Source organism: Schistocerca gregaria, chromosome 9, assembly GCF_023897955.1.
Source record: "Schistocerca gregaria isolate iqSchGreg1 chromosome 9, iqSchGreg1.2, whole genome shotgun sequence".
Lineage (NCBI taxonomy): Eukaryota > Metazoa > Arthropoda > Insecta > Orthoptera > Acrididae > Schistocerca > Schistocerca gregaria.
The window spans coordinates 178,896,472-178,968,560 of NC_064928.1; the positions used below are offsets into that span (position 1 = coordinate 178,896,472).

Genomic DNA, 72,089 nt, shown 5'->3' on the forward strand with positions numbered 1-72,089 from the left:
TCAGCAAACATGAGTGTATAACTTTACACAATTGCAGTTATCAACTTTTACTGCAGTGAGACAAAACATTAACATATTTGTAGGATACTGACTCACCTTTTGCGATTTACAACAGAATATGATCATTTACAAACCAAAACTTTATAAGCCTCCGTTTTAAGGACTTTTAATTTTGAATTTGACAGCAAACTGTTATAGTACTTATTTGTACTACTTTATTACTTTAAATTATATTTTTCACTTTCTTTTTTAGCAAGCCCACCAACTTTTAATACGCAGTTTAAATTGCAAAATTACTTTCAGCAAATATTATTTACTTTAGCTCACTCTTTTGCCACATTAGCTTTAACTTTCCTTTTACTGTGTTCAAGAGACATTAATTAGTAAAACACTAGGCTTTAATGTTCTTTCAATAAGGACACTCGGTAATCACTTTAGCATGGGGAGGATCCTAAGTGGAAATGTGACAGAGGACAGATCAAGGTAAGTTTTCATAAATTGTCTTTTGGTTTACCTTATAATTGAAAATAAATATATCATCCACATGAGCTGATCCCTCACTGTACATTTCTACAATTCCTTAGTTCCTCGCAGTGGTTAGCACACTGGACTCGCATTAGGGAGGACGACGGTTCAATCCCGTCTCCAGCCATCCTAGGTTTTCTGTGATTTGCCTAAATAGTTTCAGACAAATGCCGGGATGGTTCCTTTGAAAGGGCACAGCCGATTTCCTTCCCCATCCTTCCCTAACCCGAGCTTGTGCTCCGTCTCTAATGACCTCGTTGTCCACGGGATGTGAAAAAAAACCACTAACATAACCTTGGTTCCTTTTCAGCGATTGCGCAACGTGGTGGCGCTTGCATGTCGGTGGGTGGATTTGCAGCCGGAAATGCTGGACTCATTTCTTGGTGGCGATGATAGATACCAATTCCAGAATAATTCCAGCTCTTTATCCATCCCTCCGAGGCATTGGAAAGTGGCGCGAAAAGCCTCTCTCGGCACCAGCACAAGGCACAACTTTTACATGAGCAGTTGATAGTTTGGTAGCTCATCCCCGACTAACTATTGGTTCCATGTTTCTATCCATGCCCACCACATTTTGCGCGCGCTACACAGTTCCGTTCCCGTGGGGAACCACACCACCTTTTACTTACAAAATAACTAAGAACCCCAAGTGAAGGTCAGCAGTTTACACAACAGCAACCAAACACATTAAATAAAACAGGACATTTGCACATATTGACATTTCTACAAAAAATTATTTAAACAAAATTATTCAACTTTGAAAATAACCAAAGAGATTATGTGAGAAATACAAAACATATCATTTGCTCATATTGTGCATATTGCAGAGATTACACTTCATTACAGTATCGAATTAAACATACACTAATTACAAATGTTCAACGATGGGATGTTGTACAAAACAGAAAGCTAAATGAATCAACAAAAGAGATGTAGTGTGTAAGCTATGGCGTTACATGCTGTCACTGCAGCAAGGCGCCTTGCAGCAATGACAGCAGGAGCTACCACCACCTGACGATGTTGAGCAGTTGCTATTGTGAGATTTGCACAATACGATCCGGTGTCAAACCCGAAAAGCGTATTTGCAACAGATCCGTCGGGAAAGCATGAAAAATCACATATGAACTAATTGTCTGAGGGTACGCAGCTGGCACCACATGGCGTACCAGATATGCTCCATTGGGTTGAGATGGGGCGAGTTTGGTGGTCAAGGCAGCGACGCAAGTTCCCTATCGTGTGTGCTGTGTCGTGAGCTTACGCCTACTATGCCTGCAGCCCGCAGTACACCTAAGTTACACGGGCTGTCGGCCTCCTTACAACCGACACTCGACGGCCGCTATGGCATTCTCGGCCACCAGACGTCGGAGCAGAGGTCGCACGCCCCACGGACTTCTTTCTTAAGCGCGCCACGTGACAGTAAGCAAGACCGAATGTATCCTGGCACTGAGGTTACATTTAGGCCAGCTCACGGCCCATGGAAAGCCAGTTCACTCCGAGTGGGCTTCCTGGGATAACGTGAACGTACAAACAGCAATCTTATTCCAGCAGCCTTTCTGGAATCCAAACTGTAATGTCCTAAGTTAATTGTTTCCAGTTAACTATGCGACTATTGATGAGTAAATTACTTTTCCGAATATTTTGAAATAAATGTCAGCAAGAAAATTGGACGATAATTGTTGAAGCCTGTCTTATTACGTTTCTTATAAAGTGATTTAATAATTGCATATTTTAACTTGTCTGAGGAAAAAATCCCTCTGCCAGTGATGCATTGCACGTATCACCAATTACATTAATTAACAGGCTGAAATTCAGAATTCCGTTTGCATTAACCACACAAGAGCTTTTGGTTTTTAGAATTTTTGCAATAGTATTAATTTCAGAGATGGACATTAATGTTACTTCTAATTGCTTAAAATTTTGTGAAATGAGATTTTAACAGAACCATTTAATCCTAGATCTGCTACTGTGATTAAGTAGTGGTTGTTAATGCTACTTACAACTTGTGAATTATCAATCGCAACATTGCCATTTATATAATCGTTATGGGATCTTGTACACTGACTAGCTGTCCAGCCCTCCATTTGACAGTGTCCCAAATAGTTTTAAATCTTATTATCTGAGTTATTTTTTACTGTATGAAACTGCATACCTCCAGACATTTTAATGACTTTCCTTAAAATACTACAGTGTACATTACTGTTTCGTGGTGGGCTACCATTCCTACCCCTTATTCTGTGCCGGCCGGTTTGGCCGAACGGTTCTAGGCACTTCAGTCTGGAACCGCGTGACCGCTACGGTTGCAGGTTAGAACCCTGCCTCGGGCGTGGATGTGTGTGACGTCCTTAGGTTAGTTAGGTTTAAGTAGTTCTAAGTTCTAAGGGACTGATGACCTCAGATGTTAAGTCTCATAGTGCTCAGAGCCATTTGAACCTTATTCTGTGTACAATCTCCTTCTGCGTAATCTTTACTTGCACATTCGCTACTCTCTGAGCCTAAGCGTCATTAGTATCCACAAGTTTATTCCTGATAAGAGTGGAAACAGTCTCCCTTTGATCACTAATTCTGGTAACTGCTTACATCTCCTCCAAACCTGTTACCATTCCTCTGGCTCCTCCTAAATGCATAGAAAACTATGCCAGCGCTTCCCTCGACAGACCCATTGGCCACCACCGCAAAAACTCGGCCAATGGTTTTTGTTCTGCCTCTTGCAGTAGGATCTTTCTAGGGCCATGGGTTTAAAAATGGCCCTAACCACTATGGATCTTAACATCTGAGTCCTCTAGACTTAGAACTACTTAAACCTAACTAACCTATGGACATCACACACACCCATGCCCGAGGCACGATTCGAACCTGCGATCGTAGCGGTCACGCGGTTCCAGACTGAAGAGCCTAGAACCGCCCGTAGTTTTCTCGCAATTATATCATCTCATCCAACAAGATCTGAACCGCCTCTGTAGTGATAACCCTCTCTATCTGTGGTTCGATCATTGCAAAGCGGGAGGATCTGCAACGAATTGACGCATGGTGCAGGGAATGTCAATTGAATCTATATGTAGGCAAGTGTAATGCGCTGCGAATACATAGAAAGAAGGATCCTTTATGATTAGCTATAATATAGTAGGTCAGCAACTGGAAGCAATTAATTCCATAAATTATCTGGGAGTAGGCATTAGGAGTGATTTAAAATGGAATGACCCTATAAAATTAATCGTAGGGAAAGCAGATGCCAGACTGAGATTCATTGGAAGAATCCTAAGGCAGTCCGAAAACAAAGGAAGTAGGTTACAGTACACTTGTTCGTCCACTGCTTGAGTACTGCTCACTGGTGTGGGATCCGTACCAGATATGGTTGATAGAAGAGATAGAGAAGATCCAACGGAGAGCAGCGCGCTTCGTTACAGCATCATTTAGTAATCGCGAAAGTGTTACGGAGATGATAAACTCCAGTGGAAGACTCTGCGAGAGAGACGCTCAGTAGCTCGGTACGGGCTTTTGTTGAAGTTTCGAGAGTCAAGCAGTATATAGTTCCCCCCTAGGTATGAGGATAAAATCAGAGAGATTAGAGCCCACACAGAGGCATACCGACAATCGTTCTTTTCACTCAAGGTACCCTCCGCCACACACTGTCAGGTGGTTTGCGGAGTATGGATGAAGATGTAGATGTAGTGTGTCATGCACACCATTAGTGACAGTACGTGTTTCATGTGATAGGAATCTCTTGTGGACGCACCTAATTTACCGAGCGAGGTGGCGCAGTGGTTAGCACACTGGACTCGCATTCGGGAGGACGACGGTTCAATCCCGCCTCCGGCCATCGTGATTTCCCTAAATCGCTCCAGGCAAATGCCAGTATGGTTCCTTTGAAAGGGCACGGCCGACTTCCTTCCCCGTTCTTCCCTAATCCGATGAGACCGATGACCTCGCTGTTTGGTCTCTTCCCCTAAACAACCCAACCCAAAGCACTTAATTTGTACGCCTGGTAAGTAAGTGACTGAGATATGCCTCCTTGCCCGATTTATGTGTTTGTATGAATGTGAATGTGATCAATCCTATCGAAAATTCTTATCACATGACATATATTCTATACCAATGTATAGTATGGCAACTGCCAGGACTACAAAAAGAGAACAAGCATTTCAGTGACCGGACGGACAGTTCATAACGCTGTGAAATATAAATAAAACGAAATGGTACGATGCAGTATCGAACATGGGTGCTACATCGTGGCCACCTTTTTTTAAATCTCAAAATGTGCTAAGGACAAACGCACACATCCATGTCCGAGGGAGGACTTGAACCTCCGCAGGGACCAGCCGCACAGTCCATGCCTGTGACGCCTTAAACGGCTCGGCTAATCCCGCGCAGCTTTTTAATCTCATTTTGTTCGTTACTGTTCGTTGCATTAGTTCGGGACGAACGTCCCATTGCACCTGTTCAAGATCATCATCAATCCATTAATTCTTTTTTTTTTATTACAGACGACAGCCAGCACCCTGACCGAACACGCTGAGCTACCGTGCCGGCACCACTTAACCACGACGTCGCGGTTGTTCCATTTCTCTCTATATTGCACTTGTTAAGCTTGGACCGTTCACTGTTCCTCTTTCGCTTCTTTATTCACAGTTCGGTACACCTTATTCCTGTTTTCACGCTTGATCTGCGTCCAATTTCTGACGTGCTATCCTCTGGGCCACTTTACTATTTAATACGAGGGGGCAGCGATGGGGAGTTTCCCTTGTCAGTATAACACAAAGCAGTGTAAGACTTCCTGGCAGATTAAAACTGCGTGCCGGACCGAGACTCGAAATCGGGGCCTTTGCCTTTCGCGGGCAAGTGCTCTACCAACGGAGCTACCCAAGACTCACAGCTTTAATTCCGCCAGTACCTCGTTTCCTACCTTCCAAACTTCACAGAAGCTCTCCTGCATACCTTGCAGAACTAGCACTCCTAGAAGAAAGGATATTACGGAGACATGGCTTAGCCACAGGCTGGGAGATGTTTCTAGGATGATATTTCCACTATGCAGTGGAGTCTGCGCTGATATGAAACTTCCTGGCAAATTAAAACTGTGTGCCGGACCGAGACTCGAACTCGAGAACTTTGCCTTTCGCGGGCAAGTGCTCTACCAACTGAGCTACCGAAGCACGACTCACGTCTGGTACTCACAGCTTTACTTCTGCCAGTATCCGTCTCCTACCTTCCAAACTTTACAGAAGCTCTTCTGCGAACCTTGCAGAACTAGCACTCCTGAAAGAAAGGATACTGTGGAGACATGGCTTAGCCACAGCCTGGGGGATGTTTCCAGAATGAGAACAAAATGAATAAAAAAAAAGTGGTTAGCGCTCAAGCCCCGAAACCATTGGGTCGCTGGATCGAGTCCCGTTCCTCATTTTTTATTTTTTTTATTTTCCATGCAGTCATTTTCTTTACTATTTATGTTACAGTTGCTATAATGGGAATAATACATATAATCGGATGAACTTTTATTAAATGTATAATTTTATTCGGCCATCTACAAATTTTTATTATCACAAATAATATAATTTACTATCGACTAATAAACGACCAAAGGCATGAAGTGATACTGAAAATGTATGCTTGTCCGTGATTTGAGAAATCCCTCATACCTGAAAGGAGCCCATAGCGACTTGTTACCTCCACGTTTATGACCGGCACAGCGGCTTTCGAAAGATGTAGAATTAATCGTCGCTTTCGATATTACAAGGATGGTATTTTTCGTAAAAACATGAAGTTAAACGACACCGACTGCATTGAATAAATGCTATGTTTCCGCATACGCAAGGTCTTCCGTGGGAAACAAACCTCGTTAACATTTTCAAAAACCTCTCTCATCATCATCATCATCATCATCATCATTTAAGACTGATTATGCCTTTCAGCGTTCAGTCTGGAGCATAGCCCCCTTTAAAAAATTCCTCCATGATCCCCTATTCAGTGCTAACATTGGTGCCTCTTCTGATGTTAAACCTATTACTTCAAAATCTTTCTTAACCGAATCCAGGTACCTTCTCCTTGGTCTGCCCCGACTCCTCCTACCCTCTACTGCTGAACCCATGAGTCTCTTGGGTAACCTTGCTTCTCCCATGCGTGTAACATGACCCCAACATCTAAGCCTGTTCATCCTGACAGCTACATCTATAGAGTTCATTCCCAGTTTTTCTTTGATTTCCTCATTGTGGACACCCTCCTGCCATTGCTCCCATCTACTAGTACCTGCAATCATCCTAGCTACTTTCATATCCGTAACTTCAACCTTGTTGATAAGGTAACCTGAATCCACCCAGCTTTCGCTCCCATACAACACTGTTGGTCGAAAGATTGAACGGTGCACAGATAACTTAGTCTTGGTACTGACTTCCTTCTTGCAGAAGAGAGTAGATCGTAGCTGAGCGCTCACTGCATTAGCTTTGCTACACCTCGCTTCCAGTTCTTTCACTATGTTGCCATCCTGTGAGAATATGCACCCTAAGTACTTGAAACTGTCCACCTGTTCTAACTTTGTTCCTCCTACTTGGCACTCAATCCGTTTATATTTCTTTCCCACTGACATTACTTTCGTTTTGGAGTTGCTAATCTTCATACCAAAGTCCTTACATTTCTGATCTAGCTCTGAAATATTACTTCGCAAACTTTCAATCGAATCTGATATCACAACTAAGTCATCCGCATATGGAAGACTGCTTATTTTGTTTTCACATATCTTGAACTCACCCAGCCAGTCTATTGTTTTCAACATATGATCCATAAATAATATGAACAACAATGGAGACAGGTTGCAGCCTTGTCTTACCCCTGAAACTACTCTGAACCATGAACTCAATTTACCGTCAACTCTAACTGCTGCCTGACTATCCATGTAAAGACCTTTAATTGCTTGCAAAAGTTTACGTCCTATTCCATAATCCCGTAGAACAGACAATAACTTCCTTCTAGGAACCCGTTCATATGCCTTTCCTAGATCTATAAAGCATAGATACAGTTCCCTGTTCCACTCTTAACACTTCTCCATTATTTGCCATAAGCTAAAGATCTGGTCCTGACAACCTCTAAGAGGCCTAAACCCACACTGATTTTCATCCAATTGGTCTTCGACTAATACTCGCACTTTTCTTTCAACAATACCTGAGAAGATTTTACCCACAACGCTGATTAAAGAGATACCTCTGTAGTTGTTACAATCTCTTCTGTTTCCATGTTTAAAGATTGGTGTGATTACTGCTTTTGTCCAGTCTGATGGAACCTGTCCCGACTCCCAGGCCATTTCAATTATCCTGTGTAGCCATTTAAGACCTGACGTTCCACTGTATTTGATGAGTTTCGACTTAATTTCATCCACCCCAGCCGCTTTGTTGCACTGCAATCTATTGACCATTTTCTCCACTTCCTCAAATGTGATCGTATTTCCATCATCATTCCTATCCCATTGTACATCGAAATCTGAAACATTACTGATCGTATTTTCACCTACATTGAGTAACTCTTCAAAATATTCCCTCCATCTGTCCAAGGCATCCACAGGATTCACCAGCAGTTTTCCTGACCTGTCCAAAATACTTGTCATTTCCTTCTTACCTCCCTTTCGAAGACTGCTAATTACACTCCAGAATGGTTTTCCAGCAGCTTGACCCATAGTCTCCAACCTGTTTCCAAAGTCTTCCCAAGATTTCTTCTTGGATGCTGCAATTATCTGTTTGGCTTTGTTTCTTTCTTCAACATAACTTTCTCTGTCTACCTGAGTTCTCGTATGTAGCCATTTTTGATACGCCTTCTTTTTCCTTTTACAGGCTGCCTTGACTGTGTCATTCCACCAAGCTGTTTGCTTCATCTTACTTTTACACACTACTGTTCCAAGACATTCTTTAGCCACTTCTAGTACTGTGTCCCTGTACCTTGTCCATTCCTTTTCCAATGACCTCTCTTTCAGACGATAATTTGGAAGCAAACCATGCATAACGTAGCATTTCCTTACATGTCGGCGCTATTAATTGGTCATGCAGTATTGACTGTATTTTAATAGCGTCTTCACTACAAGTAATTTCTCATTCTCTTTCGATTAAATACGAACAATTTTGAAGACACGGACAAGTGTACATTTTCAGTATCTCTTTGTGCTTGGTCGTTTACTAGACGATAGTAAATTATATTATTTGTGATAATAAAATTTGTAGACTGCCAAATAACATTTCATCCGATTACACGTATTTTCCCATTATATCAACTGTAATACAAATAGTAAAGAAAATGACTGTGTTGAAAATAAAAGAAAACTGACGAACGGGACTCGATCCAACGACTCAATGACTGCTGGGGCTTCAACGCTAAGCACTCGGTTGCTGCCGCCTCATGATAAAAATGGCCACGCACAGGTATATATTTGACGACCTAAATTATCTTGCGATTTTCTCAATAAGGCTTGAGAAGTACGTACTACTGCTTACACATTTTGTTGTCCTCGTGGAGTACAACGGGTGTACGAAGTATGCAGCAAATCCGCGTTCCAAACGTCGTGGCCTCCCCTTGTAAATCGGGTGGAAATACTCGAGGGAGAGGGGGTAAGGAGGGCTGGACATGTTAAGTCATTCGAATGGTGGGTGGTATGCACCGTAATACACTCGGGTTGAACAGAAACACTGAAACACCGCGAGAAATACATGAGATAAACCCAGATGCTAGCCAACGATGCGGATGAAACGCCTGGTTAAATCCGGAGGCCAGAACAGGTAGTTGCAATTGTGGAAAGGGGCCAAAAATGATCGGCTTTCAGTTAAACTCGAACACATATACCTTTACTTTTGAATGCATTACGGGGACAGCAGTGATCAATGTCTTATAAATATTTGCTATTAAAAACAGTCTTGATCACGATTTATTTCTCAAGGTGACCGGGTTCGACCACTACTGTGGTTATCTTCAGACCATTGAGTAGGAACCTCATTCTGTTGGAGAATCACTACTCAGAAAACCAAAACCATGACAGAGGCAGCTATTAACGTACGGCAGACCGAAAGACAGACAGACAGACAAACACGAACTGCCTAACAAATGCGGACGAGAGACAACGAGCAAGCTGGGGACGAGAGACTGACCAAGAAAACAATGAAACAACATATCGCGAATCACTCAACTTACAATAACTGCGATTTCTAGCGAAGACCTGGCGCAGCACCCCCAAATCGCTCTCCCGAACCGTCCGCTGCCAGCCTCTTCAACGGACGCAGGAAGGCGCGCCGATCTCCCGTCTCACGGCGTCGCATCTAGATACGACCAGACCGATGTCGTTGGTTGACTCTTGTTGCTCTCGTGTCGGCCGCGAAGCCATTACCCCTCGCTATACGGCGCGGCCCACTGGACTCACGTGGCGACCTCACATGCGCCGACGCTCATGAATCCCAGTACGCGACCGACCAACCGATCGATCCATCCGCCAATGCCCATTGCCTGAACAAACTCGAGCAGACTGGCGGCCTAACACATACTAGCACTCTGGACAACAGACAGACAGTGACTGCCCCACACTGAGCCGGCTGACCAAATCGAGACTCCTAGACTGACAGACTCAACCACTGGCGAGCTCATAGCGCCCCTTAAATGCAAGTGAACAGGCAACCTTTCCCCTTTCCCACCAGAGGGAGACACCAAAGCTGCGATTGCAGAGCGGCGCCACCGCCAGAAACGGAGGGTGACTGCTTTACACAGCGCCCTGCGACGCGCTCTTTAAAACAGCAAACTTTACCACGGCTGAGTAAAGCTTGGTGTTGTGTTGTCATCAAGAGTACACGAGTGAATCTTCGGCCCGGAAGCCCATATCGGTGATGTCTCGTTGAATGGTTCGTACGCTGACACTTGTTGATCCGTGTGGCTCGATCAGCGATATTGCCGCCGCCGGTATGGGTCATCTTTCTGGTGGTGTGCGTAGAGCGCCCGGTGACGCGACCTACCGGGCCGATCTGGGAACGAGGGGTAAGCGCTAGCAAGTAGCGAGGATTTTGCTTTGGGCGCCTAGCGGTAACGTCGTTTGCGACGTCTGGCGGACAGTACAGGCGCCGTGCGAGGCAGCAGGAAGAGCCCATCTAAAAGGGGCTGTTTACCCGGATGACGGCAAATATCGCCGGCGTGGAAGCAGTCACGTTACTGGGAAGCCGTTGGTGTATTTCGCTTCCTGCATATCTCCTGGCACCGGCATCTGCGGCGGCTGTCTTCGTCGAACAAGCAAGAGGGTAAGGGCCTTGCTTGAGCTGTAAAGTTTGGCCGGAATCGACTACTGGGTTCAGTGCTGTTGACTGAGTCTGTCCTCGAATGTGTTAATTTCAATTTGCTTAGTACGCAAGGTTCTAGTTGAGCCGTAGTAAAGTTAGCTTTGAAAAGCGCCCCGCAACGCGTAGCGTGAAGCAGTCGCCTTCCGTTTTCTGGCGGTGGCGCCGTTGTCGCAATTGAGGCTTAGGTGTCTCCCTCTAGCGTGAAAGGGGAAAAGTGGGCTGTTCGCGTGGGTTTTGTAGGTAGCTGTATGGGCTCTCATGGAGAGTTGGCAGTCGGGGCATCAAGAAGCGACTTCTCTGTCGGTGCTAGAGGGACAGCACGCAGACCGCTGCATCAGCGTAAGTGACGCGAGCAGCGTCTCCGTGGTAGGGGGCGTTAACTGCTCGTCGCGAAAGGAATCTCCCTGAGCGTGAGTCCGCAAGGGGCCTAATCTGCAGTTCGGCCGTATGCTGTCGACCGGCGAGGAGGTTCTGGAAATCGGCGCGCCTTCCTGCGTCCGTTGAAACGGCTGGCAGCGGGCGGCTCGGCAGAGCATTTGGAGGTGCTGCGTTGGTTCAGTCCTGGGAGTCGTAGCGCACCAGAAGTTGAGTACCGATTGTTAACAGATTTTATGGTTTAATTGAATTCAGTTTACTTATTCTTGTTAATTATACCAATCGTATATTTTTTGGGGGTTTCCCGCCATTCATTCTTATCTGCCCACCCGCGGTAAGGTGGTAATATTAGAAAGGGTGGCCCGATTGTCCCCTTTTGAGGACGAAAGGGGGGGGGGGGGAGGGGACTCAGAGCAAATCTGTGGTACGGACTGCTTCTTTCCCATCCCAGCTTACCTACGGGTTTATTCGACTGTTAGCCTCTGCCATGTCTGTGAAAGTCTAAGGCACCAATGGCTGTACTGTTTAAAATGCAGGGCACCAAGACCTGATCCATTCTTTCGCCTGCCGTAACTAGTACCACTAGACTCTCGTGTAAAAGGTGGTAAGAACTCGTCAATTGCATAACGAATTCCTGCTCATCTGGAAGCTGTAACTTATTGTTTCTAGTCATCAAAAACTGTTGTGTGTTTTTACAATTCAATAGCTTTTAAGGCTTTTAGGCAATGTGCTTATGTGTTTTATACAGGTAGTTGGTCATTAGTGTGTTTTCTTGCCATGCAAAAGTTTGCCATTTCATTACGGGTGGAAATTGTTGCCTTGAAAGGAGAATGTTGTAAAAGTTTGCAAGTTCTGCCTGGCGAGCGTGTGTGTTTGCCGCAAGTTAACTGGCAGAAATTTGTAAAATCTGTTTCCCCTCCGCCCCCGGGTGTGCATGACTCATGCGTTTTGGTTTTTCTATTTTGAGAACTTTTGTAAATAGAATTGTCTTTATATGTTGCAGAAAAAAATAGATTCTGTGCCATTTAATGAATGGACTGAAATTCACCTGTAATTTAGCTGAGCTTGAAATATTATTCAGCGTCGCGTTGTATACGTTAAATTGCTTGCCTGTACTTGACTTTTACTGGTGTGCATTTTTTAATAGTAATTTAATAATTTAAAGGTCCTTTCCTATGTAAATTCTGATTTATTTGTTAAATGATTGTTGGTTTTTTTTTAAAAAAAATACCGTGAAGTCTTGCACCAAATTTGAATCGTGTGTAATTTCACCAGTTATTCCTTGGCACCTACTTCCACTTTACATTTTGTGTACTGATTGAGATTAATAACCTTTAGTGAACCAGTATTAATTTTACGGTTCACTAGTGAGAGCTGTATGTGATGTGATGGTTAACGTTTGCTAGGGCAAGGATTGCTGATACATTCTGTTTGTAGGTTACAACTATCAGTGTTGAACAGTTTGGTTGGTCCTTGCCTAAGTGCCGTCTGGTTATTGTATTTTTGTCACACGACGGAGTTAAGCGGGACAATTGCTATACATGTACATGGATAAAATTTTCCCTGGATATATTTTGCTGCGAATTGCAATAACATTAATGTTACGTTTCTATCTGAAGTGATAGTGTGTCTGAGAGACACGTGTCTAATTCTAAATTAGGAGTTTCATAAATTCTTACGAGTTACTGAGAGGCCAGTTGTTATTGTGTGTTTAAATAGTTTGAAACGGACTCTATTAATGAAAGTACAAGAATTCCTTCAGTGACACTATGTGGATATGGTAATTAATTCTGATTTAACCACAAGTTAAAGTCTGGCCATAATTGGCCTTACGCTCATAAGATAATAGATTTGTACTGCTTAGCTGATGTTCATTAATAGGTTGATTAATTCTACAGATGATGTGTTGTAGTGAATTATTGTGTAAGTTCAGGCAGATGTCAGTCTGCTGCAGTTGATTTGTTGTTGCCTGTACTCTGAATTACTTTGGTTCAAAAAATGGTTCAAGTGGCTCTGAGCACTATGGGACTCAACTGCTGTGGTCATTAGTCCCCTAGAACTTAGAACTACTTAAACCTAACTAACCTAAGGACATCACACACATCCATGCCCGAGGCAGGATTCGAACCTGCGACCGTAGCAGTCGCACGGTTCCGGACTGCGCGCCTAGAAAATTACTTTGGTAATACCAATCACTGCAGTAACGAAAGACTACATTTCCTCGTTAAATTTTAGTAAAGTGTACTTCAAGTTGATCATAGTTTTCGACTAAATAATTTTTAACTCGTTTCGCTAAATGAGTAATAGGCCATAAGTGTCGTGGTTTATGAATGTTTAAATTTTGAAGTAACTTGTTCTCACCTGAATGGTAATTTTAAAAATGTGAGGCAGTCTAACGAGCCACAAATGATAATCTTGGTGAGGCTGTCTGACATCCAACAAAAAATGCAAGATGTAAAATTACGCCAAAGCCAGAACCAGAGGTCTGGACTCCGCCCCCAGAATACTGTGCTTAGAGCGGCCGGAACAAGAAGGAATGACTCCCTCTAAGGTAGAAGAAAGCCAGCCAACATAGAATCAAGAAGCTGCCACACTTCTCACCGAACACGGGCGGCAAGGCGAGGAAATGTACACTAACCCCCAGGGCAGGTAACTGGGGCGTTATCGGGCATAGGACAGAAAAATACCACTGGTTGAGCTTAACAATTGAACCGTTGTAAAAGTTGCTGTTTTGAATAGGGCGCAGCAGCGCGTTGTGTGAAGCAGTCGCCCTCCGTTTCTGGCGGTGGCGCCGCTGTGGCAATGGCAGCTTTGGTGTCTCCCTCTGGTGGGAAAGGGGAAAGGCTGCCTGTTCACGTGCATTTAAGGGGCGCTTTGAGCTCGCCAGGGGGTTAGTCTGGGTCAGTCTTTCGTCCCCAGCTTGCTAGTCTGTCTCTCGTCCGCATTTGTTAGGCAGTTAGTGTCTGTCTGTTAGTCGGAGTGCTAGTATGTCTGTCGTTCGGATCAACCTTTAAAGCCGGCAAAATGAGTCTTTCCACTTCGCCAATAAGAGAACTCAGCGAGTGGTCTCCCGGTCGGGGCTTAGTTCCTGCATCTGAGTCTGCGCGTTAGGCCGCCAGTCTGCTCGAGTTTGCTCAGGCAATGACCATTGGCGGTTGAATCGATCGGTTGGTCGGCCGCGCACTGAGACACAAGATGACTTGTCCGTCTTGAGCGTAGGCGCATGTGAGGTCGCCACGTGAGTCCAGTGGGCCGCGCCGTATAGCGAGGGGTAGTGGCTTCCCGGTCGACACGAGAGCAACAGGAGTCAACCCACGACATCGGTCTGGCCAGTGCGAGCTGCGACGCCGTGAGACGGGAGATCGGCGCGCCTTCCTGCGTCCGTTGAAGCGGCTGGCAGCGGACAGTTCGGGGGAGCGATTTGGGGGTGCTGCGCCAGGTCTTCTCCAGAAATCACAGTTTATTAGAAGTTAAGTGATTGGTGATATGTTGTGTGATTTACCCTTGTTAAAGTCTACTTCTTTTCTTCGTCAGTCTCTCGTCCCGAGCTTGCTCGTCTGTCTCTCGTCCGCATTTGTTAGGCAGTTAGTGTCTGTCTGTCGTTCGGAGCTGCCTCTGTCATGTTTGTCAAATTTGGTGTGTTAACGAATTTATTGCTTGGAGTGTAACGGCCTAATTCCTGAAATATGTTTTGATCTCGCCTATCATCTAGAGAGGCGTTATCTGTGTACTGTAGAGCATCTTAACTTGTTTGGCCAACCTTGTAGAATTTTATATAAGACTGCATTTCATGGGCTTTTATTTAAATGATCATTTTAGCATATAAAGTTGCGTCCCCTTCACCGTACGACTTTTCTTAGAAGTTAAAATCAAGTTGCACCTTCGGTGGCAAATTTAATATTTTAATGTTTTGTGTTTTGTAACATTTCCATCCCTCCTACGGTCGTGCATAGTTTGTGTGCTTGTGTAAATTGTTAAAACTTTTAGTTTAAAGTAATCTGGTGTGTTGCTGATTAGTCTTTCAGAGGCTGTTGTGAGCGGTCATAACTACGCCCGTGTCAAAAGGGAGCGGCAAGGTTCTCTGCCCGAAAGCTCATACAGTCAGAACTTGTTTCTTTCTGCCTCTGAATAAATTGTTGCTTAATATTTAGAGGGTGTTTTCTGATTATAATTTTAAATCTGTTTCTTTTAAGAAATGCTTTTAGGTGGTATTAAAGTGAGTAAAATTCCCATTTGTTAAAAGGAATTTGCTTATGATTTCATCAGTTACTGCCTGGTAACTACTTCCATGCTCACATAGTGTGATTAAATGTCTTAATGTTCTTGATGAATCGCTAGTAAACAAAATAAATTCTTAAGTACATTCTTTGAAAATAAATCGCGGTTAAACAATGTAAGAAGATGAAAATGGTAAATACTAATTAGAAACTCAGGAAGGCTAATCAGATCCGCCTTCCCCAGGTACTCCACTCGCTGCTCTTCGCCTCGGCGTCACTACGAGCAGCAACACAAACCTGTTGTTGTTGTTGTTGTTGTTGTTGTCTTCAGTCCTGAGACTGGTTTGATGCAGCTCTCCATGCCACTCTATCCTCTGCAAGCTTCTTCATCTCCCAGTGCCTACTGCAACCCACAGCCTTCTGAATCTGCTTAGTGTAGTCATCTCTTGGTCTCCCTCTACGATTTTTACCCTCCACACTGCCCTCCAATACTAAATTGGTGATCCGTTGATGCCTCAGAACATGTCCTACCAACCGATCCCTTCTTCTGGTCAAGTTGTGCCACAAACTTCTCTTCTCCCCAATCCTATTCAACACTTCCTCATTAGTTATGTGATCTACCCATCTAATCTTCAGCATTCTTCTGTAGCACCACATTTCGAAAGCTTCTATTCTCTTCTTGTCCAAACTATTTATCGTCCACCTTTCACTTCCATACATGGCTACACTCCATACAAATACTTTCAGAAATGACTTCCTGAGACTTAAATCTATACTCGATGTTAACAAATTTCTCTTCTTCTGAAACGCTTTCCGTGCCATTGCCAGTCTACATTTTATATCCTCTCTACTTCGACCATCATGTTATTTTGCTCCTCAAATAGCAAAACTCCTTTACTACTTTAAGTGTGTCATTTCCTAATCTAATTCCCTCAGCATCACCCGACTTAATTCGACTACATTCCATAATCCTAGTTTTGTTTTTGTTGATGTACATCTTATATCCTCCTTTCAAGACACTATCCATTCCGTTCAACTGCTCTTCCAAGTCCTATGCTGTCTCTGACAGAATTACAGTGTCATCGGCGAAGCTCAACATTTTTATTTCTTCTCCATGGATTTTAATACCTACTACGAATCTTTTATTTGATCATACATTTCTTCAATTTCTTCGTCATCTGCCTAACTCAGTGGAAAATCGCGAGATTTCACAATGGTGGAGGTTTCCCTAAGCGAATTGCAATGCACTCAACTTAAACATGCAGGATCCGCTTTTGACGAGGTCGTGCACCCAGTGTCCACTGCCCTTCGATCCGGCAGTCCATGCGCGCCGCCAGCGGTCCCGGCGTGTTGTCGCAATGCTTCTGCGTCCTGCAACCGAACTCCACCCTCACACCACACGGTAGAGGAAAGAGGTCGCCCCAAAGATAGGGCAGCAGAACTACATATCGATAAGTGCCGCTGCTGCCACTAGCGGACAGGCAACGCTTACTAAACCGTGTGGCGACAGTGAACACGAGAAGAAGACAAGCAACGCAACCATGCCAACTAAACGATACGGTCTCGGAACAAACCTACACACGGCACCAAAGCGAGCCACAACAGGGCTCAATCGTGAAGAGAAAGGGACGTGGAATCTCTTCGACGTATCGCTGTGCTGTAAGGTTACCGCGGATGACAACCAACCGGGTCCTACTAAGAAATGGAATGGCGCCCCAGACCATCATTCCTGGTTGTCAGGCCGAACGGCGGGCGACATTGCAGTTGGCATCACACCATTTTCTGGGAAGTATCTAGACACATCTTCACTGGCCGCCGGAACACAGTTCCGACGACAGTTCCACTTCAGTCAATGAGATTTCAAGTCGAATGTGCCCGACATGACTGCAAATGGGCTTGGTGGTGCACAGTTGTCAATGGTACTCGTGATAAGGCACGCTGTGAGCTCAGAAACCTTTCCGTGAGCCACTTCTTAATGGTCTTTGTGGCACTGAACCACAAGTTTCAGGTCGGATCGACGCTAATGATGAAAGCAGAAGCAAAGAGAGCTTCACTGCAAGTTTAAACGCAGCCAAAACCTCTCCGACAAACAGAAGCTAAACGATGTCAAAGTTAGCGTAAGGAGGGCTACGCGTGAAACGTTCAGTGAATTCGAAAGTAACGTTCTATGTACCGACTTGACAGAAAATCCTAGGAAGTTCTGGTCTTACGTTAAATCAGTAAGTGGCTCGAAACAGCATATCCAGACACTCCGGGATGATGATGGCATTCAAACAGAGGATGACAGGCGTAAAGCTGAAATACTAAACACCTTTTTCCAAAGCTGTTTCACAGAGGAAGACCGCACTGCAGTTCCTTCTCTAAATTCTCGCACAAACGAAAAAATGGCTGACATCGAAATAAGTGTCCAAGGAATAGAAAAGCGACTGGAATCACTCAACAGAGGAAAGACCACTGGACCTGACGGGATACCAATTCGATTCTACACAGAGTACGCGAAAGAACTTGCCCGCCTTCTAACAGCCGTGTACCGCAAGTCTCTAGAGGAACGGAAGGCTTAAAATGATTGGAAAACAGCACAGGTAGTCCCAGTTTTCAAGAAGGGTCGTCCAGCAGATGCGCAAAACTATAGACCTATATCTCTGACGTCGATCTGTTGTAGAATTTCAGAACATGTTTTTTGCTCGCGTATCATGTCGTTTCTGGAAACCCAGAATCTACTCTGTAGGAATCAACATGGATTCCGGAAACAGCGATCGTGTGAGACCCAACTCGCTTTATTTGTTCATGAGACCCAGAAAATATTAGATATAGGCTCCCAGGTAGATGCTATTTTCCTTGACTTCTTGAAGGCGTTCGATACAGTTCCGCACTGTCTCCTGATAAACAAAGTAAGAGCCTACGGAATATCAGACCAGTTTTGTGGCTGGATTGAAGAGTTTTTAGCAAACAGAACACAGATCGTTGTTATCAATGGAGAGACGTCTACAGACGTTAAAGTAACCTCTGGTGTGCCACATGGGAGTGTTATGGGACCATTGCTTTTCACAATATATATGAATGACCTAGTAGATAGTGTCGGAAGTTCCATGCGACTTTTCGCGGGTGATGCTGTGCTATGCAGAGAAGTTGCAGAATTAGAAATGCAGGAAGATCTGCAGCGGATATGCACTTGGTGCAGGGAGTGGCAACTGACCCTTAACATAGACAAATGTAATGTATTGCGAATACATAGAAAGAAGGATCCTTTATTGTATGATTATATGATAGCGGAACACACGATAGCAGCAGTTACTTCGGCAAAATATCTGGGAGTATGCGTGCGGAACGATTTGAAGTGGAATGATCGTATAAAATTAATTGTTGGTAAGGAGGGTGCCAGGTTGATATTCATTGGGACAGTCCTTAGAAAATGTAGTCCATCATCAAATGAGGTGGCTTACAGAACACTCGTTCGACCTATATTTGAGTATTGCTCATCAGTGTGGGATCCGTACCAGGCCAGGTTGACGGAGGAGATAGAGAAGATCCAAAGAAGAGCGGCGCGTTTCGTCACAGGGTTATTTGGTAAGTGTGATAGTGTTACGGAGATGTTTAGCAAACTCAGGTGGCAGACTCTGCAAGAGAGGCGCTCTGCATCGCGGTGTAGCTTGCTCACCAGGTTTCGAGAGGGTTCGTTTCTGGATGAGGTATCGAATGTATTGCTTCCCCCTGCTTATACCTCCCGAGAAGGTCACGCATGTACAATTAGAGAGATTAGAGTGCGCACGGAGGCGTTCAGACAGTCGTTCTTCCCTCGAACCGTACGCGACTGGAACAGAAAAGGAAGGTAATGACAGTGGCACGTAAAGTTCCCTCCGCCACACACCGTTGGGTGGCTTGCGGAGTATAAATGTAGATGTAGATATAGATGTAGAATAAGAAGTTCAGTGCCTCTCCAATGATTGCTCGGTCTTCACGCTTTGTCTTCTCTCTAGGTCGACCACTTCCTTCTCCACGCTCTGTTCCGCAGTGGTTCACATGTTTGTATCCCGCCTGGAATTCGGCGCTTGGGTCTTCTCCTGTAAGCTGAAGTGTAGGCCGAATGTAGGAAGTGAGAAGCAGCAGGAAAAGGTAAAACACGTCGGTACAGCGTGTCTAATTATAGATGTTTAAAGTAGGCAAAAACAAGTTAGCAAATGCTTACATAACTTTGTAATGATGAGCAAGCCTTAAACCCGTCATAGGTAGTGCAAAGTCTCAATAGCAAGCCAACACTCTCTGAAGTTGACGCGATGTTTCCAGGCCGTCTGCTCTTCATCAAATGGACTGAATCCGGAACGACGCTCGTAGAGCTCCACAGCGCCGGCTAGATGCCGGTGTCGTCGGTATCTCGTAGTGCCAATTTATTAACTTGCACCTAGGACTTGGCATCGTTGCTATCTATACCACACACACTTTCCTGTCAACATCGTCAAATAGTACCATCGATCCTATTCAAATGGAGGGCGATTCGTCAATTACTCCAACCGGATTATTTGAGCCCAGTTACATGTCGTCTCGTCAATGCTGAAATCTGTGCATATTGTCCACATGCCTGTCTATGAGGCTTAGTTACTTTTCAACTGAGTATACGGAGTGAAATTTGCGAAGACTGTATGCCCTGATACCGACATGTGTTTACTATTCTCGCCAGCTGCATGGTGAAATTGCACTGCTGTAACAATTTATCCATCGGATACGAAATCTTACCATTTTGCATCTTCCTCTGATACCCTTATGAATGTCAGTGTGAACAATTTGCATAGCTCCTTCACAATGTGAATTTCTTTTTATTTATCCTAAATAGGGTGAGGTTCCAAATCGGAGATTTTGGAAGGAGAGACTGCTAAATAGGATCAAGCTATCAGTTGTACTAGTTGTATATAATATGTTTCCTCTCTAAGATCACATGTTTGCCCACTTGTTATAGTATCTTAGAGAAACAGTGCAGTTTCGAATTGTGTCAACGGTTGTAGCATATAAATGTAACGTTGGTCACATACCTCCACACATTTTTTGTGTTAATTTATAAAATAGTAGTCACATATGCTCTCATTTTTGGGTGTATTTCCCAAGTTGTCATGTAATATATAATTTAAATTGTGAAGTGGGTAAATTTGAAATTCGCTATTGTACGACATGTACACGAGCCTGTCATAAACTCGTTTTGGTCTGGTCAGTCAAGAATCACAGCAGGTGCTGCACTCAAAGCTGACAGCTAATTTACATGTCTCTCGGGCTCCTTCGTGTACAGTATTTTGTGAGTTGTATTGAGTGTAGTTGCAGGTGCTGGTTGGATATGTCAATGCATTGCAAGTGAATGAGTGCATTTCTTGGTGGATGCATACTTATTATACAACAGCCAACAACTTTTATTTAATTTTCTAGAGTCTGCTTTTACATCTACATCTACATCTACATCCATACTCCGCAAGCCACCTGACGGTGTGTGGCGGAGGGTACCCTGAGTACCTCTATCGGTTCTCCCTTCTATTCCAGTCTCGTATTGTACATGGAAAGAAGGATTGTCGGTATGCTTCTGTGTGGGCTCTAATCTCTCTGATTTTATCCTCATGGTCTCTTCGAGAGATATACGTAGGAGGGAGCAATATATTGCTTGACTCTTCGGTGAAGGTATGTTCTCGAAACTTTAACAACAGCCCGTACCGAGCTACTGAGCGTCTCTCCTGCAGAGTCTTCCACTGGAGTTTATCTATCATCTCCGTAACGCTTTCGCAATTACTAAATGATCCTGTAACGAAGCGCGCTGCTCTCCGTTGGATCTTCTCTATCTCTTCTATCAACCCTACCTGGTGCGGATCCCACACTGCTGAGCAGTATTCAAGCATTGGGCGAACAAGCGTACTGTAACCTACTTCCTTTGTTGTCGGATTGCATTTCCTTAAGATTCTTCCAATGAATCTCAGTCTGGCATCTGCTTTACCGACGATCAACTTTATATGATCATTCCATTTTAAATCACTCCTAATGCTTGTGTAGGGGAGAGGTTAAGTATATGAACACCATATTACTTGTTTTAAGGTTAGTTCGCCAATTTATTACACCGTTAATTACACTGCTGTATCGACGCCTTGCACCTACTCAGCCAGCAACCAGCAACACAGGCGAGTTATACTGTCATGCACACCGCAGGGGACGGCTCTTCAGACGCCAGACAAAAGATGGCTGTGCTCCACCCAACTACAAGGTGGCAACCCAAGCGCCACCAGAGGACCATTTATCCTCTGCAGGCGACCTGATTGAAAGGAATCCCTTCAGTATACTGGTGCCCTGTTGGTACTTAAGGCCGATGCGTGGGCTGCACAGGAGCAATCCGCTCCAAACGTGTTTCCTGGTCATAGCCAAATGAGAAACCATTCCCACTTTTAGGATCTCATTCTGGAGTCATCACGACGACCACGCTGACGTCCATGGCGACTTTCGTCTGAAGGAGCTGTTGGCTACGGGGCTACACCTCCACACAGATGATACGTTGCCTCTGACATCAAGACCACAATTGGACTTTGCAATATATCTCTTCGATTTTCATCAGCAGTATTCTGAACGTAAACTCTTGTGTATTCCTTCGGGATTTTAAATTTTTCTCTTCCTCTCTGCACTTTTATTGTGACTCGCTTTGTGTATGGACGTTGGATTTTGAAACTGTCATGTTCAAGTCTTCAACCTACAGATATTATTGTTGTTCTTTCAATAATCAAGATGGCCGGGTGATTCTAGGCGCTTATCTCTGGAACCACGCGACCGCTACGAACGCAAGTTCGAATCTTGCCTCAGGCATGGATGTGTGTGATGTCCCTATGTTAGTTACAAATAGTTCTAAGATCTGGGGGACTGATGACCTCCGATGTTAAGTCCCATAGTGCTCAGAACTATTTGAACCATTTGAATAGTCAAGAAGCGACTTATTTTCAATTACTTTATTCCAAACTAATACCTGTGAGAGAACACTGTGTGTGTGTGTTTTGTTTTTTTGTTTTGGTAGTGTCTTATGGGACCAAACTGCTGAGGTCATCGGTCCCTAGGCGTACACACTACTTAATCTAACTTTACCTTACACTATGGACAACACACACACTCATGCCCGAGGGAGGACTCGAACCTCCGAGGGGGGAGCAGCACGGACCCTGACAAGGCGCCTGAGACAACGCGGCTACCCCGAGCGGCTTATGTGTGTTATTCAATTATTAGCTAAGTATTTTTCCTTTTCTACGTTTGGTACACTCATAAAATAATATTTAAATTTAGGTCGACCATCCTGTCTTGTTATACAGCATGACTAGAATCAATTAAGTGCAGGGCAAAATCGATCTCTCTCTATATTACGTTGATGAACACAGTTGCAGAGGCAGGCACGGACAGGGATTAACTCCTTGCTGTAAAAGTATATTACAAAGTAACAAGTGATAACGGATTCACTCATTCTGAATATGAAGCACAATGCGACAACTGTCGGTAGAAATGAGTTATTTTCAATGTACGAAAGTCAGTTAGTTAGTTAGTTACTTTCATGTTCCATGGATCATTTTGCACGATAAATTGTCGTTATGTGGAACGAGTAATTTTACATTCATATTAGAAATTATTTTGTACATCTATTTGTACTCTAAACATCACCATATAATTTTCCGCCGAAATTAAAACGGACTGAGTAAGTAATTCCTACCCACCACCTTTTACACGTTCCGAATATAGAAATTATTCTACGGAATAGAAGGAGTTGTCAAAGAGAAACTTTTTCGATTTTTTTCAAATTTTACCTTCCTGTCTGTTAAACATTTTAAGTGGTCAAAAATTTTTGTTACAACGTCGTTGACCCCTTTCTGTGCTAAATACAACCATAACGTTGAGCAATGAATCTCATTTTTTTTTCTTCTATTAGTGTAATTATGTACCTCACTGTTTCTTTTGAACTCTACTGGATTATTCACAAGATTTACTTCATGAGGGGATAAAAGTACTGTGAAGCAGTAGTCAGAATGCCCAACTCCTTAAACACATGTCTACAAGATGATCACGGGTGACCACCACATTCTTGCAGCACGTTTTTGGGCGGTGAGGACCTCCTTTCTTAAAGATGAGATACCCCAGAACGTCATTCCATATGACATTACTGAGTGAAAATATGTCAATTTATTGATTTCTCTCTCCCCAAAATTTGCTTTGATTCTAAGTGCAAACGTGGCTGAACTAAGTTGTTTTAGGAGTTTGTGTTTATCCAGTTTAAATTCTCAGCACATGGACAGCTAAGAATTCTGAAGTTTCCACCCTACGTAGTATTTCATCACTATGTGTTACACTTATCACTGGTGCAGTACCTCTAGAGGTGCAGAACTGAATATGATGTGTCTTTTTGAAATTCAGGGTGAGACCATTCGCAGAAAACCAGTCTATGACACTTTTGAAAACTTTGTTCACCATTTCTTCCGTTTGTGTGTGTAGAATGGGATTGACTACAATACTGGTGTCACCTGCAGAAAGATATAATTCTGCTTGTTGTACATTAGAGGGTAGATCCTCTACATATATGAGAAACGATAGTGGACCTAAGATTGAGCCTTGGAGAATCTCATACGTGATTTCTTTCCAGTCAGAATTATGTCCCTGGATTCTGTTGGGTGAATTACCACCAAGTATAACTTTCTGCATTCTTTTGCTTAGGTATGACATGATCCATAGGTTGGCTATACCACCAATACCATAAAACTAATATTTTTACGGGAGTATATTATGATTCACACAATCAAATGCCTTGGGATAGGTCACAGAAAATACATACCGGTGCTGGTTTGTTATTTAATGCTTGTAATATCTAGTGTGTGAACATTTAAATGGCATTCTCAGTACTGCAACCCTTCTGAAACCCAAACTGTGATTTGCTGAGGATATTATTGTTGCCAAGGTGAGATACTAGTCTAGAATACATCACCTTCTCAAAAATTTTGGAACATTATGTCAGCAGCGAAACAGGTCGATAGTTATTGACGTCTCTCTTATCACCTTTCTTAAAGAGGAGTTTAACAATGGCATATTTTAGTCTTTCTGGAAAAATGCCTTGAGTTACTGATGGATTACATATTTCGGATAATATTGGACTTATTATATAGAACAAATCTTTAATATTCTATGGGAAAGACTATCAAAACCAGAAGAGCTTTTATTCTAGAGAGAATGTATGAGTCTCTTAATTTCAGAAGAAGAGGCTGTCGATGCATTCATATAACGTCATTTTATGAGAGTTACTTCTTCAACATAGTGCTATGATCTTTCACTTGAACTGTTGGCCCCTATGCCTTCTACTATGTTTAAGAAATGATTATTAAGTACTTTTGCTACCTGTGACTTGCCATTTATAACCATTTCATTCAATTCAACAGTAATGTTATCCTGTTCTGTGGTTGGTTGTCCTGTCTCTTGCTTCACTATATTCCATACTGTCTTAACTTTGTTGTCAGACGTACTGATTTCTGACGTTATGTGCAGGTTTCTTGATTTTTTAAATAACCTTTCTTAGTAATTCCCGGTAGTTTTTGTAACCCGCAACTACTGCAGGGTATCTACTTGTTCTTGCCATAGGTTACATTTCCCTTTTCCTTTCAAAAGATAATTTAATCCCCTTAGTGATCCATGGTTTTTGACATGACTGTATAGTGTCGCTTCTGATTAGCTTCTGCGGAGAGGTATTTTCAAATACTGATATGAATTTATCATGGAATAGATTAAATTTTGTATTAACATTTTGTTCTTTATAAATTTCATCCCAGGTTGGATGTTGTGTGGCAATTCCACAAAAAATGCTCGATGCAGTGTTAGCAAATTTGTTTTTATAACATACTTTATTGGTAGAGTTTTAATGTAACAAAGATACTCGCAAATTAAAGTAGAGCATTTGTTGACAAGGGTACATTTCAGTCGAATCCAGCCACACCACTGCTAATTATCACTCTTCCTCTCCTCTGAACTAGTAGCGTTCGTACCAGGGGTATTCGGGATGTTTATCAATCCTGGAACAGAGATATGACAGTTGGTGAAACGCCAGTAACTACTAAAGCGTATGGTACATTCATACTTGACAAATAATATGGGAAATTTTATAAATAGTAGATAAGAAATTCTTGGATACTTATTTTACTATTATTACTATTATTTTTTCAGTAAAAACAGCAGTTGAGATCATTATTCTGGATTTCGTAGGTTATCACAAATCGGAAACTTCCTAAGCGTCTAGGAATGCTTGATGTATCGGCGGATAGTTCGTGCACATCTCAGTAAACTTGGCTTTTTGTACTTATCAGATGGATATGTCGTCACGTCCAATCGTTTTCAAACGGTTAGAGAGGTCATTTGGCACTGCTCCCAACGGGATCACTTTCTCTAGTTTATGGCAGAGTCGCTCAGTTCAATTTTCAGGTCGTCTTATCCGGCAAATTTTTCACTTGTTTATCGTGCATACTCCTAGTGCTTGGGTTGACAATGTCAGTAATCCAGACTTCCTTTTTCTCTAAAAATTATTGAGATGGCTGACGAACTGTGTTAAAGCTTTTGATCTGTCTGAAGTCGAGGCCTCCCACGGTAGATTGGCATATTCGTTTTCAACATCTTTTTCTGGCTTGTGGTCGCATCAGTTCCTTGCCATTGGCAAACATTAATCTTAGTACAAGTTCCAGTGGATCATTTGAGCTACAGCACTCTACCACTACCCGTAATCAGCCTGAGCGATATTATTTGCGACGGCTCAACATGTGGTCGACTATTTTTTCAGCTTCTTTGCAGATGCTGAACTTCACGTCTTCTCCTGGTGGATGTATTCTAACTGAATCAGTTCTAATGTTCCCCTGTTACTGTTACTATTTTTGTTGTGTTCCTGTTGCTGTTATGATTACTATTATTGTTAGTATTATTAATTACACGCTCAACTACTTTTTCTGGTTATGTCTGAGGTTTGACTGAACTATGTGAATGTGTAACTAGTGAGTATTGTAATGTTCGTTTTTGGGAAATAGATCTGAAAGATGTAACTATGAAGTTCGAAAAAAGTTGAACGGACAAATACGTTACTGTGAAGATGAAATAAGTTACATTGTACATAAAATGCGAGTACTATGGTATAGTTACCCAGGGAGGATGTTTCCAGTCCCCAGTCGGCCTTTCCGTCCCTTGTCTAACGCTTCCAGGGCTTCCATGTCTTCTGCGGAGAGCTCGAAGTCAAACACCTGCAAGTTCGCAAATTATTTATTATATCAATTGTAATATAAGTTTCACAGGGTAAGCATATCGTTTAGGAAGACAGATGATAATGCAGCAAAGAAGGCAATATTTGTCATTGCATATATTTTATGATCAAATGGCTAACAGATATATCTAGGTACCTGAAAATGGCCTTGCGCAATAATACGAAAATTGGAAAGAAAGTAATAGTTGTAGGGGCCATTCAAAAAATTCAAAGCAACTGTCGAACTTGCATGAAAAAAAAAATCATAGGAGATGATGAAATTATGTATTATATCAATTGTAATATAAGTTCCACAGGGTAAGCATATCGTTTCGGAAGACAGGTGATAATGCAGATTCAATCCAGCAAAAAAAGGTAATATTTGTCATTGCATATATTTTATGATCAAACGGCTAACAGATATATCTAGGTAACTGAAAATGGTCTTGTGCAATAATACGAAAATTGGAAAGAAAGTAATAGTTGTAGGGGTCATTCAAAAAATTCATAGCAACTGTGGAACCTGCATGAAAAAAAATCATAGGAGATGATGAACATTCCACGTGGCATGTGTCTGTGTGCACTTGCGTTTAGCACTAGAATACTGAAGAGGACTGTACGCTACAACGTTCAGGTAGTAAAGTATACTTATAGTATGGCTGTTGTGTTGCGCATATGGCTGAAACAGAGTTGGCTCAACGCACAGAGCTGGTACAAACCAGTCTGTTCCACTACTCAGTGACCTTTGCCCTGTGTTACGGGATTAACCTACTGTTACGTCCGGTTACCATGTCGTCTCGCCTTACCCACTCTGTAATGTCGTGATCCAGTAGTTTCCACCAGTAACACTAATGTTATAACAGTATCCTACCATGATGCCCTAATATTCTGTCCTTTACTCACATCCTACTGCGTTACATCGCGTGTTCCATCTCCATCACCCATAAAAAGAGACACTATTATATTACAGCTTACCTCTTTTAATCACTGGAATTGCTTGTTGCCCTCAATCATACCAATGTTAGCACACGCTACCGTCATGTTCTTTCCTTTATTGAAATATTTATTTGGTACTCGCTCTCGCTCTATTATCACCCTATAATCGAAAGTAATAGTCATATTGCTACACTACGGCACTTCTCCTTCAATCAGAGCGTCTACTTGTTAGAGCCGGTTTCCTAATATTAGCACATTACTCCATAATGATCCTCTCCACACACTTCTCGCTAGTTCACGTTATTGTTTTATCCCCTCTATTACCTTCTGATCACCCAGAGTTACTCTCATCCTACTGTGTTGTCCATAGTACCCTGTACTTCTGCATCAAATAATACGTTATTATTTGCGAGTGATTTGATGTATAACAACCTCACCAATACGGGTATTGATGCTACCTTTTCTAGACGCACCAAGAATCCTTCAGATATGCTCCATTTCGAGCAAATTAGTTACTTCCCGTTATAACTGCGATAGGAAAGTCACTTCTGGGCTATAATAATCTAGACATTCTTACCAAGCTCTAGAACACCTAAAATCATTCACTGTGATTCATTATTGCATATTGTCTTTTTATCAGCCATAAGTATTTGTACTGTTAATTCATCATTAAGCTATTGTCCTAACATCATGCTTTCCTCCTATAAACAATAAGCACCAAGATTTTGTGTCGTTTTTATGTTTTTAATATTTTTAAAAACACTCATGCATTAGCACCTGAGCCGAGTCTCTCAGACTCACTTCATGTCTTCCTATTCCTTTGCACATTTCTGCAATGTAATTCTCCCATTGCTGAATGGTAGCTACGAAACATGTTTACTGTCAGTTTTACAACATACCTAGCAGAAAATTGAGAGATGAGGTAATTCTTCAAATATGGGTAGAATCTGATGATCTAAGCGAGTTTATTGATAAAGATTCGGACTACATACTAAATGATGAAGATAAAGACCGAGAAGATTATAAAGTAAGTATTGTTAGTGAAGTAAGTGATGTACATGAATTAGCAAATATTTCAAACGTAGATGAGTATGACGTACCAAATATTTCAAATCTAGAAGATGAAGGTAATACTAATAGTACTGAAAGTATTGAAAGTATCGAATAAAATTGCACATAAGGAAACAAAGTTAAGGAAGAGTAACATAATAAAATCCCTTGAAAACTATTGTAATTCCGACAGTCGGATTTGAACTACACATTTCTTCAGATATTATACTATAAATTGTACTGTTTACTAGCGACAAGTCTGAAAGGATATGTAAGGAAAAGAATCTCGAGAAGAGTTGGAGAAAACATGGTAGTGTAGAAATAAGAGCACTGATTAGTCTTTTGATAGCAGATGGTCATCTGAAAACCAATTTGTCCGATATAGGAGTACTGTGGTGCAAAAATGACGGTCCACCAGTATTTAGAGCCACAATGGGTCGTCAGAGTTTCGAAGACATGGTATTGTTTCTGCGGTTCGATGATGAAGCTGCAAGAAATGTTGGAAAAGAGAAAGATAAATTTGCTACATTTAGAGATATTTATGAGGACATAAATCATAATCTTGGGAAATATTATCTACCAAACGGAATTGGCTATCGATGAACAATTTGCTCCAAGTATGAGTTGAAATCCTGATAAGCAGGGAATGAAAATTTTGTGTAAGTGTGACTCTAAAAATTTCTGTGCACGGAAATGGTTACCATATCTCGGATAAGATGAAAACGGTAGAGATGAAAATGTTAATTTCGATGTTGTCAGGCATCTTGCAACAGACTATTTCGGCAGGTGCCGAAATATCACAATGGATAATTTCTTCACATCCACGGATATGGCAGTTTTTGTACTACAAGACAGGTTGGCCTTTGTAGGAACAGTTCGACAAAATAAAATTTTCTTCCCTGAAGAATCTTTGCCAAAGCGTTCGTACTGTTATACATTCCAAAAAAGTGTAAAAATGTAGTATTATTCTCTACAATGCATTGTAAATTACGTGTATTTAATGAAGATGCTTTTAAAGCTTACGTAATAACATACTATAATGAGATGAAAGGCAGGGTAGAATCATTACATCAGATGTTGCTTACTCCTGCAAAAGGAAAGTAAGATGACACCTGTCACTATTCACGAACTCAGTTAATGTGTGTGGAGTTTCAGCAAATGCGCTATTTTTTAAATAAAAATCAGACAAATCACGTCAAAAACGTGAAAACCAGCGATCACACACTTCTTACCGAATTCGCTAAAAATCTGGTTCCACCCCATATCAAAAGAAGACCGAAATTAGTACTTCAGGAACCTGTTATTCATTGCATGGAAAGTGCAGTAGTGAAAGAAAAAGCTCCAGCGATGAAGAAGCGTTGTTATATGTGTGACTCTAAAGACGAAAGGATGCAGAAAATTGTAGCAATTGCAGGAGAAACGTCTTTGGTGAGCATTGAAGCTAAATAAGTGCAACAGCTCCTTTGTTTTAAAACAAGACAGAAACAGAAATTTTACAGCACTTAAGTCTATCAATATAATATAAAAATTTATAACAGATGAAAGATAACATTACGAAAAAAACGCCAGATTCACCTCAAGTGCCTACAGTGATAAAAGAGTTTGGGTGTTCTAGAGATAGGGGATGCAGTCTGGACAATAAGTTAGTAGTGCACACTCACCTTGAAGTTCTCTTTAACGCGAGCAGGGTTGGAGCTCTTGGGGATGACGACGACCCCCAGCTGCATGAGGAAGCGCAACAGCACGTGGGCGGTGGTCTTGCCGTGTTTCTGCGCGATGCGCTTCACGACTTCATCTCCCAGCAGGTCGTGTCTCGGCATACTGGAATTGCAAGCGTACGCTGATAAGCAAAACGTTGTGACCGCTGTCCACCGGGACAACGATTGCTAACTAGTGAAGATGCAGTCACGTGACGTGTCAAAGAACACATGTAAGCAGAGGATAGGCGAGTGAGTAAACAGTCTAGCGGTAGTAAGCGACACAAATGGGGAAATCCATTGACAGAAGAGACTTTGACGCAAGGTGGGTTGTTGGGAACTGGCTTTGGGGACGAGCGTCTCGCAAACGTGGAAGTGGTCGTCATTTCGTGTGCTGCTCTTGTGAGCGTGAGTCGCATCCCGGCACGCGACGAGCTTACCAATACAGTGGCGCAGTCAGTATGTTAACGACACTGTGAGTCTGTGACGTTTACAAGGAAGATGAGAGGGAATAGAACGTCATGGGCTACATAAGGTGGTACAGGCAGCGTAGGAACACATGACAAGTTCTTGTAGCAAGTGGGATAAGACGGGATTTAGACTGCGCTGGTCTGCCGAGGTAGTGAGGTACAACTTCTCCCTTAAACCAGTTTATTTGACTGTTAACATAAAAGGTATGACCCTTCACCCTTTCTTGAACATACATTTTCGACATCTACATCTACATTTATACTCCGAAAGCCACTCAACGGTGTGTGGCGGAGGGAACTTTACGTGCCACTGTCATTACCTCCCTTTTCTGTTCCAGTCGCGTATGGTTTGCGGGAAGAACGACTGTCTGAAAAAGCCTCCGTGCTCGCTCGAATCTCTCTAATTTTACATTCGTGATCTCCTCGGGAGGTATAAGTAGGGGGAAGCAATATATTCGATACCTCATCCAGAAACGAACCCTCTCGAAACCTGGCGAGCAAGCTACACCGCGATGCAGAGCGCCTCTCTTGCAGAGTCTGCCACTTGAATTTGCTAAACATCTCCGTAACGCTATCACGGTTACCAAATAACCCTGTGACGAAACGCGCCCCTCTTCTTTGGATCTTCTCTATCTCCTCCGTCAACCTGGCCTGGTACGGATCCCACACTGATGAGCAATACTCAAGTATCGGTCGAACGAGTGTTTTGTAAGCCTCCTCCTTTGTTGATGGACTACATTTTCTAAGGACTCTCCCAATGAATCTCAACCTGGCACCCGCCTTACCAACAATTAATTTTATATGATCATTCCACTTCAAATCGTTCCGCACGCATACTGCCAGATATTTTACAGAAGTAACTGCTACCAGTGTTTGTTCCGCCATTATATAATCATACAATAAAGGATCCTTCTTTCTATGTATTCGCAGTAGAGTACATTTGTCTATGTTAAGGGTCAGTTGCCACTCCCTGCACCAAGTGCATATCCGCTACAGATCTTCCTGCATTTCGCTACAATTTTCTAATGCTGCAACTTCTCTGTATACTACAGCATCATCCGCGAAAAGCCGCATGGAACTTCCGACGCTATCTACTAGGTCATTTATATATATTGTGAAAAGCAATGGTCCCATAACACTCCCCTATGGCACGCCAGAGGTTACTTTTACGTCTGTAGACGTCTCTCCATTGAGAACCACGTGCTGTGTTCTGTTTGCTAAAAACTCTTCAATCCAGCCACACAGCTGGTCCCTACGGGCTGAGCCAAAAACGTCTTCACAGTGTGCTTGTCACTATCGTCACTATCGTCTTTGCTACGATGCGTGTTTTTTAAGTAAGTAACGTTTTGAAATTAAAAAAAAAACGTGCTAAGATATCTGAACAATTTTATTTTTACTTGAAAGCCTGTACCTTAATCTACGCACTGACGCCATTAAAGTCTGATTCTTTGTTGTTTACGTTATGTACTGATTGTTTCAGATGCCTCCGATAATCGTGAGTCCCACCGACTGTGAAGTACGGGCTGTTATAAGACTTCTTAGTGCTAAATGCCTAAAAGCAATCGACATTCATCGTGAGATCTGTGCAGTTAACGGAAAAACATTACGAGCTATGGAATGGTAAGAAACTGGGTGAGAGCATTCAAAGATGGCCGCACGAATGTGCATGAGCAGCAGTGGAGTGGGCGTCCTTCGGTCGTTAATGAGAGTTTGGAGCACGAAGTGGACAATAAGGTGAGAGAAAACAGATGCCTTAAGATTTCCTCCTTGCGGGATGACTTTTCCAACGTTTCAAATGCTTCAAATGCCTCTGAGCATTATGAGAGTTAACTTCTAACGTCATCAGTCCCCTAGAACTTAGAACTACTTAAAAATCTAACTAACCTAAGGAATCACATGCATCCATGCCCGAGGCAGGAATCGAACCTGCGACCGTAGCGGTTGAGCGGTTCCAGACTGTAGCGCCTAGAACCGCTCGGCCACTTTAGCCGGCCTACACCACATCTACTTGAGAGAGATATTCAATACCAATGAGATGTTCAATATTATTCGGACGAAAAGATAAAGTTGCTACTTATCTAACAGCGGCAGTTGCGTCCATCACCTTCTCGTGGTTGAAGTCTTTATCGTTCCATCAGTAGCGGCTGCTACCCTCTAGAAGCTGCTCAGTGTTTCATCCATTTGTGCTCTTTTCAACTTCTGCGCCGACTCTCATTTTCACTGCTCCTGTATGTCCTTTATATACGCGCTTTGAAGGCCTGACCTGCTCGCAGTACCTTGCATCCGCTGTCCCCCAGTTTTCTTTTCTGTCTTCCAGAATATTTCATCGTTCTGTGCCTACATTGGTTTCCACTCTCGTGTAAAGATCCGGGGGTGGAATATTCCTATTCGCCGTATAGGGTACGGGAGCTTCACTCCTCGTGGCCTCCGTAGTAATAACCCGTTCGTGCTATTTAGATACGTGTAAAACAAGCTTTTGGCCGGTTCGGTTCTTAGAGAATTAGGGATAAGGGAGTTAATGGTTTCTACCGCACTCTGAGTTCAAATATAGCTTATTTGTTTGGAACTGTTTTATCCACACTGCATTATTCCTTTAACAAGGAAGTTCGCCAAACAGCGGTGCAAATTGAGTAGTTACTTTATTTTATTTTCGCCACTAAATTCGCGAATTCATTATGCCATCTTCAGGCCCCATGTGCGCCTCTCCAAAATAATCGGTATTGGCATATTGGCATATTGCATGTCGTGAATCCTCAAGTGCTACCTTTGAAGATTTGACTACGCAATTGGAGTCAATTCTTTGAAGGGTGCACTTGAGAATTCACGACATCCAGAGACATATGGCCCCAATATGCCAATACCGATTACTTTTGTGAAGTGGTATGGGGCCTGAACATGGCGTAATGAAATGCCGAAACTGGTAACGAAAATAAAATAAAACAACTTCTCAACCTGCATGCCTGTTCAGCGAATTTTTTTGTTAAATATTTGACCAGCTGCTGTCCCAATGCCACAATATATCAACAGAGAGATACGTCATTCCTTCTACTCTTCCAGCTACATTGGACAAGAAATACTTTCATTATTTCTTTAGGTCTGAAGATTTTCTTTCACTTATGAGAAATACTGTAAGTTATTCATTCAGTAGTGCACAGAGTGCTGAAGAGTTGATTGAGAGCTGAGATGAAGTTCGTAGGAAAGCAGACCACAAATTATTGCACTAGCCAAGTGAAATACAAAAAAAAAAAAAAAAAGGTTCAAATTGCACTATGGGACTTAACATCTGAGGTCATCAGTCCCCTGGAACTTAGAATTACTTAAACCTAACTAACCTAAGGACATCAGACACATCCATGCCCGTGGCAGGATTCGAACCTGCGACCGTAGCAGACGCGCGGTTCCGGACTGAAGCGTCTAGAACCGCTCGGTCACCGCGGCCGGCCCAGTAAAATGCAGCAGAGAATATTTTTATACAGACATGAGATTTTTTATGGGAAGTTGTCTTCAAGTTGAGTCCACAGAGGGCTGTACTTAAGTTTCAGCTTGAGCGTTCATGGTTGGTGCTTCACTACTTAAAATGAGAAATTTTTATTACCAATCACAGCCTGGTAGATATTTTCAGCTTGCAATGGCGATTTCAGTGTAGTAATTACTTCGCTGCCACTGTCGAAACGACGCGGTAGCGTTCTCGGTTCCCGCACCCGGGTTCCCGGGTTCGATTCCCGGCGGGGTCAGGGATTTTCTCTGCCTCGTGATGGCTGGGTATTGTGTGTTGTCCTTAGGTTAGTTAGGTTTAAGTAGTTCTAAGTTCTAGGGGACTGATGACCATAGATGTTAAGTCCCATAGTGCTCAGAGCCATTTGAACCTTTTTTTTTTTTGTCGAAACGATACTTCAGTAGACTATAATAGAAATGAGTGAAATGAACAGGGCAGCATGTCGCAGGTTTGTGAATGTGAGATTGAATATCGGTGCAAGACGTACAGGTCATAGTGTGTCAGAGATCAGACGTGAATTCAGGTTTCCAAGGTCAGCTGGGTCTAGGTTGGACACGAGTTCAAAAATGGTTCATATGGCTCCGAGCACTATGGGACTCAACTGCTGTGGTCATCAGTCCCCTAGAACTTAGAACTACTTAAACCTAACTAACCTAAGGACATCACACACAACAATGCCAGAGGCAGGATTCGTACCTGCGACCATAGCGGTCGCACGGTTGCAGACTGTAGCGCCTAGAACTGCCTACTCCGGACATGAATGCCTGTTCAGCGATTTTTTTTCTTAAATATTTGACCAGCCGCTGCCCCAATTCCACAATAGATCAACAGAGATGAACATCATTCCTTCTACTCTTCCAGCTGAATGGACATCGCGTTCCATAAAAACACGGGAGAACTGCCGGATATCGGCAAAGTGTGCCTGCCTGTGGCAGAACGTTACTGATATCCGGCAGTTCTTTCGTGTTTTATGGAACAGTCAGTACGCCTGGGAAGCTTTAAACATCACAATGGACATCTCGTCGCCTCTGCGCAATCACAAGTGACAGTTGACGGTCTACCGCGAGTCGTATAGTTCCAGATCTGAATGCTGGGCTTTAGAAATCCATTTTCATCATAACTGCACGGACATAAATGCACCGCAGATGACTCAGCAGAGAACTATCGAGGTGTGCCCTCGTGCCTTCAAATGACTTTCGTCCACACTGTGCGTACGTCGTCTGTTAATGGGAGATTAGGAAGTACGTACTTGTTGACATCGCCGCCTTGCCTCTCGACGAAGGTATAGATGCCAGGGGTGCCCAGTGGACCCCAGGCGCAAAGTGTGATGTCCAGCGCCCGGCAGAAGGCCCTCAGCTCGCGCTGCTGGAGGTAAGCGTGCATCTCCACCTGCAGGTTCGCGGGTTTGATGCGCGCCGACTGCCACACCCTCTTGATCTGACGCGCGGTGAAATTGGAGAGCCCTATGGAGCGCGCCCGTCCAGCGTCCACCTGCGCCTCCATCCCCTACACAGAGCAAGCCCAACATCCAGATCAGGGCACCGACTACACCACACCGTTACATTAACAGCACGCTGTGTGGCATTGAGGAGACCACACCGCAGTTCAGGTCTTACTGAAAAATTTGCTTCGAGACTTTAAAGAGCATTTTCCTACATCGTCTGTTTACGTGCCACACCCACTTTTCTGGATATACACTACTGGCCATAAAAATTACCACACGACGAAGATGACGTGCTACAGACGCGAAATTTAACTGACAGGAAGAAGATGCCGTGATATGCATATGGTTAGCGTTTCAGAGCATTCACACAAGATTGGCACCGGTGGCGACACCTACAACGTGCTGACGTCAGCAAAGTTTCCAACGGATTTCTCATACCAAACAGCAGTTGACCAGCGTTGCCTAGTGAAAAGTAGTTGTGATACCTCGTGTAAGGGGAAGAAATGCGTACCATCACGTTTCCAACTTTGATAAAGATATGATTGTAGCCTATTGCGATTGCCGTTTATCGTATCGCGACATTACTGCTAGCGATGGTCGAGAGCCAATGACTGTCAGCAGTATATGGAATCGATGGGTTCAGGAGGGTAAAACGGAACGCCGTACTGGATCCCAACGGCCTCGTATCACTAGCAGTCGAGATGACAGGCATCTTATCCGCATGGCTGTAACGGATCGTGCAGCCACGTCTCGGTCCCTGAGTCAAGAGATGGGGACGTTTGCAAGACAACAACCATCTGCACGAACAATTCGACGACGTTTGCAGCAGCATGGACTACCAGCTCGGAGACCATGACTGTGGTTACCCTTGACGCTGCATCACAGACAGGAGCGCCTGCGATGGTGTACTCAACGACGAACCTGGGTGCACGAATGGCAAAACGTCATTTTTTCGGATGAATCCAGGTTCTGTTTACAGAATCACGATGGTCACATCCGTGTTTGGCGATATCGCGGTGAACGCACATTGGAAGCGCGTATTCGACATCGGCATACTGGCGTATCACCCAGCGTGATGGTATGGAGTGCCACTGGTTACTCGTCGCGGTCACCTCTTGTTCGCGTTGACGGCACTTTGAAAACTGGTCGTTACATTTCAGATGTGTTACGACCCGTGGCTGTACCCTTCATTCGATCCCTGCGAAACCCTACATTTCAGCAGGATAATGCAGGACCGCATATTGCAAGTCCTGTACGGGCCTTTCTGGATACAGAAAATGTTCGACTGCTGCCCTGTCCAGCACTTTCTCCAGATCTCCCACCAATTGAAAACGTCTGGTCAATGGTGGCCGATCAACTGGCTCGTAACAATCGCCAGTCACTACTCTTGATGAACTGTGGTATCGTGTTGAACCTGTATGGGCAGCTGTACCTGTACACTCCATCCAAGCTCTGTTTGACTCAATGCCCCGGCGTATCAAGGCCTTTATTACGCCCAGAGGTGGTTGTTGTGGGTACTGATTTCTCAAGATCTATGGACCCACATTGCGTGAAAATGTAATCACATGTCACTTCTAGTACATTTGTCCAATGAATATCCGTTTATCATCTGCATTTCTTCTTGGTGTAGGAATTTTAATGGCCATTAGTGTATTTTAGATCTTTATATCCCGTTAGGGATTTCATTTTTACTCCTAAGTGTGTTGGCTATCCTTGGAATGCAACGGTCGGTATTCTTTTGTTTGTGCTGTTTGTAAACAAAACGCTTTCAAACGAACTGTTAGTTTTTTCAAGTGTGATTGGAAACTTGCAGGTATACTGTGGGCAGGCAATTACGAGAAATAAAGAAAATCTGGAGGCAATGAAGAGAGATGTTTGGGCCATATTCTTCCATAAGGCATCTCATGGATGCTGTTATTACAACAATTAAACCTATTTTCAGGGACTTGGCTCATCCTGACCTTCTAGGGAAATGTCTGCATGGGAAGACACAGAACCCAAATGAACGTTTCAACAGCATAATTTGAAACCGCCTTCCTGAAACTGTATTCGTAGGCATGCATAAAATGAAACTATTAGTTCATGAGGCTGTTATTGCATTCAATTGTGGTAATATTGGAAAGCGTTGGGTACTGAAAAAGCTGGGATTTAATCCTGGTGAAAATATGATCATTGGGCTGCAACATTGCGATAAAATGAGGATAACCGATGCACACAGGTCTGCGTTTAATATGGCCAAGAAAGCAAGACAAATATCCAGAAAGGTGAAAAACAAGCTGGAAGACCTGCAAGGTCAGAGAAGGGCCATCATATGCAGCACGCCAATTTTAATTAACTGTAAGTAACAAATTTCTAAAGTTTTTTCTTTAAATTCAATTTTCGCAAACTACAATTTTCAGTAAATATGCCCCATTACATCAGGTAAAAGAATGAAATTTTCAGAGACTCTGCATAACATAAAAAGTCACCCCTGGTACTACGTTCATGAATATTCCCCCATTAGGAAGACCACAAAAAATATTTTCTGCAGAAAAAACTTTATATGCTTTGTTAATAAATTTAAAAATTATATCTTAAAAACTATAAAATGGATAAAGTAGATTTTAGTACAGCTGACCCTATAAGTAACACACATTAAAAAATTTAAGGTCCTGCATCAAATAGTTTTTTTTCAGAAATGGGACAAATACTTCCCTAAATTAACATGGGTTAGATAGGCATCTACATCTACATCTACATTTATACTCCGCAAGCGCCCCAACGGTGTGTGGCGGAGGGCACTTTACGTGTCACTGTCGTTACCTATCTTTTCTGTTCCAGTCGCGTATGGTTTGCGGGAAGAACGACTGTCTCAAAAAGCCTCCGTGCTCGCTCGAATCTCTCTAATTTTACATTCGTGATCTCCTAGAGAGGTATAAGTAGGGGGAAGCAATATATTCGATACCTCATCCAGAAACGAACCCTCTCGAAACCTGGCGAGCAAGCTACACCGTGATGCATAGCGCCTCTCTTGCAGAGTCTGCCACTTGAGTTTACTAAACATCTCCGTAACGCTATCACGGTTACCAAATAACCATGTGACGAAACGCGCAGCTCTTCTTTGGATCTTCTCTATCTCCTCCGTCAACCCGATCTGGTACGGATCCCACACTGATGAGCAATACTCAAGTATAGGTCGAACGAGTGTTTTGTAAGCCACCTCCTTTGTTGACGGACTACATTTTCTAAGGACTCTTCCTGCATTTCACTGCAATTTTATAATGCTGCAACTTCTCTGCATAGCACAGCATCACCCGCGAAAAGCCGCATGGAGCTTCCGACACTATCTGCTAGGTCATTCCCATAACACTCCCCTGTGGCACGCCAGAGGTTACTTTAACGTCTGTAGACGTCTCTCCATTGACAACAACATGCTGTGTTCTGTTTGCTAAAAACTCTTCAATCCAGGCACACAGCTGGTCTGATATTCCGTAGGCTCTTACTTTGTTTATCAGGAGACAGTGCGGAACTATATCGAACGCCTTCCAGAAATCAAGGAAAATAGCATCTACCTGGGAGCGTGTATCTAATATTTCCTGAGTCTCATGAACAAATAAAGCGAGTTGGGTCTCACACGATCGCTGTTTCCGGAATCCATGTTGATTCCTACAGAGTAGATTCTGGGTTTACAAAAACGACATGATATTCGAGCAAAAAACATGTTCTAAAACTCTACAACAGATCGACGTCAGAGATATAGGTCTATAGTTTTGTGCATCTGCTCGACGACCCTTCTTGAAGACTGGTACTACCTGTGCTCTTTTCCAATCATTCGGAACATTCAGTTCTTCTAGAGACTTGCGGTACACGGCAGTTAGAAGGCGGGCAAGTTCTTTCGCGTACTCTGTGTAGAATCGAATTGGTATCCCGTCAGGTCCAGTGGACTTTCGTCTGTTGAGGGATTCCAGTTGCTTTTCTATTCATTGGACACTTATTTCGATGCCAGCCATTTTTTCGTTTGTGCAAGGATTTAGATAAGGAACTGCAGTGCGGTCTTCCTCTGTGAAACAGCTTTGGAAAAAAGGGTTTAGTATTTCAGCTTTACGCGTTTCATCCTCTGTTTCAATGCCATCATCATCCCGGAGTGTCTGGATATGCTGTTTCGAGCCACTTACTGATTTAACGTAAGACCAGAACTTCCTAGGATTTTCTGTCAAGTCGGTACATAGAATGGTACTTTCGAATTCACTGAACGCTTCATGCGTAGCCCTCCTTACGCTAACTTTGACATCGTTTAGCTTCTGTTTGTCTGAGAGGTTTTGGCTGCGATTAAACTTGGAGTGAAGCTCTCTTTGCATTCGCAGGCAGGGCGTGGTCCCCTTAAGAATGGACAAAATTTCGGAGCTGATGGAGGAGGAGGCGATGATACAAATGAGTACAACTTTACTATTCAATATTTGCACTGCAAGTCGTACATAATGTCCTTCAACTCCTATTCTCCTGGCCCAGCTCTTACCAATGTACCTAATTCCGCCCTTGAAGAAGCTCTGTGGCTTTATACACTTGCACACTTGAACTGTCTCCACAACATCGTCATACAAGTAAACATTGGATTCATGGAGGAGATCCTTCACTGGATCAGAAACCGAAAAATCAGCTGAAGCTCTAACAGGACTACACGGTGTGAGGTTATCGGTCCCTAGACTTGCACACTACTTACAGTAACTTAAACTAATAGTATCATTCGTCAGGCTATCCCTGTTAACAGTTTTATTTGGTTAAAGGTAGGGAACAGTGCGTTTTCCGTTCGACGAGGAAAACAGATTACTCGCCTCACCTCGCAGCTTGGGGGATTCGCAACACAGACGAACACCCACGCCCTCCACTGCCAGCACGAGGTGCTTCAAGTTCTAAGGCCTCCGATTCTTTTTCTAATTAACTACTCACCCAAAATCGATGAAACTGGCGTTACTTCTCGACGAAATCTCCCTGCAGACGTACACATTTTTCACAATGCTGACGCCATGATTCCATGGCAGCGGCGAAGGCTTCTTTAAGAGTCCGTTTTGACCACTGGAAAATCTCTGGGGAAATAGCAGCACGGCTGATGAATGTGCGGCCACAGAGAGTGTCTTTCATTGTTGGAAAAAGCCAAAAGTCACTAGGAGCCAGGTCAGGTGAGTAGGGGGCATGAGGAATCACTTCAAAGTTGTTATCACGACGAAACTGTTGTGTAACGTTAGCTCGATGTGCGAGTGCGTTGTCTTGGTGAAACAGCACATGCGCAGCGCTTCCCGGACGTTTTTATTGCAGTGCAGGAAGGAAAAATGGGTAAGGATTACGCCCTCGCTGTCCCAGAACATGGACATCATCCTTTTTTCAGCACTGGCGGTTACCCGAAATTTTTTTGGTGGCAGTGAATCTGTGTGCTTCCATTGAGCTGACTGGCGCTTTATTTCTGGATTGAAAAATGGCATCTACGTCTCATCCATTGTCACAACCGACGAAAAGAAAGTCCCATTCATGCTGTCGTTGCGCGTCAACATTGCTTGGCAACATGCCACACTGGCAACCATGTGGTCGTCCGTCAGCATTCGTGGCACCCACCTGGATGGCACTTCTCGCGTTTACAGGTCATCATACAGGATTGTGTGCACAGAACCCACAGAAATGCCAACTCTGGAGGCGATTTGTTCAACAGTCATTCGGCGATCCCCCAAAACAATTCTCTCCACTTTCTCGACCATGTCGTCAGGCCGGCTTGTGCGAGCCCGAGATTGTTTCGGTTTGTTGTCACACGATTTTCTGCCTTCATTAAACTGTCGCACATACGAACGCACTTTCGACACATCCATGTCTCCTTCAAGTGTCTATGAATTTCAATTGGTTTCACACCACACAAATTCAGAAAACGAATGGTTGCACGCTGTTCAAGTAAGGAAAACGTCGCCATTTTAAGTATTTAAATCAGTTCTCATTCTCGCCGGTGGTGGTAAAATTCCATCTGCTGTACGGTGCTGCCATCTCTGGGACGTATTGACAATGAACGCGGCCTCATTTTAAAACAATGCGCATGTTTCTATCTCTTTCCAGTCCGGAGAAAAAAAATCGGAGGCCTTAGAACTTGACTGCACCTCGTACATTGTCCTTGAGCGCAGTGCTGCCACGTTTGTCCAAAAAATATTCCTCTGGGTGTTAGAAACTAACTACTTTTACTCCCTGCTCGTGCCCAGTGATGATGCAGTTACCTGCAACAAATGCATTACCTTCCATATGCTGACGTGGTCTGTGTTCAAGTCCAGCAGGACGTTCCCGTCTTTGCCCTTGGGGGGAAAGGTTCCATCATCGACGTCCTGCATGCCGACGGGGTTGTGCACCAGGTAAAGATCCACGTAGTCCAACTGGAGATCGGCCAGGGACCTCTTGAGGTACTTCTCGACCGACGACTGTCGCATACCCATCATGGGCAGCTGGAAAAAAAGTTACCCACTCAGGAACTTCGCTAAAGAATGTCAACGACAAAGGAGTTATTGCACTATAAATACACTGACATGGAAAAAAAATGGGAACACCAAAAAGTACTAGGGTCACTCCAAGAGAAATGCACACTATTTTTGTAAAAATACAATTTTCATTCTGCATGTGTGAAAGTTTTACAGTGTGTAGATACATCCTTGCCGCTTCTTTTCAAACTTGGTTCAACCTGTTCCCGTGAGAGGCGCCATCGCAGCATGTCTTCAAGGTGACTGCTACACTTGACGTTCGCCAGAAGCAACGTGCTGTCGTAGAATTCCTGTGCTGTGAAAACGAGACAGTGGGAAACATCCACAAGATGTACGGAGATGCTGCTGTCGATCGCAGTAGAGTTAGTCGGTGGGCAAGCAGGTTACGTGATGAAAGCGGGCATGGCAATATTGAGGATTGTCCTCGCAGCGGCAGGCCTCGTACTGCACACACTCCAGACAATGTGCAGGGAGTTCACGAATTGGTGACTGCTGACAGACGCATCACAGTGAACGAATTGTCACACTACGTTGGGATATGAGAAGGAAGTGTTTGCAGAATACTGAAAGTGTTGGCGTTAAAAAAGGCTTGTGCCAGGTGGGGATGTTGACAGTGGCTCACAAAGAAACAAGTAAAATTGTATGTAGCGAACTTTTGGAACAGTATGAGAATGGTGGAGATGAATTTCTTGGAAGAATTGCGACAGGTGATGAAACATGGCTCCATCATTTTTCACCAGAGACGAAGAGGCAGTCAATGGAGTGGCATCGTGCAAATTCACCCAAGAAAAAAAAATAATTCAAAACCACACCTTCTGCTGGGAAAGTTATGGCTAGGGTGTATTTCGATTGTGAAGGACTCTGGCTTGTGGACATCATGCCAAGTGGAACCACCATAAATTCTGATGCATATGTGACGACAATGAAGAAACTATAAGCTCGACTGAGTCGTGTACGACCACATCGGCAAAAGCAGGATGTTTTGCTGTTGTACAACAATGGACGGCCACATGTCAGTCAAAAAACCATGGGAGCGATCACAAAACTTAGTTGGACGACACTGACACATCCGCCTTACAGTCCTGACCTGGCTCCATGTGACTATCATCTCTTTGGGAAACTGAAAGACTCCCTTCGTGGAACAAGGTTTGAAGGTGATGACTCCCTTATGCACCAAACAGAGGCTCCAACAGGTTGGTCCAGAATTTTACCGTGTGGGTATACTGGCGCTGGTTCCAAGATGGCGTAAGGCAGTTGAGAGGGATGGAGATTATGTGGAGAAATGAAAATATTATTCCTAAAGGATGTATCTAGACACCGTAAGACTTTCAAATATGTCGAATAAAACGTGGATTTTTTAAAAAAAAGTGCATTTCTTTTGGAGTGACCCTCGAAATTAACATGCAGTAATGAAATTTGGAAAATACAATGGTCTATATAACATATGTAAGTGATTAGCATTGCAAAACGACAGGTTAATGTAAGTTGAACCTTTGGGAGCGGAAAATGTCAAATGATGCTACCCTAATAACGGGTGTAACCACCAGAATATTGAACGCAAGTATCCGAAGGTGCATACATTGTGTTCTACAGATGCCGTATGCCAGCTGATGTGATGGACTTCCATGTCAACTGGACTTCGACGATCAACACAGGGCCGATTAGTACTGGTCGTGGATGAGGCTGGATTCCTCGCCCAGTGGGATCCCATACGTGCTCGACTGGAGACAGACTTAGAGATCGAGCAGACCAAAGAAACATGTCGACACTGTGTAGAGCGTGTTGGGATGCAACAGAGGTATGTGGGCAGGCGTTATCCTGTTTGAAAGCACCACTTGGAATGCAGTTGATGAACAGCAGCACAACAGACCGAATTCTCGGATTAACAAAATTTGCAGCCAAGATGTGTGGGATAACCACGAGAATGCCCCTGCTGTGTAACTTATTAAAAAAATTAAAAACGCTTTCCTTCAGTTATGTGGTAAATTTGCACTCTTCATTTTTTCTGCTGTTTCCCATATATTTTCCACATTTGATTTACGAAACTCATAACGTAATAGCGAACCTTTTCATGACAGGGCATTCATTTAACCCCATTCAAGAGCAAAAATAAATCGTGTATTAAGACAAGTTACACCTGATGATAAACCCACAGAAAAGAATCGTTTATTTAATAAAACACGAAAATTTGCGACCAAAGGTTTCTCTTTAATTCATACTTCCAGTGTATTACATACAGTGACGTTTGCAGCTGCAAAATATGGAGAAAATTCAATTCAAAGAATGGACTGCCGTGTTGCAAATTTGGGTTTTCGAGCAACTGGCACTGTCAGAATCGAGTTGGTGACTGTCCACTACTGAGCAGCAACGAACTGAAAAAGACAGTTCGAGGAACATGACAACAGGTGCGTTACAATTGGTACAAATTTTGACACAGTTGAACCCCTGGGAGCAGCTACGTGGTACAGTAGACAAGCAAGTAAAAGGACACAAGTGCAACAACCTGCCTTTTTGAAGTCGTATAACGCGTACATGGGAGGTGTTGACCACCATGACTGATTAGTTGGTAAATATGCGACGATAATTAGAGGGAAAAAATGGTACTGGGTCCTATTTACACGTATGCTGGAAATGACCCTCGTAAATGCCTGCATCTTCTACAGAGTAGTACATGGGAAAAATGCACTGGATTTACTGGATTTCAGACGTGCTGTTACAGTTACATACCTGAAATCGGACACTGGAATTCCGAATATTGGACGTCCAACGGAATACCCATCAAGTTAGTTGAGAGTGGTACCAGACATCAGGTTTGATGGAATTGGTCATATGATTAACAAAAGAAGCACGTACAGAAGATGTGTAAGAGCTAAATGCAACGGGAAACCAAAAACATATTGCGTTAAATGCCGTGTAACACTGTGTCTGAAGTGTTTTGTACCATTTCACAAGAAATAAATAGTTAAGACCTGAATACAGTTAAGTATGCTATACGATACTGTTAGATCCCACCATCCTATTTTGAGGAAGGCCATTATATCAGCATGTATAAATATTCTTTGGCTCTTTTTGTACTTATTGTGGTTCATACACTATGTACATTATAATAAGGAATAAAAAATTAATTTGAGACTTAACGGGTTAACAAAACACGAAAATGTGCGACCGAAGGTTTTTCTTTAATTCATACAGGGTGTTTCAAAAATATATTGCCATTTCAAATATACCGGTCAAACTAAACGACCAGCGATAGAAATACACCGTTTGTTGCAATATGCTTGGGACAACAGTACATTTTCAGGCGGACAAACTTTCGAAATTACAGTAGTTACAATTTTCAACAACAGACGGCGCTGCGGTCTGGGAAACTCTATAGTGCGATACTTTCCACATATCCACCATGCGTAGCAATAATATGGCGTAGTCTGTGAATGAAATTACCCGAAACCTTTGACAACGTGTCTGGCGGAATGGCTTCACATGCAGGTGAGATGTACTGCTTCAGCTGTTCAATTGTTTCTGGATTCTGGCGGTACACCTGGTCTTTCAAGAGTCCCCACAGAAAGAAGTCACAGGGGTTCATGTCTGGCGAATAGGGAGGCCAATCCACGCCGCCTCCTGTATGTTTCGGATAGCCCAAAGCAATCACACGATCATCGAAATATTCATTCAGGAAATTAAAGACGTCGGCTGTGCGATGTGGCCGGGCACCATCTTGCATAGACCACGAGGTGTTCGCAGTGTCGTCTAAGGCAGTTTGTACCGTCACAAATTCACGAAGAATGTCCAGATAGCGTGATGCAGTAATCGTTTTGGATCTGAAAAATGGGCCAATGATTCATTTGGAAGAAATGGCGGCCCAGACCAGTACTTTTTGAAGATGCAGGGACAATGGGACTGCAACATGGGGCTTTTCGTTTCCCCATATGCGCCAGTTTTGTTTATTGACGAAGCCGTCCAGGTAAAAATAAGCTTTGCAGCAATGGTAGCGGCGCTGAGGGGTTGCCTCGTTTGAATTTTGTATGGATAGAGGTGTAAACACTGGCGCACGAGACGATACGTGGACGCTGGCGTCATTTGGACCGCAGCTGCAACACGGCGAACGGAAACCTGAGGCCGCTGTTGGATCACCTGCTGCACTAGCTGCGCGTTGCCCTCTGTGGTTGCTGTACGCGGTCGCCCTACCTTCCCAGCACGTTCATCCGTCACGTTCCCAGTCCGTTGAAATTTTTCAAACAGATCCTCTATTGTATCGCTTTTCGGTCCTTTGGTTACATTAAACCTCCGTTGAAAACTTCGTCTTGTTGCAACAACACTGTGTTCTAGGCGGTGGAATTCCAACACCAGAAAAATCCTCTGTTCTAAGGAATAAACCATGTCGTCCACAACACACTTGCATGTTGTGAACAGCACACGCTTACAGCAGAAAGACGGCGTACAGAATGGCGCACCCACAGACTGTGTTGTCTTCTATATCTTTCACATCACTTGCAGCGCCATCTGTTAATGAAAATTGTAACTACTGTAATTTCGAAAGTTTGTCCGCCTGAAAACGTACTGTTGTCCCAAGCATATTGGAACAAACGATGTATTTCTATCGCTGCTCGTTTAGTTTTTATTGCCGTTTCAAATATACCGGTCATTTTTGAAACACCCTGTACTTCCAGCGTATTAAATACAGTGACGTTTTCAGCTGCAAAATATGGATAAAATTCAATTCAAAGAATGGACTGCCGTGTTGCAACATCTCACTCGGGATTGTAAATTCAAGTGCAAAAACTACGACTCCAATTTTTCTTCTGCGGGTACAGTGGTTAGGAATATGCTCATCGTTCATGCTTCAGGTGCAGAATGCGTAATTATATTATTCCTTTGAATAGTCCCACATTGGCGGAGTTTTATTGGATATTCAGTCCAGTGAACAGAGTACACAAATGGAGAAAGCTCTCTAACGCAGAGGAATCGTGGTTTTTCGGACAGATTTTCACAGAAACAACAAATCGTTCGCTCACAAGTATCAGCAGGACGGGTAAAACCCATCACGGGTCTAAGAACAGCTCCGCCCCGCAAAATGACGGCAAATAAAAATCCATTGGAGCTCTCAGTGTTCTAAAGTTAAAGATTGTGCGCAGTGCTTCGTGACTCGTAACAGACAAAAACGTAAAGGGCTTATGCACAGTCATGAGGCAGAAATTTGTTTTCTGAAACAACGGCGCACCTTCAACTACTCTGTTTGTTCCGGTACCGGCGAAAGTATGGTGCATTAGTTTGAATCTGAGGTTCACAATTTTAGAAATAATTACGAATAATATTAAAAATGCGACAGCCACAGCGAAAAGAGTAACACATAACTGAATCGATAACTTTTCCATAAAAATGAAAAAAAAATATTATTACATTTTCACCAGCACAGTTGTGCAAGAAAGTCAACAGTAAAACACAGCACAATAGTGCAGATTTCTCAAAACAGACTTACTGTTACAAGTCGGCTTTACGTTTGTAATATGACTTAAGAAAAACTGTTCGCTAATAAAATTACATATTTTCTTTGAGAATTTCATAAAATATAGAGAAAAGTTTCTTGAAATTACTGCAACCAGTCTCCTTTTGTCTTGCTGTCCAATTTTTATTATCCCATTACCGGATTCGAACCGCCTAGTTATTCATCACCTGATGGTATATATTTATTGATTGTCTGCAGCAGTGTGGGAGTCGTGAACAGTTATTATGGAAAACATAATGAATGTTTTCCAGTGACGTTAATTTTATTGAACTGCACATACTTAGCCACAGGTAACACGATCCACATGCATCACCTGTGGCTAAGTGTGCAATGAAATTAGCGTCACTGGAAAATATTCATTATGTTTTCCGGAATACTGTGTGCGACAGCAACCAACTAACGGATACAAATTACACTACACCACTCCGATACTGCTCGCAGACAAACAACAAATTTCTACCACCTGATGATGAATCTATAGGCATTTCGAATCCACTAATGCGATAATCAAAATTGAACAGCAAGACAAAAGGCGACTGGTTGCACTAATTTCAAGAAACCTCTATTCATCACAGTTGCAGTTATCATCCATAATGGAAGAAGGTTTTAATATAAAGAAAATTAAGAAAAAAATAGCCATATGGGGATTCTTGTTGCTTTTTTCCCATCCAATTAACGGTTGCTTTATCGAAAAATAATTATTTTAATTAAATCCCTATCGGATGTGAACAGAATGTGGTTCTGTATGACACTGTTGTAAAAGGAATGTCTAGCACTGTTATACTGTTTTTACAATTGACCTTCTCACAGATTCGTGCTGATTGAGCTGTTGTTACACTACTGGCCATTAAAATCCCAACACCAAGTAGTAATGCAGATGATAAACGGTTTTTCATTGGACAAATATATTACACTAGAAGTGACATCCTTCTGAATCTGTTTAAGTGTATTTATCTAGTGTATTTACCCTCCACGCCGCTCTCCAATACTAAATTGGTGATCCCTTTATGCCTCAGAACATGTCCTACCAACCGATCCCTTCTTCTAGTCAAGTTGTGATACAAACTGCTCTTCTGCCGAATTCTATTCAATACCTAATTAGTCATGTGATCCACCCATCTAATCTTCAGCGTTCTTCTGTAGCACCACATTTCAAAAGCTTCAATTCTCTTCTTGTCTAAACTGTTTATCGTTCACGTTTCACTCCCATACATGGCTACACTCCAAACAAATACTTTTAGAAACGACTTCCTGACGCTCAAATCTATACTCGATGTTAACAGATTTCTCTTAGTCACAAACGCTTTCCTTGCCATTGCCAGTCTACCTTTTCTGTCCTCTCTACTTCGACAATCATCAGTAATTTTACTCCCCAAATAGCAAAACTCTTTACTACTTTGAGTGTCTCATTCCCTAATCTAATTCCCTCAGCATCGCTCTACTTAACTCGACTACATTGCATTATCCTCGCTTTGCTTTTGTTGATGTTCATCTTATATCCTCCTTTCAAGACACTTTCCATTCCGTTCAACTGCTGTTCAAAATGGTTCAAATGGCTCTGAGCACTATGGGACTTAACATCTGTGGTCATCAGTCCTCTTGAACTTAGAACTACATAAACCTAACTAACCTAAGGACATCTCACACATCCATGCCCGAAGCAGGATTCGAAACTGCGACCGTAGCGATCACGCGGTTCCAGACTGAAGCGTCTAGAACCGCACGGCCACACCGCCCGTATCTGCTCTTCCAAGTCCTTTGCTGTCTCTGGACAGGATTACAATGTCATCGGCCAACCTCGAAGTTTTTATTTCTTCTCCATGGATTTTAATACCTACTCCGAATTTTTCTTTTGTTTCCCCTACTGCTTCCTCAATATACAGATTGAATAACATCATGGATAGGCTACAACACTGTCTCACTCCCTTCCCAACCACTGCTTCCCTTTCATGCCCCTCGACTTTTATAACTGCCATCTGGTTTCTGTACAAATTGTAAATAGCCTTTCGCTCTCTGTATTTTACCCTTGCCACTTTCAGAATATGAAAAAGGGTATACCAGTCAACAGCGTCAAAAGCTTTCTCTAAGTCTACAAATGCTAGAAACGTAGTTTTGCCTTTCCTTAATCTATTTTCTAAGATAAGTTGTATGGTTAGTATTGCCTCACGTGTTCCAACATTTCTACGGAATCCAAACTGATCTTCCCCGAGGTTGGCTTCTACCAGTTTTTCCATTAGTCTGTAAAGAATTCGTGTTAGTATTTTACAGCCGTGGCTTATTAAACTGATAGTTTAGATAATTTTCACATCTGTCAACAATGCTTTCTTTGGGATTGGAATCGTTATATTCTTGTTGAAGTCTGAGGGTATTTCGCCTGTCTCATACATCTTGCGCACTAGATGGTAGAGTTTTGTCAGGACTGGCTCTCCCAAGGCTGTAAGTAGTTCTAATGGAATGTTGTCTGCTGCAGCAAGGTGGATTAAACGGATGAAGGTTGCGATAGTTACGCAGAGATGGGGAGTCTTGCACACGACAGAGTAGCGTGGAGAGCTGCAACCTTTGGACTACAACTAAAACGAAGTGTAGAGTCACTAGGTGAATAGCAGTGGAATGATTTATTAGCTCAGGATGGCCAGGTGAACCGTGAAGACAAAATACGAGCCGCTTACGTCGCGGGTGTATGTTAGATAGCTTCCAACCTTGGTGACGATGAAGATGTCTTCTCTCTTCAGCTTCCCAGAGTCGAACCACTTCTTGAGCACTTCGCCTATTTCCTTCTCGTTGCGGTAGGCGAAGGCTGTGTCGATGTGCCTGTAGCCTGCTGCCAGGGCCGCGTCCACAGCTTTCCCCACTTCGCCCACCTTGGCCTGAAATTGTGACAACCAGTAAAGTCCTGAGTCTTTAAAGAATGGCACTCTCCTCCATTAAACAGCTCAAAATCTCAGTTTACTTTACAAATTAGTTAATGTGTTGCATAACTTACATTAAGAAACAGTCTAGAAAACGTTTGAAATTATATTTAATGATTTTCGGAAGTCACTTATAAAATGACTTATCTTAATGATATGAATATTTAGATATGTGCTTGGAGGTTTTTTTTTTCTTTATTGTATTTCAATTCCCCATTGGGGCGGGCTGGCTGCAGCATATGCGCTGCTTCTCAGCCGAAAGACATAGAACAAACAATAGAAGACATTTAAAAATGACAAAGGAGAGAATATGGTGGACATAGATATAAAAAAGGAGGTACATCATGGAAGGCAATAGACAAAAAAAAAATGGGGCGTCTGTAAAATGGAGAGCACGCACAAAAAGTCACACACTCCGAGAATTAAAAGAACACAAGGCACAATATGACTAGAGCATAAAAGGTATTGACGGATGGCGTAGCACATAACAAATACTGACGGTGAACCTCAAGGCAGTACAAAATTAAAATCACACCTCTTGATGCACAGGAGAAACAGCACTAAACACAACACTGATGTTGCACACTAACGATGATCAAAACAGAGGATATGCCAGGCACAAGGAGATGAGGGAGACCGGAAGAAGGGAAGGAGGGGAAGAGATGGGGGAGAGGAGCAGGCGGCGTGCTGAAGAGGGCCAGGTAGGGAGGGATGTGGGAAGGAAAGAGGCAAGTATGGGGTGCAGGGTCTCAGGGGAGAGGGGGGGAAGGAGGAAAATCCGCTCTGGGAGAAGGAGGGAGAAAGAAAAAGGGGGCCCTGTGTAGGGGTGGGGGTGGGGGGGAACGAGGCCAGATATAGTTGGAAGGAAGGGTAGATGTCACGGCGAAGTTCGACATCCGAGAGGGGGGGGGGGGGAGTTGGAAATTGCCTTGATGAAGGAGATGGAGGGTGTGGAGAAGGAGAGAGGGAGGGATACAGCGATAGAGACCTGGCAATGGGCGGGGGGTGGAGAGGAAGGAGGAAACCAGAGGGTGGGGGGATCAAGCCTGCGGACAATGTAAAGGATGCGGAGATGTTGGAGGAACAGGAGGAGGTGGGGGAAGGGGATCAGTTGATACAGGAGCCGTGTGGGGGAAGGAAGGTGGATATGGAAGGCAAGGCGGGACATATGGCGTTCAACGATTTGGAGGGCCTTGTAAAAGCGGGTGGGGGCGGAGATCCAGGCAACAGAGGATAGGAAGGATGAGGGATTTGTAGGTGTGGAGGATGGTAGAAGGATGCAATCCCCATGTCTGGCCATACAGGAGTTTTGGAAGGCGGAGGCGGGAATGGGCTTTCTTCTGGACGGTTGCTTGGAGAGAGAGAGAGAATGACTTTTCATTGAGATTTTGTCTTTAAGTCGTAACTGGTACCTGAATTTTGGTCTCTGCGTCCTTGGATGATCAGCTTCTGCACCAGTAGGTGACGTACACTACTAGCCATTAAAATCACTACACCACGAAGATAACGTGCTACAGACGCGAAATTTAACTGACAGGAAGAAGATGCTGTGATATGCAAATGATTAGCTTTTCAGAGCATTCACACAAGGCTGGTGCCGGTGGCGACACCTACAACCTGCTGACATGAGGAAAGTTTCCAACCGATTTCTCATACACAAACAGCAGTTGACTGGCGTTGCCTAGTGAAACGTTGTTGTTACGCCTCGTGTAAGGAGCATAAATGCGTACCATCATGTTTCCGACTTTGATAAAGGTCGGATTGTAGCCTATCGAGATTACGGTTTATCGTAACGCAATATTGCTACTCCCGTTGGTCAAGACCCAATTACTGTTGGCAGAGTATGGAATCGGTGGGTTCAGGAGGGTAATACGGAACGCTGTGCTGGATCCCAACGGCCTCGTTTCACAAGCAGTCGAGATGACAGGCATCTTATCCGCATGGCTGTAACGGATTGTGCAGCCACGTCTCGAACCCTGAGTCAACAGGTGGGGATTTGCATGACAAGAACCATCTGCACGAACAATTCGACGACGTTTACAGCAGCATGGACTATCAGATCGGAGACCATGGCTGCGGCTACCCTTGACGCTGCATCACAGACAGGAGCACCTGCGATGGCGTACTCATCGACGAACTTGGGCGCATGATTAGCAAAACGTAATTTTTTCGGATGATTCCAGGTTCTGTTTACAGCATCACGATGTTCGCATACGTGTTTGGCGACATCGCGGTGAACGCACATTGGAAGCGTATATTCGTCATCGCCGTACTGGAGTATCACCCGGCAATGATGATATGGGGAGCCTTTGGTTTCACGTCTCGGTCACCTCTTGTTCGCATTGACGGCACTTTGAACAGTGGACGCTACATTTCAGATGTATTACAACCCGTGGCTCTACCCTTCATTCGATCGCTGCGAAACCCCACATTTCAGCAGGATAATGCACGACCGCATGTTGCAGGTCCTGTACGGGCCTTTCTGCATACAGGCCAGCACATTTTCAAACCTCTTACCAATTGCAAACTGCTAGTCAATGGTGGCCGAGCAACTGGCTCGTCACAATACGCCAGTCACTACTCTTGATGAACTGTGGTACCGTGTTGAAGCTGCATGGGCAGCTGTACCTGTATACGCCATCCAAGCTCTGATTGACTCAATGCCCAGGCGTAATAAGGCCGTTATTAGGGCCAGAGTTGGTTATTCTGGATACTGATTTCTCAGGATCTATGCATCCAAATTGCGTGAAAATGTAATCACATGTCAGTTCTAGTATAAAATATTTCTCCAATGAACACCCGTTTATCATCTGCATTTCTTCTTGGTGTAGCAATTTTAATGGCTAGTAGTGTATATCAGCATATAGATTTCGGAGGTATGGTCCTAACATCGATATAATTTCGGCAGTTGAATTACACGGAAGAGATAAAGTATCGGAAAAATACTAAATACGTTTTTTGCCGTCCTGTATTTGTTCGATACGGAATTTTTTTTTTTAATCGTTAGATTCCGGTAATGTCTCAGAATACCCCCGGACACTTTGCTACCCTGTGTTCGTGACACTGTAGATTAACTTACCTGCCACGTACCCAGGCCTACAATGGGCATCTTCTGACCATTGTAGAAAGTGACGTACTGCAGTTTTCCGTCCATGACGTCTTTGCCTTGAGTTCCTGCTAGGCCAGTGACTGAAGGAGAATGCACTTGGGCTGTCTTGTCTGTACTTCGGTTCCACTATTTATATCTGTCGCAGCACCGGAAGCTATAGTCTATTTCTGTTATCATTATTATAAGAGGCATGAGATTAGATAAGAGTGAAATGAAATCTGTGCTGAGATAACTGACACGCTAGTTGATAAATGTGAACATTCACGTGATACAACCGTGTTAGGTCTACCAGGAAACGCCCATTAGGAGCTTGCACAACTAGGCACAACAATACGAAAAACATATTGTGGTGGTCGGCGCATCGGGAAGCGAATACTGTGTGATGTACTGTACCGTCCGTCTAACTTCTGTACTCCCCCATCCTGGAAGCTCAAAGAATATTAATTTCAGTTCAGATGCTGTCTCCAGCAGTAGGACCTAAATCAAATCCGCAGTGACCGCACAATGGTCGGTTAAGATGCTAGCCACGCCTACAACGTTTATCTGACTTAGTAAAACTAAAAATATTCGGCCCTTTGAATCCTCGACTGTCAGTAATTTTGAACAGTATTTCATATTGTACAACATTACTGGCCGTCTGTAGATAATATTGAAGGTTGAGTAATTTGACGGGCCTACGGAGATTAGATTTTATTCTGCAAAGTCCTTCGATTTCATAGTCTCTGACTAATACAGCATATCTTGGTCATCTCTGGCTCGTCCGCTAAAGTGTTCATTTTGCGCAATTTTCTGTGTTGTGATGTAGAAACGGGTTCGAAAACAGTTAAACGGGCTTTTCGTTTGAGAATTATTGGAAATATTTAGGAATCTGCCATGCTTGTTGTTGTTGTTGTTGTTGTGGTCTTCAGTCCTGAGACTGGTTTGATGCAGCTCTCCATGCTACTCTATCCTGTGCAAGCTTCTTCACCTCCCAGTACCTACTGCAACCTACATCCTTCTGAATCTGCTATACTCAACTAACGCCCCATGGGATAAAGGATAGGATTTTATTTATTTATTTATTTATTTATTTATTGTTCCGTGGGACCAAATTAAGGAGAAGTCTCCATGGAATGAGTCAATACATCAAATTATAACACGATAGTAGAAACAGATAAAATGAAATATAAATAACATTCAGGCGACAATTTGTAAGTTTAAATAAAGAAAATCAACAATGTGACACTGGAATTTGCTTAATTTATCAGCTCTTCCAGGAGCTCCTCGACAGAATAGAAGGAGTGAGCCATAAGGAAACTCTTCAGTTTAGACTTAAAAGTGTTTGGGCTACGGCTAAGACTTTTGAGTTCTTGTCGTAGCTTATTGAAATTGGATGTAGCAGAATACTGCACTCCTTTCTGCATAAGAGTCAAGGAAGTGCATTCCACATGCAGATTTGATTTCTGCCTAGTATTAACTGAATGAAAGCTGCCAACATTCTTCAATAATTCCTAGGCGTTCATTATGAGATAAATGAAGACCGGGAATATCAAACGGTCTATGTGATATTTTCTAACAAAACGCATTTACAGTGCTTTTGAGTTCTCGGCACTGTGTTGTAAGTTCCTAAATTTAACGCAAGTCAGATCATGGAGAAAATGTTACAAACACTCGTTACTATACAATTGTTACTATACGGCGCATGGACTTTGTACTAAGCAGTGCTTCCCTCTAGAGTTGCAAGTTCCATACGTCAAGGACTCCTGCATTTCGGCTGGGATTGTTTGAAGAGATGACAAAACATTTTTGGCGTAGGGGTAGAACTTTCTGAGATCCAAGAGACCTTTCAAAGTTATACAAACCAGAGGAAGGTAGGCAAGGCGTTTCATCAGCAAGATGCAGACACGATTTTGAGTCACCTGAAGCTGTAAACTCATTCCATGTAATTCAAGTACATACTGCTGACTTCTTTGATTTTAAAGGTACTGCTGGAACAAAGTTGTCAATGGAAGTGTGTAAGATCCCTAAATGCAGTATGATTAAAGTTTGTCAACACTTCCATCTCATACAGCTTATAAAGACAGAGGTATATGATAGCGTCGATGTATTGAAAGGGAAACACCACAGCTGGTTATGCCAGTCATGTTTATCAGTTGCAAAATAGAAAGACGTATTGACGTTGTTGTTGTTGTGGTCTTCAGTCCTGAGACTGGTTTGATGCAGCTCTCCATGCTACTCTATCCTGTGCAAGCTTCTTCATCTCCCAGTACTTACTGCAACCTACATCCTTCTGAATCTGCCTGGTGTATTCATCTCTTGGTCTCCCTCTACGATTTTTACCCTCCACGCTGCCCTCCAATACGAAATTGGTGATCCCTTGATGCCTCAGAACATGTCCTACCAACCGATTTCTTCTTGCAGTCAAGTTGTGCCACAAACTTCTCTTCTCCCCAATCCTATTCAATACTTCCTCATTAGTTATGTGATCTACCCATCTAATCTTCAGCATTCTTCTGTAGCACCACATTTCGAAAGCTTCTATTCTCTTCTTGTCCAAACTATATATCGTCCATGTTTCACTTCCATACATGGCTACACACCATACAAATACTTTCAGAAATGACTTCCTGACACTTAAATCTATACTCGATGTTAACAAATTTCTCTTCTTCAGAAACGCTTTCCTTGCCATTGCCAGTCTACATTTTATATCCTCTCTACTTCGATCATCAGCAGTTATTTTGCTTCCCAAATAGCAAAACTACTTCACTACCTTAAGTGTCTCATTTCCTAATCTAATTCCCTGAGCATCACCCTACTTAATTCGACTACATTCCATTATCCTCGTTTTGCTTTTGTTGATGATCATCTTATATCCTCCTTTCAAGACACTATCCATTCCGTTCAACTGCTCTTCCAAGTCCTTTGCTGTCTCTGACAGAATGACGATGTCATCGGCGAACCTCAAAGTTTATATTTTTTCTCCATGGACTTTAGTTAAATGCAACGAATGTAGGAATCACCAAACGAAAACGGAGAGGTACGATCAGTTATTAATGAGATTAAATTCATTGCAGAAAGAACCGGAAAAAATTAAGAGTTCATAGAAATGCGCACCTGATGCTGACGAACTACTGATGCTAACAGTTCGATACTTCAGTGCGTGAAGATATCGCAGGAGCAATAATATTTTTAGCACAATTTATGTACTACTTCTTTTTCTTTTTTTTAAAAAAAATTGGAGATAAGTACATAAATATTACTCAAATATAATGACAATTACAGGTGTGGGGTAAATGTACCATAGACTACGCTGTCCGCAAGAGAGTGCAGTCCCCGTTCCAGGGAGTTGACTAAGCAGATCATCTCTCCATAGGGCACAACTGCGAATTTGTACCGTATAGCGTGTTTTTTGGCGCCTCAGTGGTAAGTTTCGTTTCAGAATGACTTCAAATTACGAAAACCGGACGTGCAGCTAATCTTTACTGAAAAGTTGCTCAGTAAGGCCAGGCAATGGATCGAAAATAGAGCAAACAAGGGAAAGGTTGTGGCTGCTCTTGTGACGAACGAGTCTAATTTAACCTTGGAAACACCAAACCATTTTTCATAACGAGCATTACCAAAGGTGGGGGTAGGGAGCGTACTTTCTGCCAAGCCTTAAATAATTTTTAAAAAATCGTTAATTCTTGTTAATTGTACTAACAACATACTTTTAAAGAGGTATCAATATCTATCCCGGATCTAGAGTCTGGCAGTACCTATTACCAAGTTCTTAGCAATTAGAATGGCCTAACAATAACGCGCATCACCGATTTTTTCATTAAAAAAATTCAAAAATTCCCAATTCATTCTTTATTGTAGATTTTTACCCCCAGCATATTTCTTAAAGAGATTCTGATGTGTAACTAAGGGCTTGATCCAGGAAATATTGAATACGACCCTCACTGCGAAATGTTACAACAACTAGCGAAACTTAAACTTTTAGGTTCAATTTAACTAAAAAATCAAGAGACAGTTGGTGAAAACATTCATTAAATAAGATTTTTTTCAAAATTTTAAAATATAAACTGCCTAGATTACAATATTTTTAAAAGGTGGGTACTAAGTACCCCCGCCAACCTCTTTTGTATTGCGAGGGTTTTAAAGAAAAGACTGACTGAAAGCTGTGATGAATAAAATCTGCCGCACTGCCTTTTTCGCATCTGCAGGGTTGCATCCTCAGGCGATAGTTTTAAAAAAGTTATAGCGTGGCAAGGAAGACGCATATATAGTAATCCGTAACCGCTAGTGACTTTTTTATATAATTATTTTAACAGCCAGTGTGGAAAATTGTATTCAGCAAGTGGTATTTTTCTCTGCGGTTGCCCAACATCTAAACTAAGATGTTCAAAACTGTAAGTAGAAAACACATTTGTTGGCGTTTTCTTGTTAAAAGTTCAATAGAAAAGTAAATAGGTTGTGATCAAATCAACGGCTGTATCAAAAGAATGACTAGGTTTAAAAGAAATCATAACTATGTTTTTTGATATATGTGAGTGAATAACATACTGTTGATACTGTTGGAAAGAACAAACTCTCGAGTTTTACATGGTTCCCACAACCTCAGGTATCCATAGATCCTACATGTCAGCAGGGGACTGTCCTAGCTATGTAATGGTGTGGGGCGTGTGGAACCCCTTACACGTCTAGGTACGACTCTGACAGGTGACACGTACGTAAGCATCCTGTCTGGTCACCTGCATCCATTCATAGCCATTGTGCATTCCAAAGGACTTGGGCAATTCCAGCAGGACAATGCAACGCCCCACATGTCCAGAACTACTTCAGAATGGCTCCAGAAACATTCTTCTGTTCTTAAACACTTCCGCTGGCCTGCAAACTACCCAGACATGAACATTTTTGAGCACATCTGGGATGTCTTACGACGTGCTGTTTAAAAGAGATCTTCACCCCCTCGTACTCTTACGGATTTATGGACGGCCCTGCAGGATTCATGGTGTCATTTCCCTCCAGCCATGCTTCAGACATTAGTCAAGTCCTTGCCACGTCATGTTGCGGCACTTCTTCGTGTTCACGGGGGCGTTATACGATACTAGTCAGGTGTACCAATTTCTTTGGCTTTTCAGTGTAGATAGTTCACCTACAGGTATTGATGAGCGAGTTTCAGAGTCTCAAAATATGTCACATAGGTGGCCGTATCTTTTGATTGCATTGACTTAAATGTTTTACACCGCCAAGGGAAACTAGACCTCAGAGTTTGACATATATTTCAAGTTGATACGACTACCCGTTCCTGAGGAGAAGGTGCCTTCACATACGGACGACAAATGGCAAAAAAGGACTTTTTTATTTGATATAGTTATAATTAATTATTTTCGGGTGTTTTTCTTTAGTTGTAGAGCGAAACCTTGTTTCCTGCCGGACGTTATGAATCTTGGTCAAGGGAAAGTACCGTACCCTATCGGTTTTGATGACTGAGGTTAGAAGAATCAAAACATGTGGTCGCAGCTTTTGATTGCATTGATTATAAGCTTATATTTTTTACACCGTTGAGGGAACAAAGTATTTGACGTAAATTACAACTTCATACCTTCACCCATTCCTCAGAAAAAGGGAACCGAAGAGACGGACAGACACACAGAAGGGCAACAAAGTTATTCTGGGTTCCGTTTATACCGACTGTAATGTCCTTCGGATCTTCGGTCTTGGCTAACACTCAGCAGTAGGGCAATGAGATTGTTATTTCGTATGTATCGGTATCGACGTTACAAACAGAACATTGATGAACCGAACTCGAGACTTTTGCGAGATATTTACTTCACCTACTGTCGTAATTAAATCGTTTATAATATATGGTTTATTAATTGCTATTTAAATATTAATTAGTTCGAGTGACACCAAATTCCCTATACACTGGTTGAAATCTCAAATCTATAATCAGCAGTAACAGTGTTATTAATTCCTAACGTCAAGGAGTTTCTATATAAGCGCCGAGCGCTTCAGTCAAATAATATCGCAACACGTTGTCTCTATAAATAATATTGTAAAACGTGAATGATAAATGTGTGAATTGACAAGATATGCTGGTTTATTACACAATATTAGTCACTTCCTAACAGAGCCGTGAGGAGGAAGCTTTCCCAGGTGTTGGGGGGAATTATAAGCTTCGTAACTATCCCCAAGTTGCATAGACCATTAGTTATTACGAATGAAATTGTCTATCTGTGTTCACTTCCTAAATAGTGTTAACTTCAGGTTATCTAATTAAAAGTCACTTCTGTCTCATATATGCAATTCCTATATTTGAATTCTAAATAACGTGTTATCTGAACTTTCTTTCACTGCGTCATGGTAGATCGCAATTATCATTTCTGAAATAACAATCTAATTTCGCCTACATATACGAGCATTCAAATGTATGACCTGCTTCGGCTAACTCTCGTAACGTAGTGACAATGGATTGCACTATCCGTAGCCATTGCTCACGAATCTGAAAGAGTACTCACACGGAGTATTCTTTGGGAACGTTGGTTCTTCTTTGCGATTTTTAATTATAATGATTTTTCTATTTACTATGATTTTGAATTTTGAGTTTGATTTTACTGGAATCCTATCCTTCTTTCGTATGTTAATAATTTACTAAGTATTAGATTCCTGATTCAATTATTGGTTAATATCCAAATAATAATGTTAACTGGAAATTTGTTTTCTTGTTCATTTTTCATGGAATTCGGAACTAGTTTCGGGGAAATCTTTGGGAATTTTGGAGCTAATTTTTTATCTTCATCTCTCGTCCGAGGAAGTGGCATTACATGACTGAGATGCAAAACCCTTCAAAATTAATTCTTGTTTTTTTGGCAAGAATTTATTTATTTGTCTACATCAACGCTGACTACTTGAAAATATTCTCATTTAGATGTTGAAAAATTTTGGAACTCCATCTTTGGAATAGCATTCAGCTATGCTTGTAAAGCGGCCGCCCTTTAAGATTTCCTTTAATTTTGAGAACAGAAAAATGACATGGGGGGCGATGTTTGTCGAACAGAGAATCTAGGTCATCGCTGTAATATTGCTTTTGAACAAAAATTCAGGAGCATGCAACGAAATGTGGCACAGTTTCGAACCTGCGTCCGGCCATCCTGATTTAGGTTTTCCGTGATTTCCCTAAATCACTCCTGCAAATGGCGGGATGGTTCGTTTGAAAGGGCACGGCCGATTTCCTTCCCCAACATTGACACAATCGGAGCTTGTGGTTTCTACTGACCTTGATGTCGACGGGACGTTAAACCCGGTCTTCCTTCCTTCCTTCCTTCGAAGAATACTGTGTGTATAATCTTTGCTTGTGACTGCACTTGCCTAGCTTTTGTCGGTCTAGGCGATCCAGAATAATCCCACTCCGAAGGTTAAGCCTTAGTTTCACCGTCATATCCGCAGACCTGTTTTCAATGCCGGTTGTGACACGTTTCGGTAGTTGTGCATAGTCACCTAGGAAGTCCTAAGCGACTCAAAATCGCAGCTGTTTTTGTTCGAAATAAAACAATTTTTGAACAAATTTTGCTCTCACCCATTTCATACCAAAAACACCCAAAAAACGTTTTATGACTCGAGCGAACCGACATTCAGATACTATCACCGACTTTTCTGACTGAGATTCCGCCATCATTCGTAATAGTTCCTCTTATTTTTTTCTTCGATTCCATCGCTTGATAAAATCCTGGTCGGCCGTCATCTTCATCGCCCGCGCACCCTCCTTCGAGATGCTTATCCGACTCAGGTTAGACTCGCAGCACACCCGCCAAATGCAATATTTAACACTTCTAAGACTTTGCTGCACTTTATTCCCAGTTTTTACAGCAAACTTTAATACAAATTATCTACTTAGTCACCGATGGTACCGAAACACATCTACTCTCTTTGACAGCTGACAAGTCATTAAATATCTAATGTGGCTAATTCCTCACAGCCACTTTGAAACGTGAATGGAAAAAAAATCGCTGGAAATGGTCTAATACAAAACTGAAAACTTCCCCTTAATTTCTTAACATAGCATGTATAATTGCTTCATTTCTACAAATATGTTTTTGGCGGCCACCAGACTACAGTTATTTTGTACAACATGTACACTGTCTGAAAGAACGCACACTAGCATTAAAAAAAAAAATAATAAGTCAGGCGCGAGTAAGACTCACACAATGAGGATTCAGTACAAACTTAACTATGTGTACAGGCAGTTCGTCCATCCCGAGAGCTGAGAATCTCCACAATTTTTGAATATTATCGACATTGACAGTGGTAAGATATCGGTCCCGGGAATGTTTTTCTTTTGGTCCAAATGGTTCAAATGGCTCTGAGCACAATGGGACCTAACTTCTGAGGTCATCAGTCCCCTTAAACCTAACTAGCCTAAGGACATCACACACACCCATGCCTGAGGCAGGATTCGAACCTGCTACCGTAGCGGTCGTGCGGATCCATACTGTAGTGCCTTGAACCGCTCGGCCACTCCGGCCGACGTTTCAATTTTAAGTTTGATGTAGGATAACAAATGATAAAAGAAATATTTTTTCGTATGGTATCATTAATAATAAGCAATTTTCTGATTTTTTCCCCCTTATCTTGAACTGTGGAACCTTGTTAACTGCCAAATTTCATTATTCTAGGTCAGAAGGGAGAATCCTTTAGGTTTTAATGAGTAAGTTGGCGATTATCGAAAGTATGTGACATAAATGACAGTATATTTTGATTCTATTGACTTAGATGCTTAACATTTATACACAACCGACGGATCTTAGACCTTAGTATGTGATGAATTTCAACTTAATACGTCTACAATTTGTGGCACATCTTGACTAGAAGAAGGGATTGCTTGGTAGGGCATATTCTGAGGACTCAAGGGATCACAAATTTAGCATTGGAGGGCACCGCGGAAGGTAAAAATCGTACAGGGAGACCAAGAGATGAATACACAAAACAGATTCAAAAGGATGTAGGTTGCAGTAGGTACTTGGAGATGATGAAGCTTGCACAGGATAGAGTAGCATGGAGAGCTGCATCAAACCAGTCTCAGGACTGAAGACAACAACAACAACAACAACAACAACAACCACAATGTCCGCTTTTTCAGGGGTGTAGTGGGTCCAACCTTACTCCTGATGGATGAGAACGCACGGCCTCACCGAGCTGCCTTCTGAATCTGCTTAGTGTATCCATCTCTTGGTCTCCCTCTACGATTTTTACCCTGCACGCTGCCCTCCAGTACTAAATTTGCCCTCCAATGCTAAATTTGTGATCCCTTGGTGGCTCAGAACATGTCCTACTAACCGATCCCTTCTTCTAGTCAAGTTGTGCCACAAACTTCTCTTCTCCCTAAACCTATTCAATACCTCCCAATTAGTTATGTGATCTAACCACCTAATCTTCAACATTCCTCTGTAGCACCACATTTCGAAAGCTTCTATTCTCTTCTTGTCCAAACTATTTATCGTCCATGTTTCACTTCCATACATGGCTACACTCCATACAAATACTTTCAGAAACGACTTCCTGACACTTAAATCTATATTCGATGTTAACAAATTTCTCTTCTTCAGAAACGCTTTCCTTGCCATTCCCAGTCTACATTTTATATCGTCTCTACTTCGACAATCATTTTGCTCCCCAAATAGCAAAACTCCTTTACTACTTTAAGTGTCTCATTTCCTAATCTAATTCCCTCAGCATCACCCGACTTAATTCGACTATATTCCATTGTCCTCGTTTTGCTTTTGTTGGTGTTCATCTTATATCCTCCTTTCAAGACACTGTCCATTCCGTTCAACTGCTCTTCCAAGACCTTTGCCATCTCTGACAGAATTACAATGTCATCGGCAAACCTCAAAGTTTTTATTTCTTCTCCTTCGATTTTAATACCTACTCCAAATTTTTCTTTTGTTTTCTTTACTGCTTACTCAATATACAGATTGAATAACACCGGGGAGAGGCTACAACCCTGTCTCACTCCCTTCCCAACCACCTGCCCCTCTACTCTTATAACTGCCATCTGGTTTCTGTACAGATTGTAAATAGCCTTTCGCTCCCTGTATTTTACCCCTGCCACCTTCAGAATTTGAAAGAGAGTATTCCAGTCAACATTGTCAAAAGCTTTCTCTAAGTCTACAAATGCTAGAATCGTAGGTTTGCCTTTTCTTAATCTTTCTTCTAAGATAAGTCGTAAGGTCAGTATTGCCTCACGTGTTCCAACATTTCTACGAAATCCAAACTGATCTTCTCCGAGGTCAGATTCTACTAGTTTTTCCATTCGTCTGTAAAGAATTCGTGTTAGTATTTTGCAGCTGTGACTTATTAAACTGATAGTTCGGTAATTTTCACATCTGTCAACACCTGCTTTCTTGTGGATTGGAATTATTATATTCTTGTTGAAGTCTGATGGAATTTCGCCTGTCTCATACATCTTGCTCATCAGATGGTAGAGTTTTGTCAGGACTGGCTCTCCCAAGGCTGTCAGTAGTTCCAATGGACTGTTATCTACGCCTAGGGCCTTGTTTCGACTCAGGTCCTTCAGTGCTCTGTCAAACTCTTCACGCAGTATCGTATCTCCCATTTCATCCTCATCTCCTTCCTCTTCCACTTCCATAATATTGTCCTTGCTCATCAGATGGTAGAGTTTTGTCAGGACTGGCTCTCCCAAGGCTGTCAGTAGTTCCAATGGACTGTTATCTACGCCTAGGGCCTTGTTTCGACTCAGGTCCTTCAGTGCTCTGTCAAACTCTTCACGCAGTATCGTATCTCCCATTTCATCCTCATCTCCTTCCTCTTCCACTTCCATAATATTGTCCTCAAATACATCGCCCTTGTATAGATCCTCTATATACTCCTTCCATTTTTCTGCTTTCCCTTCTTTGCTTGGAACTGGGTTTCCATCTGAGCTCTTGATATTCATACAAGTGGCTCTCTTTTCTCCAAAGGTCTCTCTAATTTTTCTGTAGGCAGTATCTATATCTTACCCCTAGTGAGATAAGCCTCTACATCCTTACATTTGTCCTCTAGCCATGCCTGCTTAGCCATTTTGCACTTCCTGTCGATCTCATTTTTGAGACGTTTGTACTCCTTTTTGCCTGCTTCATTTACTGCATTTTTTTCTGTTTTCTCCTTTCATCGATTAAACTCAATATTTCTTGTGTTACCAAAGGATTTCTACTAGCCCTCGTCTTTTTACCTATTTGACCCTCTGCTGTCTTCACTATTTCAGCCTCCAATGCTATCCATTCTTCTTCTACTGTATTTATTTCCTCCCTTCCTGTCAGTTTTTCCCTTATGCTCTCCCTGAAACTCTGTACAACCTCTGGTTCTTTCAATTAATCCAGGTCCCATCTCCTTAAATTCTCACCTTTTTGCAGTTTCTTCAGTTTTAATCTACAGTTCATAACCAATAGATTGTGGTCAGAGTCCACATCTGCCCCTGGAAAAGCGGCTATACTGGTGAAAAATGACGTTCCGATACACGTGACCTGTTACAGTCATCTGTCTAAGACATACAGGGGTGTACGTGCACCAGTAATAATACTACTGGCATGTAGATTTTTTTAAGCATCCATGTACGATTCTCTTACTGATGAATTCGAAGACTTAAAAGTATTCCAGAATACAGACAGCGCAACATTGAAATGTAAATTACTTGAATTTTTTTTTTTAAACTGAGGATCCCAAACAGTCGGGCAGAAGTCAGTGCAGCGGTGTACGTGCACCAATCATAATCCCACCCCACACCATCAAACCACGACCCCCATACAGGTCCCTTTCAAGGACATCTGGTTCCTGGTTCACGCCAGATGAAAACACGTCGAGAATCACTGTTGTGATTACACCTGGACTCGTCCGTGAACATAACTTGGGACCACTGTCCCAATGACCATGTACTGTGTTCTTGACATCAGGTTTTACAGGCTCTCCTGTGACCAGGGGTCAGTGGAATGCACCTTGCAGGACTCCGGGCGAATAAACCATGTTTGTTCAGTCGTCTGGATACAACTGTTCCAGTGGCTGCGGTAAGGTCTCAAGCAAGGCCACCTGCAGTACTCCGTGGCCGTCTGCGGGCACTATGACGAGATATCGGTCTTCTTGTGGTGTTGACACTGTGGACGTCCCGTACTGTAGCGCCAGGACACGTTTCCTGTCTGCTGGAATCGTTGCCATAATCTTGATATCACACTTTGTGGCACACGGAGGGCCCGTGTTACGACCTGCTGTGTTTGACCAGCCTCCAGTCGCCCTAGTATTCTTCCCCTCATAACGTCATCTATACGTGTTCTTTGAGCCATTTTCAACACACAATCACTATTAGCACGTCTGAAAACGTCTGCACACTTACTCGCTGCGCCGTACTCTGACAACACCAACACACCTCTGCATATGTGGAGTGCTGCCAGCGCCACCGTGCGACGACCGCAGGTCAAATGCACCGCATGGTCATACCCCGAGGTGAATTAAATCAGCTAACCGCCCACCAGAGCGTTGTTTGACCATGCATCAGCATTATCCTTAATTTATGAGCATGAGTGCACTAACAGATTTACAGTTTTCGCACTTTTTCTCTTAGTTGTAGTGTGAAACCCAGCTCCTTGCCAAACTTCATGTTTCTAGGTTATTGGGAAGTGCCATACAGGTTTTGACGAGTGAGTTTGCGAGTCTCAAAATGTGTGACATAAATGGTCATATCTTTTGACTGCATTGACTTAGAGGCTTCAATTTTGAACACGGTCAACGGACCATAAATCTAAGTATACGACACAAATTTCAACTTGATACATCCACCCATATGTGATAAAAAGGGTTTTCAACAGTCGGACAAATAGACGGGCAGACAGACACACTGACAGCAAGACGATCCTATAACGGTTCCGTTTTTATCGAGCAAGGCATGGAACGCCAAAAAAAAAAAAAAAAAAAAAAATCATTTGTATACAGATTGTCATAATAATAATTTAAGCGTCACTTTACTCCCTATTATTTTGTGACAAACAGTGACCGAGTCAGTGCATGTTTTAGCATACTGTGCGTTGGTGATGTGCTCGACTTCGTGCGTGAGTGCTGGCTCTTCTGTACGCGAAGGCAGTCACTGACAGGACTTCTCAGCAATACAGCTCACCCTCGGCATGAAGTGCCCTTCAGCATTAATGTCGGCATCTGACGGACAATCTGCATAATCAAGAGGGACACGTACCCTCACTTAAGAAGGCAGAGTGGAGAACTACGGCATTTGACACTGGACTGGTGGCAGAGAAAGGTTACGTCACCACCTGTCTTACTGTGATGAAGGTAAATTACTTAACCAGCTCTAGGATGTCTATATAAATACACTACTGGCCATTAAAATAGCTACACCAAGAAGAAATGTAGATGATAACCGGGTATTCATTGGACAAATATATTATACTGGAACTGACATATGATTACATATTCACGCAATTTGGATGCATAGATCCTGAGAAATCACTACCCAGAACAACCACCTCTGGCCGTAATAACGGCCTTGATACGCCTGTGCATTGAGTCAAACAGAGCTTGGATGGCGTGTACAGGTACAGCTGCCCATGCAGCTTCGACACGATACCACAGTTCATCAAGAGTAGTGACTGGCGTATTGTGATGAGCCAGTTGTTCGGCCACCATCGAGCATACGTTTTCAATTGGTGAGAGATCTGGTGAATGTGCTGGCCAGGGCAGCAGTCGTACATTATCAGTATCCATAAAGGCCCGTACAGGACTTGCAATATGCGGTCGTGCATTATCCTCCTTAAATGTAGGATCTCGCAGGGATCGAATGAAGGGTGGAGCCACGGGTCGTAACACATCTGAAATGTAACGTCCACTGTTCAATGTGCCACCAATGCGAACAAGAGGCGACCGGGACGTGTAACCAATGGCACCCCATACCATCACGCCGGGTGATACGCCAGTATGGCGATGACGAATACACGCTTCCAATGTGCGTTCACCGCGATGTCGCCAAACACGGATGCGCCCGTCATGATGTTGTAAACAGAACCTGGAATCATCCGAAAAGAAGACGTTTTACCATTCGCGCACCCAGAATCGTCGTTGAGTACACCATCGCAGGCGCTCCTGTCTGTGATGCAGCTTGAAGGGTAACTGCAGCCATGGTTTCCGGGCTGATAGTCCATGCTGCTGCAAACGTCGTCGAACTGTTCGTGCAGTTGGTTGTTGTCTTGCTAACGCCCCCATCTGTTGACCCAGGGATCGAGACGTGGCTGCACGCTCAGTTACAGCCATGCGGATAAGATACCAGTCGTCTCGACTGCTAGTGATACCAGGCCGTTGGAATCCAGCACGACGTTCTGTATTACCCTCCTGAACCCACGGATTCCATATTCTGCTAACAGTCATTGGATCTCAACAAACGCGAGTAGCAATGTCGCGATACGATAAACCGCAATCCCGATAGGCTACAATCCGACCAATATCGGAAATGTGATGTTACGCATTTCTCCTCCTTACACGAGGCATTCACCAGGCAACGGCGGTGAACTGCACTTTGGCCGGCCGGAGTGGCCGTGCGGTTCTGGGCGCTACAGTCTGGAACCGAGCGACCGCTACGGTCCCAGGTTCGAATCCTGCCTCGGGCATGGATGTGTGTGATGTCCTTAGGTTAGTTAGGTTTAATTAGTTCTAAGTTCTAGGCCACTGATGACCTGAGAAGTTAAGTCGCATACTGCTCAGAGCCATTTGAACCATTTGAACCAACTGCTGTTTGTGTGTGAGAAATCGGTTGGAAACTTTCCTCGTGTCAGCACCTTGTTGGTGTCACCACCGGCCCCAACCTTGCTTGAATTCTCTCAAAAGCTAATCATTTGCATATCACAGCACCTTCTTCCTGTCGGTTAAATTTCGCGTCTGTAGCACGTCATCTTCGTCTTGTAGCAATTTTAATGGCCAGTAGTGTAGTTTTAAGTTCTAGGGGACTGATGGCCTCAGAGCCATTTGAAACACCTCGGGCGACTCACCGCTTTGTAATAAATAGCTTTTGTGAGCGCTGCTATATAGAAAAAAATATGCGTATTCTTACGTGAACTGTAGTTATTAATATGGGTCTCAGGGGCTACTGGTTATTTATGTAGCAAATTTCACAAAGATTAACTGAGATATAGCGGAGCTTATTGAATAGAATGATTTTCAATATTTCTTGTTCATTATTTGCAAGGCAGAACTGGAGAAAATCTCATCTGCCGTTAAGCAGCCAAAATGAAACATACTGAACTCATTCAGTGCTGTGAATTTTAGTAAATGAAATCTATCACTACTCTCTTTAAGTTTGAAATTAATGAAAGATCAAAATTGAAGTTTCTGTCGCATTTCATTTTATTTTATAACATGAATTATTAATTATAAAAGATCATTAGCGTAATGGCCGACCAAATGCTGCTAGGGAAGAAGAGCTCCCCACAACTCGACCTTCTGAAAGAACTTGGTTAATGATAATTAATTGTTGCGACCATGAGAGATGTCAACTAAGTCCATAATACACACTTTGTAATAACAACTTCTATCATATTTTGCTCAAATACAGAAAAAACTTACATTAATTATCAGACAGCGTTACAATGGCGGCCTACCGCTAGACGAAACAAAAGCAGGAGGGACAGTTCAGTAAAAGCATTGTCCCTGATCTTCATGGCATGAGATTATACAAAAAAACTGTTCTTTATAAATTACATCTATATTTATGAGTTTTGTTAATAATAATTTACATTCTTAACTATTTGCTACACATTGTGCAGACGTACGTAGTCTTTAGATAATTATGGTTCACACGTCTCATAACAAAAACTGCTTTTCCCTTTCTCCAAATGTCCATATATGTGACGTAGCGTCGCACGACCAACGCATGTGACTGTGCTGACAGCACGACATAGACTGCAGCGCCTCTGCTGGCCCTGTCACTGTAGCGGTTGGACCCCCAACGAGTGGGAAACAGCACTACATGTTCCCAAACCACGATGGAATTTTCATAGATGACAATGCACCACGTCAACGGTCCACAACTGTTCGCGACTTGTTTGAAAAACATTCTGAACAGTTCGAACGAATGACTCGACCACCCACATCGCCCGATATGGGAATCAGTCGAGAGGTCACTTCGTCTGCAAAATCCTGCACCGGTAACGCTTAGACATTTATAGACGTCTATAGAGGCTTGTTGAGTCCCTGCCACGACGAGTTGCTACACTACACCAGGAAAAAGGAGGTCCGACCCGATATTGGGAGGTAGCCCATGACTTTTTTCACCTCAGTGGGAAGTGGCTTTTTGTAGTTGGGAGGTCTACACCTACATCTACATATATACTCCGCTGGCCACCAAGCGGTGTGTGGCGAAGGGCACAATTCGCGCGAGGGAAAAACGACTGTCTGAACGCCTCAGTAAGAGCTCTAATTTCACCTATCTTTGACTGGTGATCATTGGGTGATTTGAAAGTTGGTGGTAATAACATATGCTCTACATCCTCGTTGAAGATCGGATTTCGGAATTTGGTGAGCAGACCCTTTTGTTACTCGCGCCGTCTATCTGCAAGAGTGTCCCACTTCAAACTTTCAGTGAGGTTCGTAACGCTTTCACTATGGCTCAATGTACCAGTCACGAATCTTGCTGCTCTTCTTTGGACCTTCTCAATCTCTTGGATCAGACCCAACTGGTAAGGATCGCACACGAACAATACTCCGAGACTGGACGAACTAACGTAAAATGGCTCTGAGCACTATCGGACTTAACTTCTAAGGTCATCAGTCCCCTAGAACTTAGAACTACTTAAACCTAACTAACCTAAGGACATCACACACATCCATGCCCGAGGCAGGATTCGAACCTGCGACAGTAGCGGTCGCGCGGCTCCAGACTGTAGGTTCTAGAACCGCTCGGCCACCCCGGTCGACAAACTAACCTTGACTGGACGAACTAACGTATTGTAAGCTATTTCCTTTGTTGAAGGACTGCATCGCTTCAGGATTCTACCAATAAACCGCAATCTAGACTTCGAATTACCCGTTAGTTGTGTAATCTGATCATTCCATTTGAGATAATTTCGAATAGTCACACTCAGATACTTGACGGACGTTATTGCTTCCAAAGACAGGGCATTTATTTTGTACTCGTACCTTAATGGGGATTTTCGCCTGTTTTACGCAGTAGGTTACACTTACTAATATTAAGACAGAACTGCCAGTCATTACACCACGCATTTATTTTCTGCAAATTCTCTTTGATTTGTTCAGAACTTCCGTGTGGTACTACTTTCGTGTAGACTACAGCATCATCGGCAAACCGTCTAAGGCCGCTGTCAATAACATCAACCAGATCGTTTATGTAAATCGTAAAAAGAAGAGGACCTATTACGCTGCCCTGGGGCACCCCTGAAGTTACGCTTGTTTCTGGTGAAGTCACCCCGTACGGGACGACATACTGCTCCCTGTCTGTCAGAAAACTTGCTAACCAACCGCATATGTCATCGGATAGGCCGTAAGCGCGCACTTTTTGTAGAAAGCAACAGTGCGGAACTGAGTCGAACACCTTTCGAAAGTCGAGAAATATGGCGTCAACGTGGGAGCCGGTATCTAGAGCCTGTTGTATATCATGTGCTAAGAGGGCCAGCTGTGTCTCGCATGACCGCTGTTTCCTAAAAGCGTGCTGGTTTCTACAGATGAGGTTCTCACAGTCTAGAAAGCTCATTACGTCTGAACCCAAAATATGTTCCATGATTCTACAACAAATCTATGTCAGTAAAACTGGCCGGTAATTATGTGCAAACGATTTTCTACCCTTTTTATAGCCTGCTATGACCGGGGCCCTCTTCCAGTCCCCTGCAACTTTTCGCTGTTCCAATGATCTCTGATAGATAATGGATAAGCATGGTGCTATATTTGTAGTACAGTCAACATAAAATCTTACGGGGATACCGGGTATTTTATTCATGCCAATGAATAGAAGTGCCCACTACCGTCGCTTGGCAGTGCCAGCAGTACGAGAAGAACCACCTCAAGCGCTCTCACTCGTTTAGGCCAGAGTCGCTGTAATTCGAGTTTCAAATTCTCGTACAAAGTTTGCTTTTCAAGTTGTTTATCGTTGATTCCGATGTTATCTGGGATGGCAACGTCAGTGATCCACACTTCCGTTTTCTTCACAACTGTGATGTCCTTTATGTCGTGTTCCAGCATTCAACCTCTCTGGAGTCGGAACTCCCACGGCAGTTTGGCACGTTTGCTTTCGACAGTTTTCCTGGCATGTAGTTCTACCAGTTGTTTTCCATCGGCAGACGTCAATTTCTATATACGTTCCGGTGGATCATTCAGGCAGCAGCA

At 43.0% G+C, this 72,089-nt stretch overlaps 1 protein-coding gene across 1 annotated transcript; it reads right to left on the minus strand.

The window, feature by feature from the left end:
• Positions 1 to 25,259: 25,259 nt before the first annotated feature.
• On the minus strand, positions 25,260 to 53,789 carry LOC126291486 (1,5-anhydro-D-fructose reductase-like). Its single transcript, XM_049984995.1, has 7 exons — positions 53,715 to 53,789; positions 50,426 to 50,593; positions 41,987 to 42,190; positions 35,547 to 35,803; positions 30,296 to 30,455; positions 26,552 to 26,649; positions 25,260 to 25,440 (listed from the first exon to the last, which is right to left on the minus strand). Exons 1-7 carry the CDS (start codon positions 53,787 to 53,789, stop codon positions 25,398 to 25,400), a joined length of 1,005 nt encoding a protein of 334 aa, XP_049840952.1. The 3' UTR covers positions 25,260 to 25,397.
• Positions 53,790 to 72,089: the final 18,300 nt, after the last annotated feature.

Bases quoted from the DNA above. Each gene is read 5' to 3' on its own strand.
- LOC126291486 (XM_049984995.1), bottom strand. From the start codon at position 53,789: ATGGACGGAAAACTGCAGTACGTCACTTTCTACAATGGTCAGAAGATG. The intron at 35,804-41,986 runs GTAATGCATTTG...TGCTCTGTGTAG, and splicing joins ACCACGTCAGCATATGGAAG to GGGATGGAGGCGCAGGTGGA. The intron at 25,441-26,551 runs GTAACTATACCA...TCTCTGTTCCAG, and splicing joins ACTGGAAACATCCTCCCTGG to GATTGATAAACATCCCGAAT.